The sequence below is a fragment of the Anopheles arabiensis genome, chromosome 2 (genome assembly GCF_016920715.1).
Source record: "Anopheles arabiensis isolate DONGOLA chromosome 2, AaraD3, whole genome shotgun sequence".
NCBI lineage: Eukaryota > Metazoa > Arthropoda > Insecta > Diptera > Culicidae > Anopheles > Anopheles arabiensis.
The window spans coordinates 57658435-57730523 of record NC_053517.1 but is presented as its reverse complement, the minus strand read 5'-3'; the positions used below and the strand labels follow the sequence as shown (position 1 = coordinate 57730523).

At 39.0% G+C, this 72089-nt stretch overlaps 2 protein-coding genes across 6 annotated transcripts in view; both read right to left on the bottom strand.

The window, feature by feature from the left end:
• Positions 1 to 19597: 19597 nt before the first annotated feature.
• LOC120893987 (transmembrane protein 132E) lies at positions 19598 to 59140 on the bottom strand. Of its 5 annotated transcripts, none has more exons than XM_040296270.1 (15): positions 58938 to 59140; positions 56483 to 56676; positions 43585 to 44497; positions 25094 to 25276; positions 24771 to 25011; positions 24557 to 24700; positions 24279 to 24481; positions 23874 to 24198; positions 23567 to 23814; positions 22893 to 23085; positions 22213 to 22828; positions 21924 to 22143; positions 21741 to 21861; positions 20646 to 21563; positions 19598 to 20535 (listed from the first exon to the last, which is right to left on the bottom strand). In XM_040296270.1, the coding sequence occupies exons 2-15, from the start codon at positions 56535 to 56537 to the stop codon at positions 20521 to 20523; spliced, it is 4395 nt and encodes a 1464-aa protein (XP_040152204.1). In that variant the 5' UTR covers positions 56538 to 56676; positions 58938 to 59140; the 3' UTR covers positions 19598 to 20520. The 5 variants fall into 5 exon arrangements, with proteins under 5 accessions (XP_040152204.1, XP_040152200.1, XP_040152202.1 ...); XM_040296266.1 differs by having other exon boundaries at positions 20419 to 20535; positions 58825 to 59140; XM_040296268.1 differs by having other exon boundaries at positions 20419 to 20535; positions 58921 to 59140.
• Positions 59141 to 72076: 12936 nt separating this feature from the next.
• LOC120908602 overlaps positions 72077 to 72089 on the bottom strand; it is a 2862-nt gene continuing 2849 nt past the window's right edge. Inside the window, exon 3 of the mRNA XM_040319787.1 lies at positions 72077 to 72089. This exon is cut by the window's right edge and continues 110 nt beyond it. Within this exon, the coding sequence (XP_040175721.1) occupies positions 72077 to 72089 (13 nt within the window).

Sequence of the window (72089 nt, the reverse complement as noted above, 5' to 3'; positions counted from 1 at the left end):
CGGGGTCCACCCGACGTTTACCGAGCCGAACCAAATTATTGTATTCGTTAAACATGTGTACGTATGAGGTATCAATACTTCAGGTAGCGGTACGTACGGTAGGTACGTTTCTGAGTCTTTTTTGCCTTGTCCTTGCCTTTAGATTTTAGAACTCGTGGTGAAGGAGCAACTGGTTTAATAATTAAAGGAAAATAAATTATTAGTTCCAAAACAATCAGGATAGAGAGAATCTAATTCCTGTGAAACAGTTCTGAATCTTGTACTTGAGAAGTGGAAACCCAATTTAAACAACAAACTTATAACATTAGCTGTCTTTTTAGATTTGAAAAGAGCCTTTGAAACAATATAGAGACCTTTGTTAATTAATGCATTACAAAACTTCGGTATTGTGGGACAAGAACTTGATTGGTTAAAAAAATATTTAGAAGGGAGAACTCGCTTTAAAATCACAACATCGGAATCTCTTGAAAACTCATTGGGAGGCTTCCCAGGAAATGTGCTTGGTCCTATTTTGTTTATTATGTATATGAATGACATGAAAAATGTATTAAAATTTTGTGATATTAATCTCTTTGCTGACGACACGGTGATCTTTCTCTCTCGTAGCTCTATAAAAGAAGCAACAATGAAGCTAAATGAGGATCTGGCCTCGCTAGATCAATGGTTGAAGTACAAAAAAAAATGAAATTAAATGCAAAAAAAAACTAAAATGTTAGTGCTGTCACGAACCATGACCCACTTTGACTTACAGATCAATATTGATGATGAGGCCATAGAGAGTTAAAGAAATAAAATATCTTCGAGTCACAATAGATGAAGAACTGAAATTTCAAAACCACATTGATAACATCATTAAGAAAATGGCGTAAAATTGCGGGGTTAAAAAAAGACTTAAATGTTTTGCAAAGATACAGCTTTACAAGTCTCTATGGCTCCACATCTGGATTTTTGTCCGTCAATTCTTTTTATGGCTAATGCAGAACAAATGACAAGAATCCAAAAAACTGTAAAACAGAGCAATGCGAGCTATTCTAGCATGCGGATGGTATACGTCGTCATTGATTATGCTGGATACCCTAAAATGGATGTCGGTGAAACAGCGGGTAATGTACCCAACAATGATTTTTGTTTATAAACTCCTGAACAGTAACTTGCCTCAATATCTTTGTGATTGTTTTTTTCGAGGACCAAATGTGCACGACTACAACACAAGAAGAGCAGCAGACCCGAGAGTTCCTAAGGTTGAGACACCTTAGCAATGAACTCTTTGTTTTTCAAAGGCATACAAACTTTTAATATGATGCCCAGAGTGGTTTGTAATGCAGAGACTATACCTCAATTTAAGAGACTGTGTGCAACTCACATCAAAGCCACTATCGTATGAAGTATGACAGTTGTGAAAATAGTAAGTAAGTAGATTAATTTAGAAAAGACGAAATCCGCGAAAGCGTGAATGAAATATACATTGATAAACACATGTTTTAGTCAGTGTTGAGACCGACCATGACTGCATGAAGAGACATATAAGTTTTGTAGCCACCACGTTCTTGTAATACTTACTTGCCTTATTATTTGATTATTTGCTTTATTACTAATTTACAACAACACAATTATCGATAAGATACAATCGTTCCTCTCAATACTATATCGTGATAAAAGGTGGGACTCATCATCATCATCATCATCATCATCATCATAGATGAGTGAAGCATGAATACCTTACGGGTACGTTCGTGGTATAATTCCTCTTACGTTTCCAACCAACAATAGCCAAAGGCGTCACGTGTAAAAAAGATTTCCTATAAGATTGCCTTAAGTTTTTACACAAGCAGCAAAAATATAAACATTCAGCACGGCACAAACTGACCTTCACGCACATATTCAAATGCTTGGATTGCTGGTCCTGCTTCCGCATACAAATGTATTTATCCCACCCCCCGCACCCTATATTTTCGGATTTCTGGTGGTAGTAGTGACACTATTCTATTTGAAGTGCGCTCTTCTACAAAAGAGCTGTGTTGAAATCTGTTGATGAAAATTTACCAATAATGAATCAATGTGTTTTATAAAAAAAAACAACTAAACAATATTTTGCACACGTGATTATAGAAATGCTTACCTTAATATTTAAAAACCGGACACCGTTTTCTCTCCGTAGATCATTTTGCGGGATGTTGGTAAGACCAGTAGGTAGCCGTCGATTTATATGCGCGTGCACGTGTAACATTTTAGATTACAAGGGTTAGTTGATTGTACCTATTGAAATACGCACGACAACATGAAATTTACAAGGATAAATCATTCCATAATTGAAGAAGGAAAACGGCACAAAACGTGGAAGAGTAGTACAGGGCACAAGAATTCACATATCACTCCGGCACAATCTTCCACAGCGAAAGTTCTGGTCAGACAGAGGATGCCCAACCGGTATGAGGATCGAGAGATATGGGTCGTCTGCGAGCATCCAAACGTGTGGCCCAAAATAGCCGAAGTCAAACAAAATCATGAAAAAGACTGCGCCCTCCGAACCTGCAAAACCGAAGCTATTGGAAAACTTTCCTGTGTGCCAAAGCGAGAGAGCATGTCTTCTTTCTCTAGATTTTGGACGGCACAACGCCGATCGTGTGGCCTATGAACGAAAAACGGGAAAAGGGGAAACCGATATCCTTCGAGTGACACACACGCATGCATCTGCATGCGTATTCTGCTGAACCGAGACAACCCATCTCTCTCGATCTCCCATGATTTGTCTGCTATCGCACTCATCCGGGTGTTAGGCATCCTCAGTCTGTCCAGAACTTTCACTGTGGAAGGATGTGTAGGAGTGATGTGTGATTTCTTGTGCCCCGTACTTTACTCGTTTACGTTTTGTGCCGTGTTCCTTCTTCTTCAATTATGGAATGATTTATTCTTGTAAATTTCTAAGGTAAGTTTCTTATCCTTGTGTGTGCTTCAATGGGTACATTCAACTAACGCTTGTCGTCAAAAAAGTTACAGGTGCACTAAACATGCGCAAGTTAGCACATCGGCATCAAACTGCTGATGCTGCGGGTTTAATAACTTGGGTATCGATATGCTGATCGACATATGCATATCGATACCGTTAGCCGACCGGTCACATTACGCGTTGGTAACAATAATGGAAAATAAAGTCAGTTGGTTTCTAGCACTCGAAAGGTCCACTTCTTTCTAGCATCGAAGAAAGAAAAATAACTTGCGCCCGAATAGGGACCTGAAGAAATTTAACGGGAAGTGTATAAGTCAAAAAAAAAAAATCCTAAAATTAACAGTAGTTAAATTTGTGGTCAAAGGAGCCATTATTGAGACAAAGCGAACTTTGGGACACCGTGGTAAACACTCGATTGCTGCCAGCAGGCCCCCAGTAGTCGAAAGGAATAAAAAAGAAACCCTGCTGTAGCTGCCCAATTTTTCCCCGCTGAGAACTTCAACAATGGAAATCAACTCAACATTACTGTAAGTATTCAAACAAAAAAATCCGAAATAAGCATATTTTGGTGAACAATACAAAGCGTCGGTTTAATTAGTGATCGGTGAATTATAATTGTGACAGTGTAAAGTAAAGTGGAAGCTAAAAAACAAAAATGACCAATCCCAACTCCGAAATTGTTCTACGATCTTTTGTAGAGATGGGGAAAACCCCTGACTTTTTGAGGGACGTTCCAATTTTTGACGGAAACCCAAACGAAGTGATGAATTGGATCTCGGATGTAGAAGATGTTTTTATCATGTATAGGGATCTTCCGGACGATTCGTTGCAGTTCCATTTGGTTGAACGAACAATCAGAAGAAAAGTCCGCGGAGAAGCTTCCGACGTACTAAACGCAAATAATGTAACATGCGCTTGGCATCAGATAAAATCAACACTGATGCTATATTACAAAGATAAGCGTGACGTGAAAACCCTAGACTATGAATTAACGTGTATAAAAAAGGGTTATTCTGAAAGCCTTGCCGGATATTATAGCAGAGTTAATGAATTACTAACCGCTATGATAGCACAAGTTCAAACGGATAGCAAATATTCCCTCCACGCAAACGTTCATATAAATTATTTTAGTGAGAAAGCTTTGGACTCGTTTATTAGAGGTCTTGAAAAACCGTTATCTACACTGTTAAAAACTGCTGACCCGAAGACCCTTAGTAAAGCATATCAATTTTGCCTTGATTACTTTAATATGGACATTCGATCAGCACCTTATAAGAATCAGTATGGTAATCAAAATTCCTCCAATACTCCTAAGCCAAAAGATCTAGGGTACGAACAGCAACCCTCCAGGGTAGCACCTAGAAAAATTGTGTACCCGCTCCCAGAACAGCCCCTCCACCTCCACGTCCAGCTCCACGATACCATCCAGCTCCACATTACGTTCCGAATCACCAATAAGCCTCCCAGAGACAATACCCTGAGCCAATGGAGGTAGACCGAAGCACAAATTCAAGAAATATTAATTATGGAAATAGACCCTCGTATGGGGAAAAAAGACCAAGACCTGCATCAAGCCAGGAAGCATGGGTAAAGAGACAAGCTCACCCATTGCAAGCTCATCAAATGGATAGCAATGACTACCATTTACAAGAACAAATCAGGGTCCAGTTCACTGATGAATATGATATTACAGAAAACAATCAAAATATAAATTTACAGCACGACCATGATCCGCAAGAGGGATCAAGTAGAAATCATCAGAACCATTTTTTAGAGTGGGAGATGAGTTGGTAGTTCCCTGTCTTCCGTTTATTAAACTCAAAACTACCATTGGAACTTTTCCATTCTTAATAGATACAGGTGCTAATATTAATTTAATAGTTCCAAAATTAGCACATTCATACGAACACAGCAAGCCGTACAAATTTTCTATAGGCCAAATTAGTAGTGCAAACAGTAAATTTTCTCCCACATATGCCATTGATATAAATTTTTTCCATCCTAAAATTGATTTCGAAGATCGCTTTTTACTTCACCATTTTCATAATTATTTTTATGGTATAATTGGCAACAGCATGATGAAAGCTTTGGATGCTATAATAGACCTAGGAAAAGATCAAATAACATTAACTAGAAACGGCAACCGTTGTCGGTCAAGGCTTGCCTGTACCCACTTGTGGGCTTGGCTTTCAGTGACTAATTGATTCCCCCCATAGCAGGATAGTCAAGTCCTACGTATGGACTCGCGCGGTCTATTTGGAGATTGAACCCATGACGGGCATGTTGTTAAGTCGTACGAGTTGACGACTGTACTACGAGACCGGTGCTCCCAATTTCATATTATTCCTCGCTTAATCATTCTTCTCACAATTTAATCCAAACATCTCACCTCTCAAAATTAGAGTCAGAAAAACTAAAAAAGGTGTTGGAGATAAATAGCCATTCATTTTATAAACCAGATACTAAATTAACTTGTACAACTAATATCGAATGTGCAATACACACTACGGATAACTCCCAGTTCATCAAAGAGTTTATCCTTACCCTGCTGCATATGCTGACGAAGTAAATAAGCAAGTGGAAAAATTATTAGAAGATGGAATTATTAGACCGTCTCACTCGGCTTGGACATCCCCGGTATGGATTGTACCAAAAAAGTCAGATGCATCAGGGCAAAAAAAAATCCGAATGGTTATAGATTATCGCATGTTAAATGCCAAAACCATCTCTGAAAAGTACCCAATGCCTGAGATAAACTACGTAATAGACCAATTAAAAGGAAAAAAAATATTTTTCAACGTTGGATTTAGCTTCCGGATTCCACCAAATTAAGATGAAAGAATCGGATATCGATAAAACAGCATTCGCTATTAATAATGGCAAATACGAATTCACTAGAATGCCATTTGGCTTAAAAAACGCTCCAGCGATATTTCAAAGAGCGATAGATGATTTTTACGAAATTTTATTGGAAAGATATGCTACGTCTATATAGATGACGTTATAGTTTTTGGAGATAGTTTGGATAACCATCTAGAAAATTTAGATACAATTTTGAAAACATTAAATAATGCAAGGTTAAAAATTCAATTAGATAAGTCAGAATTCCTTCGTCAAGAGGTAGAATTTCTAGGTTTTATTATTAGCACTGACGGAATAAAACCTAATGAGAACAAAATCGACGTAATTAATAAATACCCCGTGCCCATAACTATTAAGGATTTTCGTGCATTTTTAGGATTAATGGGCTACTATCGACGATTTGTCAAAGATTTTGCCAAAATAGCAAAACCTCTGACAAACATTTTAAGGGGGAAGGGATCTGACACATCGAAAAAGAAAATTACTTTAGACTTACATGAAATTGAATGTTTCAATAAAATAAAACAAGTATTGTCAGCAAGCGATATTTTAATTTATTCAGATTTTAATAAGCCATTTATTTTAACAACAGACGCCTCAAATTTCGCAATAGGATCAGTTCTCTCTCAAGGTGAATTAGGCAAAGACAAACCAATCCACTTCGCCTCAAGAACCTTATCGAGGACAGAAGAGAAATATTCAGCTCCCGGGAAAGAGATGCTTGCTATTTTTTGGTCATTGCAAACGTTCCGTAACTATCTTTATGGAGCGAAAGTTAAAATAGTAACCGATCACCAACCCCTGACTTTTGCACTATCACCGAAAAATACGAATGCCAAATTAAAGCGTTGGAAAGCTTATTTGGAAGAACATGATCATTAGATTTTATACAAGCCTGGCAAAGGAAATGTTGTGGCTGATGCCCTCAGTAGAATAGTATTCTCTGTGTCTGGCACACAACATTCTGCAGAAACTAGCCAAGATTTCTACATTATCTCTACAGAAACCCCATTAAATGTTTTTCAGAATCAGATCATACTAAAGGAAGGGAAATTGAAAACAGTATTCGAAAACCCTTTCCCAAATTTTAAACGAACTATCATTTATACAGATACATTAACTGAATCCTCTTTTTTACAGATTCTTAAGGATCATTTCATATTAACAAAAATAAACGGTATTTTAACGAGCGAAGAAATTATGGGTAAATTTCAAGATGTTTATAGAAAGTTTTATGGAAATCAAAAACTCCTTAAAATCCGTTTTACACAAAAGCTCCTAGAAGATGTATCGGACGAAAATCTACAGATGAATATAATTACGGCAGTGCATAACAGGGCACACCGTGGAGCCCAGGAAAATAAGTCGCAAATTTTACGCAAATACTATTTTCCCAAGATGCAAGCCAAAATAAAAAAAAATTGTTTCTAATTGCAGTATATGCAATGAAAACAAATACGATCGTAACCCGATTAAATTTCCTCCACAAAACACTCCCATACCAAAAGCATCATTTGAGATTGCTCACATTGATGTGCTTTTTTTGGAAAAACTAGTTCCAGCTGTAAAGGAAATTTTAACAAAGTACCACCCGCCAAAAATATTAGTTATGGATGATGAAAAATCATTCGGCACTCAGGATTTAACCAACTTCTATAAAGTCCACAATATTCAGACCTACTTAACCGCTACTGGTCGAAGCGAGATGAACGGTACGATAGAAAGATTTCACACAACCTTACTCGAAATTTATCGTATTACAAAATCCGAACAAAAAGATATGCCCATCCCTGACCTTGTCCAATCCTCAGTTCATAAATACAATTCATCAATCCATTCCACAACTAAACATACTCCATATGAAACTATCCTACCTTCCTTCCGGTCATCTGATATTTGCGAGAACGTTTATAAGAATTTAAATGCCAAGCAGAAATACGATCTTTTGCTATACAATAAAAACAAAAGGGAGATAACAATACCAATTGCTAAAACAATTTATGAAAAGACTAGGGCTAGATTAAAACACAAACCAAGATACAAAAAGTTAAAAATGTTAATAGGAGCACAATTACAACCGAAGAATCTCGCAAAGTTCATAAAATGACCTAAAAATTAGATAACGGTTGATGGTACCTTTATACTAACTTCAGATAACTTTTACTTTTTTATTACAGTTTACTCCTTTCATTATGTTATCTCAACGGACAAAATATATCCATAGACAAGGTAGACAATCAACCGATAATAGGAATTGATGTAGGGCCTGCAAGAATTAAAATTGATAGTTATCATTATGTTCATCATTTCAATACCACTGCATACAAAAGTTATATTCAGACAATAAGGTACGATTTCGATAAAATAGCCCCAAGTCAGTTTACACCGATAATTAAAAATCAATTAGATCATTTGAATACCCTTCTTAGAAAGCTCTCTCCAGTCAATAGATTTAAACGTTGGGATTCCGTTGGTACTGTTTGGAAGTATATAGCAAAGAACCCAGATGCGAATGACTTAAGAATAATAAACAGCACTTTAAACGACCTGATAGATAACAACAACAAACAAATAACCATAAATAGACAGTTCAATAACAAAATTAAAGAGTTAGCTTTTAACACAGCCAAGACTATAGAGCAATCAAATTCCTTAGAAACCCATTCAATTGTTATATATTGTAAAAACTTACAATCTGAAAACATACCCTTCACAACGAAAGCTGAAGCTCTCACGTTCATCGAAACCTCAATCGCCACCAATAATCGCGAAATAGTTTTGCTATTGAAAACCCCTAAACTCGACCCCAGAATCTTCCGTAAAGTCAAAATCTATCCTGTGTTGTACCATCAAGGGCGAATTCACCTGGACCACAAATCATACGTCATTAACGGAAACATTAGCTACATGGTAAACACTCTCAATCAATACGTATATTCCATGAGTGAAGTCAATCAAGATCGAACAGAATGTGTACCAATGTTAATTAGAAGACAACAAGCTTCATGCAATTACAAAACAGCCACCTGCATTTGAAGCATTTCGAGTAGGCGAACAAGCCGTGTTGATCAACTCAATCCAAAATTTCTCGCTTTTCAACAATTGCGGAACCAGCAATAGAACGTTAAAGGGATCATTCGTCGTCAGAACAAACTCATGCGACGTATGGATAAATGATGTACAATTCTCATCGAAGGTGGTAGAAATGATAGGCGAGCTCTCGTTATATCAGTTGGACGGAATAGTCGTCAATAAGCAGCACGAGGTTATCAATATGTCTATCGAACACCTTCTAGACCTACACCTTGAAACAAGGAAAGAACTAGAGCACATTTGTTTAGAGAACCAATCGCTATCCATCACCTGGCCATCCATAAGCCTTTTGGTAGGAACGTCGATCCCTCTCGTCATATGCATTGTAATTTTGCTGTTATGTAGAAGAAAAGCAAAAGCTAGAGTTGATTTGACGATCGCACCTGCAAAACCTGCCTACACAACGTTTCCACACCGTAGCTATGTTCCGGGGACGTCAACAACATAAGGAAGGGCGAGTTAGCACATCGGCATCAAACTGCTGATGCGGCGGGTTGAATAACTTGGGTATCGATATGCTGATCGATATATGCATATCGATACCGTTAGCCGACCGGTCACATTAAGCGTTGGTAACAATAATGGAAAATAAGTCAGTTGGTTTCTAGCACTCGAAAGGTCCACTTCTTTCTAGCATCGAAGAAAGAAAAATAACTCACAGCACCAGTCCGTGACGTCATTTCCAGACAGGCGCCGGCTGAACACGCGCAGTCGAGGATATCCTAGCGCAGAGGGTAGAAGGAAGAACGAGAGGAAGGGTAACAGAAAGCAACCGCAGCATTTGGAAGGGGTGAAGCATCCTGCCGTATACAGAGTGTGAGTGTGCCAAAACGCATGTGGAAAGAGGAAGTCCAATAAATAGCATGCAAAAGTGTGCATAAAGCAAAAAGAAAAAGCGTTACGCAGCAATCCGAAAATATAAGGCGAGGGATAAATACAAATGTATGCGTGAGCAGGACCAGCAATCCAAGCATTTGAATGTGTGCGTCGGTTTGTGCCGTGCTGAAAGTTTTTACTTTAGCTGCTGCTAGTGTAAAAACTTATGAAATCTTAAAGTAATTTTTTTTACACGGGGCGCCTTTGGCAATTGTTGGTTGGGCAGATAGCTGAAGTTGTACTGCTTACTTGCCGCATTCCGCTGTGATACCGAGCGAGATGCATAGGAAACTCTTCTGTGTCTCTTTTACCTTGTCCTTGCTTTAGATCCAGATGAGTGAAGCATGCATACGTTTCTTGTACGTTCGTGGTATATGCCTCGCTCTTACGTTAATGGTGAAGATATAATCGTATGCAATCGGCTCTGCATTCGGGCGTGGGCAGACCCGTGGGCGTCATGTGTACGCGGGCTATCGGTCCAGCGGAATCCGCATGTTAATGCATGTGAGTGTGTGTCACTCAAAGGATATCGGTTTCCCCTTCTCCCATTTTTCGCCCATCATTTCTTGCCAGGCTACACAAGCGGCGTTGTACCGTCCAAAATCTAGAGAGAAGACATGCTCTCTCGCTTTGGCACAAGAAAGTTTTCCAATAGATTCGGTTTTGCTGGTTGGGTTAATGGTAATGGATTGGGCTGCGTGGTAATGAATTAAGTCTTGAAAGTCTGTAAAGGCCGGCATGTCCGCGTAGGACGTTACGTCAAATAGAAGAAGAAGATAATCGTATGCCATCGTCTCTGCATTGGGGCATGGGCAGACCCGTGGGCGTCGTCTGTACGCGGGCATTCTGACGTGTTCCCTATATACCACTCCAACACAATTAGGAAACTGCCATGTATCATTCAATGCTTTCCCATTTTTTTCCATTCGGGTTGAGAACGAGGAATCTAAAAAAATAAAGGTATGAATCAGAAAGAAAAATTCAATTAGATCATTCATCATTATATGTAAAAAATAGTCCAAATAATGTTAAATACCACATACTTGACAATGTTTTTTAATGATGTTGGACAATGAAGGTAGGGAAATATTGCTCGGAAATCTTAATTCGCTGTATGTCCCTCCGCTGATTATGAATCGTAATGTAGCACTGAACGTTTCATGAGCTTTTATTGCTGGACGCATTTGTGTATCTTTCTTTGAAATAATTGGCGTGACACGCTCCAGCAGCCAAAGATATGATGCTTCATCCATTCGCACATAATTGATTCAAACCGGAGGTTCCAGGCGTAACTCTTCCATTAAATTTATATGCGAAAAAGCATTACGCTTCGCATTCATTGCTACCACTTTCGTCTTTTTTCTTCTGGAAGCATCGTCACACAGAATAACACCTACAGCAAGCAATCTAGCGCTTTCTTTCTGTTTTCTTGTCTTGTTGCTTATTTTTCTTCTGTTTCACCTTTAACATTTAAATTCCTATCGATTACAGGAACCACATTGCTCAAGACTAATTCTCTTTTTCTACCGAGGTAAAATCTGTCGAGAGCAATTCGACATAAATTATTGAAATATCCCTCCAAAACCGCCAAATGTAATAGGGGTATTGCACATACGGCAGATTTTTTTTTTGTCAAAGTCTTAGTTTGACAGAAAAATACCAAACGAGGATGGCAGAAATTCCAATAAGCTTATCAGGTTTTTATATGACATTGATAGTGACATTTTGTTGCACTGTTTATGGGCGAATAAAATACTCGGAATGAGGATGTATACAAAACAGTAGCAATACGACGCTATCAGAAACAATAAATTGCAAAGCAAATTTATTATCATTCCAGCAATTTTTATTTATTATTTTCCTTTTTCTTTCGTTTAAATTTCGAGGATTAATTGGGTAATTTTTTTTCATGCCGGGTAAGTATGAGTATGAGATGTTCATTTTGGATGTGATTTATGGTGATTATAGTGGTTGAGCATTTTTTTACTTCTATTAATGAAGTAATTTAAATACAATTATACATTCATTTTAGCTTTAAGCACTACCTTACGTAGTTCACGGTTAGATCTGCAATACCCTTTTACAATATCCTTTTTCTAGTTTATGCTTTTTGTTTTATTAGTTCATATCATATTTGCAAGTTCTTCACCATCTCAAGCGCATCGATGATTTTGTTCTTTGTATTATTTCCTGTTCTATGCTGATCAATGCCCATACATTTTATTTTAGTTTTTCCTGTATTATCAATCATTTGGTAAATTAAAACATAAACATATTTTTAAACAATCATTTGTACGGCAAATTGATTTCTATATAAAGTTAGTTTTTGATCATAGCATAACTAAGATAAATTGTTGGGCCAGTCGCTTAATACAGTCGGAAAGTTGTACGACTTAATTGTTGTACGACCCGTCATAGATACAAAGGGCAATATATAGCGTTCGACAATCGACAAAACTCATTGGAACGTTCATTTAGTTCATGGGTACTCAAACTTTACAGTTCGCGGGCCGAATCGCTTCACAAATACGTAGTTGACAGCCATTTTCACATTTAGAATGAATGAAAGTTCATATTTTGTATTGATTAGACCAACTGAATATATAGAATTTCTAGAGTCCTCTTTTATTGAAGGTTGATTTCCGTCTTTCAAGAGTAAAAAAAAAACAAATTTTGAATAATTTATCAAAAAAGCAATTTATTTAAACATGTATAGAGTCATTACTGGCCGCATTAATTGGCTTACAGGCTCTTGAAGGCCGTGGGCTGTATTTTGGAGACCCTTGTCATAGAGCTTTACCATTATTAAATGGACGAACGTGTTAAATGTATAAAAAAATAAAATGAAAAAAAATTAAACACGTTTTATTATTTTATTTTGGTGTTAGTGCATTAAAAACGTACTTGCATTTTTTTTATTTTTTTTTAGTATTTCTTATCTAACTACGTTCCATATTTTGTTGAACGGATGGTTATGGTTTTCTGATCATGGTTACTAGGATCTTGTCAAGTACATTGCGCCAAATCCAAGAAATAAAGAAAGAAAACAAAGTTCATCCAAGGAAAGAATAGAAAAAGGGAGAGCGCCATCTAAAGCAAAAGTGCATTTGAGAGAGTTGGTGAGAATAATGCTCGCAAAACACGGCGATGTGACGACCATTTCATTTTCATAGCCAAGAGTAAGCGACTTCAATAAAAAACGTTCTCGCACGGCCTAACAAAATGTCCATATTGGGTTCAATCCTCATATCGACCATCCTTCATAGCAAAGACTGACTAACTGGCTGCGTAGTACTAAAAAAGTATCGAAGGCCTGTATTAATATAGGTCGTTAGGTCGTTACGGCAATAAAAAGAAGTAGAAGTCGAATTTAATTAAAGAAGCATCGAATTCATTTCTTAGCATTCACTCCACCCGTATTGGTTCAACCAACTGTTTAACACGATGAAACAAGAACAAAAAACACTCTTTTACTGTGTCTTCCATAGGTGTATGACTGACATAGGTGTATTGCTGATTGACTATTCTGGCCCTATCTCATTGAGGAATTACAAAATACAATTGGTAAGTCAAAACGCGTTTGACAGCCTTTACTTCGGTCAAAAAATGAATTGGTCTGGGCCAGACATGAGCAACCGTGGGCTCACGGTCTACATGCGGCCCACGGTACATTTTTGAATTATTTTATAATAATGAAATTAAAAATCTTAAATTGACATCCAAAAGGATCAAGTCACAAAAGGAAAAATTAAGCGATCAAAACTTTTAAACAGTATCAATATTTGGTTACACTGATCGTATCCAACATGTTGTAAACATGTTTGTAGTTTAGAGGTCGTGGTCCTAAGAGAAAGGGTACACGTCACAGAATTTTTCAGAAATACAGTATGTCATAACAATAACTGATATTAGCAATTAAATTAATGTATTACAGTAGAATTTTCTCTTCCCATTCGGCGCAACAATCATCATCGGTATAAGCGTGCCCTAACAGCTGATCTTCTGAGCACTAAATATGTGGAGAATAAAGTGAGCAAAAGCCTGTTGTATGATATTCATGATGTATAAATAGGTTTGAGAAGCCGACGAAGCCTTCATCGACTCTAATGGCTAATACATCAACAGGTCCATTATATTGCTCGAATGATATTCGATTCCGTTAGAAGCACTCGAGTCGAAGTTGTTCCAGCGTGTGTGACAGATGATCGAAGCAACCGGCGGACGGGATTAAAGCAAAACAAAAACGGATTCAGCACTTCTTTAAAATCAATTATTAGGCAACTTTCTATGGAACTATTGTTTGATGGCAAATCTTTACTCTCTGCTTGATTTTCTGCTCCGAACTTGATTGCAATGGGCCGTTTGACAGGAACGACGCTATTTTCATATTTTTTTGGACACAGGGAAAAATGAGTGATAAGAGTGATATTAAATTAATGTTAAACTCGGTTAAAATGAAGAGAGTGGCTTAAAATTTGTGGTATGGTTGAATTTGCGTATTTCCGGCAGCTTGAGGTGTCGGTAGAAAGCTGTACAATGCAGTCGAATCCCTGTTCGAATAATACAGTACCGATTTTTGATTCTTCGACTCGAATCCGCCGACGGGTTACTCGAACGGGAATGTCACTTGTAAAACGATACCAACATGAACATAATAAACGTGCGAATGGATTTTCTCGAATGCCGAGAGAAAATTCACTCGTACGTTCACTACGTTCATGTTGATACCATTTTTTTAAGTGACGTTCCCGTACGAATAACCCGCCGGTAGATTCGAGTTGACGAAGTAAAAATCGGTACAGTATTGTTCGAACGGGAAAGTACATTCGCGGGATTTTCGGAAACACTCAAATTTAACCATATCATGGATTTAAGAAACTCCTTACTTTTGTCATCATGTTTAACATTAGTTTACCAACACTCTTATCACTCATATGTATCCCATATCCAACAAAAATATGGAAAAAAAGAACAAGGACAAACATGTCGATGAAACCTTCACCGACTCGAACAGAGAATACGATACCAAATTTTCTCCCGTTCGACTCGAGTACTTCTGACGGAATTGAATGTCATTCGAGCAATATAATAGGTTTGTATGCATATCAATATTGTTTAATTATCAGGAAAATATAGCATCTATATAGTACCAGTACTCACATACGCTTGAGACATGGACACTGTCCAAATCTGACGAAACCCTCTTAACCGCGTTCGAGAGGAAGATTCTCAGAAGGATACTTGGCCCCGAATGTGTGGAAGGACAATAGAGGAACTGTTAAAATGACGAGCTATACGAGATGTACGGCGACCTCACTGTCGGGCAGAATGTCAAGATCGCCAGGCTCCGGTGAACTGGCCATGTTGTGCGCATGGAAACGGATGACTCAGCGCGTAAAGTGTGTTTAGGCCGTCCACAGGGACATAGGAGGCGTGGTAGGCCCAAATTGAGGTAGCAAGATGGCGTGGAGACGTCCGCCATAAAAGCCAGGATAACGAAATGGCAGACGAAGGCGCGAGATCGTGAGCGGTTTTGGACACTTCTGAAGCAGGCCAAGACTACAAAGCGGTTGTAGCGCCGTATAATGAATGAGGAAAATAAGAATTATAATAATATTGGCAAACTAATGTTAACAGTAATGACAAACGTGAACAGTGCCTAAAATTGTATGTTAATGGGTAAAACAACATGTTTTCGACAGCTTGAACTATCGACAGAAAATGATTCAAATCGGACTACTTGTTCATGATATATGACACCAATTTAAGCTTCTATTTGATGGACTTGAATCTTCAGACGGTTACTGGAGCGGGAAAGCAAATTATCCAACGATATAAAAGTGAACAAAACGAACATTAAAGTGAATTTTGTCAAATGTTGAACTCAATATGAAAGACCTCTAATTTTATATGATAGGGTAGAATGTTTTTAATTGATTTGAGAAAGATAAATATGCTTCTGTTTATTATAGCTTAGGTGGTGTAGAAGTATACATGTATAGCGCGTTCAAGTGTATATTCAAGCTCTGTTAAAGGTAATACATATTTATTTTTCTAGTAATTACTTCAGCAATCCTTGTAAGAAGCAAAGCTTGACAAATTAAAAGTATTTAAATGATAATTTACAACTTCTCAAATTAAATTATACAAATTTTAATCATTCGCAAAATACATGTGATGGCTCAATCTATTAGCTAAGTACTTTTTTTATTTTCTCTTTTGGTTTGTAGATCGTTTAATTAAGGTTCGTGTACTATCTTTAAGAATATACATCTTGTATGATTTTATCTAGCTGATTAGATAGTTTGCGAATATTTTATATGTATTTATCTAGTACAACCGAACGCGATGCTGTTTATAACCAGTGTATAATAAAGCAAAATTTTCCTACTTAAATTTTCTTTTGAATGGCACTGCATGATTAGAATAAATAGAATTTGTTTGTGCCTGAGAATTGCAAGAGGTTTTTAGAGGTTCTGAAAAAACACTTTCTTTCGCACAGGAAGTGATGAGAAGAATTGGATGTGTGACAGTTTTTTGACCAAATTGACCAAATTGCTAACCATTGACCAAATGACAGTTTTTTCACCAGTACAAAAAAAAAGTATCACTTTCCGTGCGAAAGAGTCAAGCAAGTGTACCAAAAGTATCAGAGCCCTTGAACAACAAGCAAGTGTACCAAAAGTATCAGAGCCCTTGAACAACCCCTGTTACTGCAATAAAATAAGTTATATGGGCAAGATGCGTAAAACATAACCGCTCACAAATCATGTCTGACATTTGTCTGAATTGGGAATGACAATAAATCATATATTTATCGTTAGAACAAAGTTTCTAGCAATAATCGACCTTTTAGTTAATAAATTGTGTTCTAATAAGAAATTACATTCATCAGCTCATTGTAATTTGCTCATACTAGTCCTTTGTTACACACATTCCTTTGTCACACTATTGAATCGAGGAAATAAAATCTATGAACGGACTTAAGTGTAAGAATAAATTCAAAATACAATAATCCACACTGCATATAGCCTACGGCAATGTACTCACTATCAGGCATAACATGCATTTTTGAGTTTATTGGTATGGAAAAGTACATTTTAGAGTTCGACTCGAATCGAATCGAGATCAACATAGAATAATCGTGTGTAAATTAAACTGTGGTCAGTCACATGGTACACAGTCGTGAACTCTTCTTCTTCTTTTGGCTCAACTAGCGTTGTCGGCCAAGGCCTGCCTGTACCATTACTTGTGGGCTTGGCTTTCATCAGTGACTTATTGATTCCCCCATAGCAGGATAGGCAGTCCTACGTATAGCGGCACGGTCCAGTCGGGGCTTAAAACCCATGACGGACATGTTGTTAAGTCGTACGAGTTGACGACTGTACCACGAGACAGTCGTCAACACGTACGACTTAATAACATGCCCATCATTGGCTTAAGCCTTATATGGACCGCCCTCCCTCTGTGAATGAAATATGTTTTATCAATCGGTAAATAAAATTATCTATTTCACATTGGTTCTCAGGTTCTCCAGGTCGTAATGATGTGCAGGATAATTATATGCACCTACAACCAAACTGCTAGAAATTCACAGCTTAAAACCTCGCGGATTTCACACCATACAAATGAGAATGAACGTTGTCGTTTAGAACAGTTCATTTTCCGCGTGAGCTCCCAAAAACCAAGTAAGATGAAAATTTTGCCTACTATGATGAGAGGAAATGAGTGGTTTTATTTAATTTTTCCTTTTAAACTATTTTAAAAGGACATTCTTTGGTGATATTTAAAATGAAAACATAAACTATAAGTACCAGACTCCGAAAAACACATAAGATCCTTCAATTTTGTATATAAATATGGTGTATCAGTAAACAGGAAATTTTGGTAAAATCCTTGTATTTTGGACGATTTGCTGCTGGGAGAACATGTATCATTCAATTACAGTATGATACTCGAAAATAACTTCAAAATAAGAAAAATAACAGCAGCCAACTTAACACCTGAATCTGATTTGGCTTGTGCGCATGCATATAAAACTAAATGAGATAAATGTCAAATCCAAGATCTTTCAGTTAATGCAAAAAAGATTTAACATGTAAGGACTTTAGATTGAAAGTTGTTGTGACATTGATCGCATCAGCATCAAACTGTTTTGTAATTTTTTTACCACTTTTTGATATTGAAAACGTTTTGAACACAGCAATACACTGAAAATTATATTTTTTCTGAATAGTATTTTAATTACTTTAATTGGAAACTGTTGTAAGTTTTCCGTGTTACACACCGTTCGTAGATATAATTTTGTATCCTTCTTTTGCAATATTATGTATTAGTCATTAACTAAATTTTGCGATAGTATGCATTGGTTTCCGGCCCCTTTATGGCATGTATGGAGCATCCTATAGTTAATCATCTGAATTTTTCCTCTTATAAAGCTAATTTTTGGTATTGATAAAGCACTATCTTGCCCAAGATATAATGTTCACTTAAATAACTGTGAACCAATAACGTGGAAGTAAATGCTTGGAAATTTAGATTTTTTTACCAATGTTTTTTTGCAGTTTATATTGACATTCCCTGTTGAAAAAGCAAACACGTGGAATCAAATTAATCCTATCGCGTTTTTTATCAACTCAACTCTGAATTAAGGATTGGAAAAGCAATATAACGTAATGTAGACATCATATTCTTATTGGATGTTTTTTATCATTCAACCTGATATCATAGCTTACATAGCTCGTAAATATGTATAAGTACTTAAAAAAGCATCTGCATCAACAATGTACTCATTTCACCCATAATCAAAACAAATACACATTTCTGCGTATCTTTATGAATGTTTATATTTTATTCATAACAAAAGCAGTTACAGTCCCAGCCGTAATGCTTTTAACTAGCATATATTCATTGACAAAATATTTAGCATCCAAAATGCAGATTCTATGACGATCTATTCAAAACATCCAAACATGCAGGATTCCAAGCTGCAGGATTTCTTGTACTTGAACCTTAATTTTACAATGTGTATGGAATCAAAAATCTTCAATTGAATAAACATTATGATTGTTTGCATAAGCATTTTGGAATATGTACACACATTGCGTTGTTTAGCCTTCTCATATATGTATATATATATATATACACATATAAATATATATATATACATATATGTATATATATATATATATATATACATAGATATATATAGATATATGTATATATGTATATATATATATATATATATATATATATATATATATATATATATATATATATATATATATATATATATATATATATATATATATAATTTACTCATATTTGCGAAAAATATCTAACATGCATATAACAACATAAGTCTGTATATATATATATATATATATATATATATATATATATATATATATATACAGACTTATGTTGTTATATATGTTAAAATTATTTTTTCTCTTCGTTCTTTGCAAAGTGCATTTGCTGACTAGAATTAAGTTGTGTTAAATGGCCTTGTAATAAAAAGTTATAGTTCCACCATTTATCAAATCATTGCAGCAGTTGTAATGGATTCTAAATTCTAGTTTGATAAACAAATTAGGCGCCAAAATATAGGCTGTATATTAGCCACGTTCATCTTGAGTTACGACAGAATTACGGATTTGTGGTAATGTTACTTATGCATGAATGTTATATGTTTTTAATTGTTTTTTTCGGAGCGTAAAACAGCTTTACATTATCAAGTAAGTCCTCTATTCCACTTACGCTTCCACTTTAATACATTTGTACAAGACTAAAGCATACACGTATTAAAGCACTGGGTACATGAATTTTGCATGAGTCGTATGACTTGAAGAATTTCATATCTTTGTAAGTACAGCAAACGTATCTCTGAAAAATACCGTTTGAATTGTACTCTAGTAGTCAGTACTGGGTTTATTTATTATTTTTGTTTTCCAATTCAATACGTGAATTTTGCTTTGTAAGCTCACATGATATCAGGTGCAATATTTTGTTATGGTTTTGTATATTTAAGCTAGACTTCAACAATATTACCAAGTGTGGTTATGCGATTACACTTATGTATTTTACGATCACTGCAAAATCGCTTTTTTATAGATCCGCTTGACAAGTACAATGTAACCCAACATGTTTATCAGTGGTTCAAATTGTACTGATATTTAAAAAAATGATCTGAGCAATGAGCAGAAATGTACAAAACTATACTGAATCTGCAATGATGATTATAACTACACATTACTGACGTAAGCGTATCTTAATATGTTATTATGAATTGAGATTCTATTTGATGGCAATAAAGTAATACGTTGTTAAGTATGTTTCTAGCCCGTTTTAAAACAAAAAGCATTAAACAATTATTAAAAATTAGTTTAACTAAAACTATTACACTATGGCACCTAAAAATTAAAACATTTGAAATAAAACATAACCCTGAACGAACGACTTGTGTTTGAATCATTCAGTACCTATAAAAGGAGTGAACACGACCATATTTTTGCAATGATATGAGGCAGATTTTGCGTTGATTCAATATCGTCATCGTATCGTATAATATCGTCATTTTTTTATGCATAAGACTCACTCAAATGTTCAAAAAATTGCTCTAAGTTAGAATTTTTTATAACGGCAATACTTGATGGACTAGACAGCGGAGATTTTGCAACGTTTCTGTACTGTTGTTGAAATGTTGCTAATATTTCGCGAATCTTTGCAATGATCTCCTGCACTCAGGCGTTTGATTCCTGAAATATAAAAAAAAGTTTAGTGAATGCCATAAATACTTGGTTCTTTAAGTTAGCGATAAAACTGCATTAAATAGTAAGCATACATTAAAGGTAAACCTTCATCATACCTTTAGATTATCGAAGTAATGCATAATTTGTTCATAATCCATATCTAGATCATCTAATCCTAGACTCTCTGCCGGTCCTAGTTCGCTGTCTGGCGTTGTGGAAAACATAGGATTCCCCACCACTGTTGGTTTTTTTTTAGTTTTCCTCGATGATGCCATCTCAAAAGCAGCACAAGATGAGTCTGTAGCTTCCCTTTTATAATTATCATCTCTTAAAGATTGGTCTAATATGAGTCTAAAACCACCATCATCATCTGATGATCCCGAAATAGTTTTTTGACAGCACTCCTCTTTAATCTGTATTGGATTGAATTCGGTACTCAGATCAAGAGGAGACTGATCTAACGTATGTTTTACATGTTGCTGATTTAGACCTCGATGAATTTGATCATAAGTTTCATCGGATAATACTGACGGCTTAGGACGATCAAAGGGCTGATGGTGTTTTTTAGATTGATTAATAGTGTCAAATTTAAACGCAGTTTTTTGTGCATTTGGTTGTTCTACTAAGCGTTCAGCCATATGTAAATCTTTTGAAGTTCGATGTTGTTGATGATTTCTTTCGTCTTTTTGGTAATAACTGGAATTTGAAGCGGGTACTATAGAAAACCCCATATTTTCAAACGAATGCGGTGATCCATTTGATCTTCTAGCTATAATGTTTTGAGTTGATTCGTTTTGTTTAGCTTGAGAAGAATTCCCATTGCTAAACAGAGCTACATTGATTTGATGCTGAGTGTGGTTTATGTTTCGTTTTTGCATTCCAGAAGCATCGTGTATCTGTATTCCACAACTAGGAGCAATGTTAGAGGAAATATTATCCACACTATTGAATGGAATGCTGCTGCTGTTTCTTGGGGCACGATGATGATAACGCTTTGTAGCCTTTAACTGAGCAGCAGTATCAATTGGCAGTTGCTGAATAATTATACCAATAAAAGATAACAAAAATGACGAACGATTATATTTTAATAACGAACCATATAGGCAAATGCATCAGTTGTAAATGCATCGTTTTTTCTTAAGGAAATAACATATAAAAAATACGGTTTAGACAATCCTATTCAATAAAACAAAAAGTTATATATTCTGTACCTTGTTGGAACACTGAGCCGTTACTCCTATATTGCGATGTGGTGGAACTGGTGGACGGTACTCAATACGGTCTACAACTGTTGTTGCAAAACTAGGTTGAGGAAGTGATGGTGCATCTTCACTAAAATGAAAATGTTAAAGCATAATTAGCACTGTTTCTATCAGTAAACTTTTGCAATTTACCTGATGGTAGGGTTATGATGAACACGCTTTTTATAGGTACCAGAATCTATTAATGCAACAGGTGTTTCGCTTACTGCGTTTACTGCACGATTTTGGAATGGCACAGATGAAGGCAACTGAATATGATTAGGGTTATCGAAACTATTTATTTGCGAAGCATGTTCGATCACCTCATCGTACTTTGAGTTCATCGGATTGCTAATAATATGCATTCGGGAATCTATTTTTGTAAAGAAGTTTTTAAGATGAATCAACATTTTGTTACCACCATGTTTCATAACATATTTACCTTTATATTGGGGAGCTCTCTCTGCAATATTATCTGTATTTGAACGATCTACAGTTGCCCGACCTAACCAAACCCAATCATGTGCATTAGTTGCACAAGATTCGTTGCCTTTGCCAATATCAAACACACTTGAATGTCCCATGCCATCGCGGGCACTAGCTTCACCATTAGCATCTATCACAACTGGTCGATACTTCGATGCATATACTACACATGACATCACAAATATGGCAATTGCCAAACAAAAGGCACTCAATACAACATACATGCCAATTTCGAGCGTAGATGCATCACCATGCACCAAACTTTTGTTTGACGAAAATACTCCGACCATTCCACTGTTGCCGCTAATAATGCCACCACCTCCAGTGCCGCGGAGATGTTGTCTGGTAGAATGCACAACAGGCGCAGAATCGTGATCATTGCTATCTTTCAGTGGGATCCCAATAAGTATATCTTCTAGATCACTCAATTCTTTTCCCGATTTAGTTCGGTCTCTTCCGATAGCTCCGTCATTTTGAACTGCATCTGATTTTATATTCTTATCCGAACTACTAAAATCAACGTGTACGGATGCAAGAGCGCTAATCAACGGACCAACAGATATTTTCATTCCTAGGAATAATTAAAAAAAATACAATTACGATTGTTTCAACAATTTGTCATTTATAATTACATACCTGCTTAGAAACTGGTACATTTTTACGTAATCGACATTCTTCCGAAAGAAGTAAAGTAACACGTAATAACTCTCCATTACCCTCTCCGACTGCAATCACTCGTGGGTGATGGGATGCAAGCATAGGCGCAAATGCTACTACCTCGGTATCAAGACTTTCGACCAGCAGGAAATAATCATCAACTGATATATCCCTGTAATATGAACAAATATTTAATGCTATCTTTCCTCAATTTTTCGTCTAATAAAGCATAACGTTAGCTGGCATCGCGAAAGAAATGGTTTAAAATTAACAGTCGTTAAAAATTAACCAGAGTCGTTAAAAATTGCTAGAATTTGACATCGCGAACGCATTGAGTTCAATTGTAAATTTTAACGACTGGTCCTATGCCGTCGTTAAACAAACGACTGTCAAGAGCGTATGCGATACAAATTAACAGTCGTTTAATTATACTACTCGAAGTTTTCCCCCGTGTTTGCCTATATGCGATATCGAGCAGTCGTTAACTGTTTTGACGATCGTTTATTTTAACAGAAACGAACAACAAATTAGCTCGGTTAAACCAAAATAAACTTTAAACGACTGTTAAAATGTATTCATTTATTCGCGATGCCGGCTAATATAAAAAACACCATACAGTTTATCAAACAGACAGGCCAATATATATCACTAACCTCAGCGGGGTCCTCGAACCATCAGAAAATTCTAATTCTATATCTAATAGTCCTTCTTGATATTGTGCAGTCAATTTACGCGTCACTGTAGTTTCTGCTATATAACCATTATCAATAGAACCATCGCCCGATATTGACAATTGCAAGCCGGAAACAACTTTAACCATTAAACGTGTAATGGTCACTTTGTCACTGCCAACTCGCACTTCTCTGGCCCCAATGACCCTCCCATTTATTGGAGATAGCACCTATAAGATATAAGATTTGTAAGAAAAACAATATAAAAAAGAACAAACACATGCACTACCTGAACATCAGTGCGACCCATCGCACGGCCTTGAAGTGTGCGCCCTCTTAATGTGGCAATTTTTGGGTCTGCTACACGTAGCAGGGATTGTACCAGATCTGTTACTCGAAGGCCAGTTCGGCGAGATATTAAATAACTAACACGCCCTGAATCTTGATCCACCGCTACGAATCTCGCAAATACTTCCACTGGACTTTGCTGATATCTTGCACGACAAACACTGCGTTCGGAAGAAATACCATTTATAAAATCATCGGCATGATGGGCCCAAACACCACCGTTGCTATATGCTCGTTTTTTACGACGAATGGATTTAGCGTGCACTCTGCAAGGAGTGTAAGTGTTAATTACACAATTCTTTAAACATTCCTAATGTCTTAATATCGGATTTTTTAAGTTGCTTACGTGCTATGATCGTCTGGAATTTTCCATCCTTTGATCTGTGATAAACGAAAGTCTGCGACAGATACCTCTAAAGGAAATTCGGGCATCCACACTGTAAATCGAGCCAATCCGGCATATGTACCATATTTCACCAATATTGAGGCATTAGATGAACCTCTGACTTCTGAACCATCAACATATACTGAACTACACGAGGAAGATACCTACGAAAAAAATAAATTATTGTTTATTATTCAGTTTATTAGCTTGTTTATAAAATCAAAGTATGTGTCTATTACCTTCATAACACTTTCGTCTTCTGTCTGACATGAAGTTTGTAATGTGACATCTGCCATCTTTCCGGCCTGTGATACTATAAATACTTTCATGGCTTGCGACACTTGTCTTCCGGTGAGAACAGCCGTGTTCATAAGCTCCCAATTCTATAATACAGGAATAAAATTTTGATAAATAAAAATGATTCCTTATTTCGTATATTGAACAATAACAGACCTTTGCTATTGGTAAAACGGCTTGGATATCGTCTTTAAGTATTTCAAGTTTTGCGACAATCTTTTTTCGACCTTCTTCTTGGAATACGGTACTAGTTTGTGAAGAAGATTCAGTCGTAAAATCCGTCTTCAGTTTTGGCCCATCATTCACATAACTAACAGACCATATGATTCGCCCACCATCCCAATATTCCTTTGTATCATTTGAAACTTCAAGTAGCCATGAAAATACTTCTAACACACTAAAATCACGAATCAATAGAAATGTTATATTATGAAAAATGATTATGTATAATGTTGATCATAATTTCCTAATGTTCTTACGCTTCATTAGAAGAAACATCCTTTGTTCGACTTCCTCCAGTTGGACTATCTGGATCCTGGTCTTTGCGAAAAGCAGTAACACGAGCCACAGTGTGTTTCGTGTTTTCCTTTTCTACCGAGACGTTCCACTCATCTGACGACGCTACAGCCCCTAAAATACGCATACCTGCTTTGACACGCGCCCTATAATATTAAAACAAAATCAATGAAAGGTATATCATACGGTTATTTTTAATATTATAGCATGCTAACTACAGTCATTATCCGATATAGGCTATCGTACGGGACCGACAGCAATAGCGTATCTCGGGTTTTTGCGTATAGCAGATTGCAATACAAAAAGAGTTTATACTACCGGTTCAGGGGTAAAAAAAATCGAAACTGAATTTTGAATTGAATATTTTAATTGGAAAACAGGTATCTTTTTTTACAAATTTGTTTCAACATGGTTTTTATAATATAAATAAATTTCAAAAAGAGCATAAAATATTTCAAAATTTAAAAATAATCGAAAAAACACATGGAGCTATCACATTATAAGGAATCGCGTACTGCGAATTCGTGTATATCGAGTATCGCGTACTGCGGATAATTGCTGTATTATAATTTTCAATACATATTTGTGCAAACGTATTTGTAAAGGCCAGGGGACATTGTCCGTACTCGCTAGTGTAATTTTTGTGAACGCGTACGCCGCCAAGCGGAGGCGGATGTAAGGTAGAAACTGGTATAATTTATCTGTCAAAAAACGCTCGAGGAGGCTATAATTTTACACAATGATGAATAGAGATTTGAAGATGCGGATAAATGTTGCGCAGCGCTTTGTATGAATGACAATTTGTCCTACAACAACACCTAACGGTCTAATTTGTTGCAATTTATGGACGTTGGTCAATATTTTAAAGTCTCGTCGAAAATTGATGGGATACCAAATATATTTTTGTTTAATTTAATTTGTTTATTACTCGCTCAATGGATAACAATGGATCCGTGTGAATGTTCTTAAGTCTAATATTAGATTAAAATAAGTAGTAAGATCATTCTTAATTCGCTTCTAAGGCAGTTTTTAAAGGATTGCACTGAGGTTCCAAAATCAATCAAATGAGGAACTTCGTTAAACACCCTAAACATGGAGTTGAGGGGGTCTCTAGATCCATATCTAGTTCGACTACGGTTCAGGGCAAGTAACGGACGAGAGCGAAGCTGAACAGCAGGCGCGTAAAAGTTTAACTGCTGGAGTAGGGAAGGACAGTCGATGTTACTTTGCAGTAAACCAGCCACAAATAGTTGTTGTGCGGTACGGCGTCGGATGTGGAGCGGTTGCAGTCCAAGGAGCAGAAGTCGCGTTTCATAAGGTGGTAACTGACTGCCAGGTGGCCAAGGTAACAAGCGTGTTGCGTATCGGGATAAGCGACGCTGTATCGATTCCATTCTCTCAGAAAGTCTTTTGGGTTGAGGGCTTCCAGACGACACAGGCGTATTCGAGTACCGGGCGGATAATACCACAGTATAACGCTTTGATGCAGACTGGGTCTTTGAAATCTCTTGTTATCCGAAACAACATGCCAAGCAATTGATTACCTCGGGTAATCACCTCCTCTGTTTGCTGGTCAAATGACAGCTTTGAATCAAGTATGACTCCGAGATCCTTCATAGCATTAGTGCGTTCTATTGGTAAACCGTTAACTGTGTAGCTGGTGTTCTTAATTTCTCGTGCTCGTGTGAATGAAATGACTCGGCATTTTTCAATGCAGACCCGCTGTGCAAAGCGACGGAAGGCGTTATGGCGTTCTGAGAATTTTATCATGCCTTCCTTTTCTCTCCACCGGCAAATTTGTCGAGCAGCTCGTCGAGCTGCCCGTCCCTGGCTCCGCCTCATACCCATCGCCTGAGCGCGCTGTCGAAGGTTTGGATGTGTTGGTGCGTCAGACGGCCAATCGCTGTCAGCCGTCGTCCGTGCTTTTTCCCTCCATAGCGCTATCTCTTTCTCGCGTGTGGTCAATGCTCGCGAGCTGTTGTGGCGCCAAAAATGCCGTTAACAAACATTGCGGCGATGAAGTTGCATTTTCACAAATCAAACCAAAAAATCGCAATGAGTTCAAACACTGCAATATAAAAATGACTAAGAAATCGCTAGTTTACGCTGGAGGGTTTGCTGTGCAACGCGCTGAACCCTAATTCGCATTAACACGTTCATCTCGGCGCTGATTTTCATCAACTTTCCTTTCCACCAGCACCTAGAACGCAGGCTGGAAAGTTCACTGGCAGGCAGTGGGGCCTGTCATCGATCTGAACGTGTTAAGCATTAAGCATAACTTTGTTACCCTAAGCTTTTGCTTTCGTATGCTGTAGATGACATAGATATCCTGAGCCATTTGCGCGTGGGTGTGAGCGTGCGTGTGTGTGCAACACTTTCGCCAAATGTGTTTTCTTCCTGAATGTTATGATCCATCGGTCAAAGAAAGGAAGGTGTTCATGAAAGGCGGAAAGACGAATTGAGGCCCCTGTCAATGGTAACTGATGACCGGGAGCAGGGGGTACTGGCACACAGCTGTTGGAAGATTGAACGGTATACTTAAATTGCCGTCGGATGGGGGGGGAGGGGGGGTGGCCATGGGACCCCTACGATCATTAGTCACAGGCCCTAAAATGATTGCCGTCATGGGGGGAGGGGAGTTGAAAACACCATCTTTCCGGGGGCCCTTGTCGTTTATACTCTGTCCACTTGTACGCATACGGCATACTACAGCCTAGAGATCATCGGCGACCGCCTAGTTCGCCTACCGTTAGGTCCGGTTCATGACGGTGTTTTTTTATCGTGGAGGTGCATCCTTCCCCCTGCATGCAGCGTATGCATCGGGCAGGAGACAGTGTGGCAGTATGCAAGTTACCCGCTGGATAGGAGCGGTCGCGCGGCAACGCCATTCCGCACATCTGCATGCCCGTCGTGTGTTCTAACCGCGTATGAACCGTCCGCCGTAGCAAGGGGTGACTATCCGGCTACGCGGTACTCAAGTCCTGAAAAGGCCGGCATGATAGCGTAGGCTATTACACCAATAATAATAATAATAATAATAAGAACAACTTTCCATAGCAGTCCACACTCGGGGAAGGTTTTTTTTGACTTTGTTGCTGCCGGGCTACCGCTGTGGCGCGACAAATGCATGGAATGCACTCGACCAAAACATGAACCTACCGATCCGAACCCATGCCAAGGCATTGCCGGTCAACCGGCGTCATGATAATTACTCCAAACCAACAAGCCACCAGATTCTGGACGGACAGGTGCAGCACCATACGCGCACCGTAATAAACAAATCCAGAATCCTCTTTTGTATGGATTCAATTCAAAATGTTGTTTCCACTTGCGTCCGCTAGCTGAATTAGAAATAAATGTGCAATATATCACACGCACGTTTGCTTCGATCGTGTGTCTTTTTAATACCCCCAACAGCAGAGCCGATCGCAAAGATGCCAATGCCAATGGTTGTGTTGTCTCTCAGGTAGCGAGATCGAAAATGCATGGACTTTGTAGCCGCAGCGGATGAAAATGTACGCATCAGCATCAAATAGTTTTGGGGTTTAAAAACGCACGCACACATACAAACACGAGCGCAAACACACACACACACACACACACACACACACACACACACACACACACACACACACACACACACACACACACACACACACACACACACACACAAACGCGCGCGCACACGCGCGCACCATAAGGCACCTACGAACGCGCGCACGTGAGAACGCACCTACGAAAGCGCGCATGCAAGCACGCACCCCCCATCAAACCCCCCCTCCCCTTCCGCTATCATCAGCTATCATATCAGCTATCATATAGCGCATCATCATCCAAAGCGCCGGGCGGGATGGGGGATCACGGCATGATAGAGTGAACGGTCACTTTCCCCGCGCTGTGTGCGTGTGTGTGTGTGTGTGTGTGACGAGACCCAAAAACTCGAGACAGATTTCGGCACATCAAAAAAAAATATTTTATAGTCACTATACACTGTGCTTCATGATGCTTAGAAGGTCGTTGAAGCATCAAACATGTTCAAATTAAAAAATATTAGATTAGTGTTAGACGTTCTCCTACGCTTGTTTTAAATAGGCTTCTTCACCCTCAACTGGCAGCGGTATCGAATGGTCTCATCAGCAGCGGCACGAAATAAAATAAACCATCAATACACCGATAACACTTTGAATCCCAATCCAGCTTCTCCCGCATCGTCTCAAGGTCACACACAAATTAATAAATGCTAACACCCACCAATAACAATACACAACCGCAATGCACATATGAGTATCAACGCATACACCGCAACAGCCAATCAGCTGGCGGCGGAAGGCACGGGCAGAAGCGCAAGTAAGGCAAGCCAAGGTGAAGGAGGGAGAGGAGAGGAAGAAGCGGACGCAAAAATGGGCGCCATTATTTTTTTAAATTTTTTGACCGTTTTTTTTTTTGCTCCGCCGCCGCCCGAACTGTCCGAACTGTCCGAACTGCCCGAACTGCGCGACCCAGCGCAGGAATCGCTGAAGAACAGCGCGGGAGAGCAGCCAAAATCTGCGCTGGCCAGCGCAGATTTTGGTGCATTTTCTGCGCTGGAAACTGCTCGAATTTGCGCAGCGGGACCTTACACCAACTGTTAAAGTGTTGTATACAACAACAACAGCAATCCTGCTCTTTGTATGGGAATTAGAAGATTGCAATTAAATTAAGTTTAGTGTAACATTTGAACATGATCTTAAAACTTATTCTCATACCGCCATACCTATACAACAATTTTCACCAAAATTCACCTCAAAACCACTTGATTTCAGCAAAACAAGAGGTTTGGTGAATTTAACGTCATATACAAACTGCGGTTTACAAAAAAAACCCGCTGCGCAAAGCGACGGAAGAAATCATGGAGTTCTGAGAATTTTATCATGCCTTCCTTTTCTCTCCACCGGCAAATTTGTCGAGCAGCTCGTCGAGCTTCCCGTCCCTGGCTCCGCCTCATACCCCTCGCCTGAGCGCGCTGTCGAAGGTTTGGATGTGTTGGTGCGTCAGACGGCCAATCGCTGTCAGCCGTCGTCCGTGCTTTTTCCCTCCATAGCGCTATCTCTTTCTCGCGTGTGGACAATGCTCGCGAGCTGTTGTGGCGCCTAAAAATGCCGTTAACAAACATTGCGGCGATGAAGTTGCATTTTCACAAATCAAACCAAAAAATCGCAATGAGTTCAAACACTGCAATATAAAAATGACTAAGAAATCGCTAGTTTACGCTGGAGGGTTTGCTGTGCAACGCGCTGAACCCTAATTCGCATTAACACGTTCATCTCGGCGCTGATTTTCATCAACTTTCCTTTCCACCAGCACCTAGAACGCAGGCTGGAAAGTTCACTGGCAGGCAGTGGGGCCTGTCATCGATCTGAACGTGTTAAGCATTAAGCATAACTTTGTTACCCTAAGCTTTTGCTTTCGTATGCTGTAGATGACATAGATATCCTGAGCCATTTGCGCGTGGGTGTGAGCGTGCGTGTGTGTGCAACACTTTCGCCAAATGTGTTTTCTTCCGGAATGTTATGATCCATGGGTCAAAGAAAGGAAGGTTTTCGTGACAGTGGCTAAGTAGGGGAATCGTGGGCCCTAGGCGGAAAGACGAGTTGAGGCCCCTGTAAATGGTAGCTGATGACCGGGAGGGGAAGGTACTGGCACACAGATGTTGGGAGATTGAACAGTATGCTTAAATTGCCGGCGGGGGCCAGAGATCCCCTACTACCATCGGTCACAGGCCCTAAAATTGTTGCCGGCATGAGGGGGGGGGACAAATGGTTCTCCAGACATGGGACCTCAACGACCATCTTTCCGGGGGCCCTTGCCGCTAATACTCTGTCCACTTGTAGACATACGGCATACTACAGGCTAGAGATCTTCGGCGACCGCCTAGTCCGCCTACCGTTAGATCCGCCGCTGGTTTATGACGGTTTTTTTTAATATGGAGGTGCATTCTTCCCCCTAGCTGCAGCGTATGCATCGGGAGGGAGACAGTATGTTTAATATGTTTAATATGTTTATTGATTAATCCATCGGGAAGATCCTTGAAGATCCTACATGAATCTACTTAAATTAGTGCTTATACACTATTAAAGGTACATAAATCGATAGGGGAGAACTGATCCACAAGAATAGAAAATGTATTTTGAACATAAAATTATTACGTAAGTTGTGTCCTGAGTCTATCTCTAAAAACATTCTGTGGTATGTTGAAATCAAATAAATCAAAGTTATTTATGAAAGTTCGACACATAGCTGACATAGGATCAGACTGACCAAAACGAGTTCTATTACGAGGGACGGATATGAATTGACGTGTACGTAGATTCCTAGATGGCGCGTTAAATTCTATCGTAGCTAATACAGTAGGAGCATCAATATGGTGGTTAAGTAGTACTGATATAAAAAGGCATTTAGCTATCTCACGGCGCTTCTTCAACGACTGAATCCCTAAAAGCAGACACCGGGATTGGTATGACGGTAACACATCGCCCTGTCGCTATGGTAACAGTCTTACAGCATATCTAGTCGCTTTTCTTTGGATGGCCTCGATTTGATTACTCCATTGTTCGGTACAGGGGTCGCAAACAATACTGCCATATTCTAACACTGATCGAACGTAGGCACAGTAGATGGTTTTTATGGTCATAGGATTACGGAAACCTTGCGTTGATCGAATAATCCAACCCAGTAGTTGGTATGGCAGTATGCAAGTTGCACGCTGGATAGGAGCGGGCCCGCGGCACCGCCATCATTCCGCACCTTTGCATGGCCGTCGTGGGTTCTAAATGCGCATGAACCGTCCGCCGTAGCAAGGGCTGACTATCCGGCTACGTCGTATTCAAGTCCTGAAAGGCCTGCATGATCGCGTAGGCCGTAATGACAACAATAATAATAATAATAAAAAAATATTAATAATAATAAGAATCAGAAGAAGAACTTAGCATAACAGTCCACACCCGGGGAAGAGTTTGTCTTCATTTTGTTGCTGCCGGGTCTACCGCTGGGGCGCGACTAATCAACGGAATACAATCGACCAAAACATGAACCTACCGATCCGAACCCATTCCAAGGCATTGCTGGTCAATCAGCGGCATGATAACGACTCCAAGCCAATAAGCTTCAACATTCTGGACGGACAGGTGCAGCACCATACGCGCACCGTAATAAACAAATCCAGAATCCTCCTTTGTATGAATGCAATTAATAATGTTGTTTCCACTTGCATCCGCTAGCTGAATTGGAAAGAAACGTGCTACATATCACACGCATATTTGCATTGATCTTGTGTCTTTTTAAATACCCCCAACAGCAGAGCCGGTCGCAAAAATGGTAGTACCAATCCAATGGTTGTGTTGTCTCTCAGGTAGTGAGATCGTAAATGCGTGGTATTTTGTAGCCGCAGTGGATGAAAATGTACGCATCAGGATCAAACAGTTTTGGGGTTTCCGCACGCACGCACGCACGCACCCACCCAAAGCGCGCATGCGAACACGCACTCATCACAAGTCCCTCCCCCCATCGCATGATCGATTACGGCTACCTTATCGGAAGAAAGGCTGGTTCAGCTTTCTTGTAGCGCATGCTCATGCAAAACGCCGGGCGGGGTGGGGGATCGCGGCATGATAGAGTGAACGGTCACTTTCCCCGCGCTGTGTGCGTGTGTGTGTGTGTGTGACGAGACCCAAAAACTCGAGACAGATTTCGGCACATCAAAAAAAAATATTTTATAGTCACTATACACTGTGCTTCATGATGCTTAGAAGGTCGTTGAAGCATCAAACATGTTCAAATTAAAAAATATTAGATTAGTGTTAGACGTTCTCCTACGCTTGTTTTAAATAGGCTTCTTCACCCTCAACTGGCAGCGGTATCGAATGGTCTCATCAGCAGCGGCACGAAATAAAATAAACCATCAATACACCGATAACACTTTGAATCCCAATCCAGCTTCTCCCGCATCGTCTCAAGGTCACACACAAATTAATAAATGCTAACACCCACCAATAACAATACACAACCCCAATGCACATATATGAATCACTACACATACACTACAACACCGCATACACTACAACACCCATTCAGCTGGCGGCGGAAGGCACGGGTTGAAGCGCAAGTAAGGCAGGGCAGGGTGAGGGAGGGAGAAGAAGCGGACAAGAAAATGGGCGCCAAAAATTTTAAATTTTGTGACCGTTTTTTTGCTCCGCCGCCAAAAATAGTTCGTCCATTTCGCCAAAATAGGGCGCCAAACCTGCGCAGGCCTGCGCAGGAATCGCTGAAGTCCAGCGCGGGGAACGGGCAAACATTTGCGCTAGCCAGCGCAGATTTTGCCCCATTTCCTGCGCAGGAAGCTGCTCGAATTTGCGCTGCGGGATCATTGTCACGGAACCTTACAAATATTACTGCGCGGTCGAATCAGGAATCGCGCATCGTATCGATAGAAGAAGGGAGTACGAACGAGGGGAGAGAAGAGGAAGCACAGAGAAAAACGATGCACATTCACTCATACATTCTTACAGCAGTAGGCAATTCGCGAAAACATGAAATCGGGAGAGTATATTTCAACGCTCGCGAATGAGTGCAAGCAGGTGCGGTATAAAAGATAAAGCAAGGCAGCCCAGTTTTTGTTCAAGCTAGGTCCAAAATGTTTCATTGGTAAGTGGCTGAAATTCTTGCACAACATATTTACTTATCATTTAAAAAGCTTTTCCAGTCCAGTTTGAGTAAAATAAATGAAAAAAAAAAATCTGTTGCGGCTCAAAATTGTTTGGTACAATGCTTCAGTAAGCCGCCGCCAAATGCACTGGTGAAAATCGAAATTACACTAGCGTGTACGGTGTCCCGCGGCCTTAACACTTCACTTTGACGCAATTTCAACATTTACAGTGTATAAACACATAAAGTCCAAAGCATTTTGCCAAACAATGAATTTGAACGGTCTACCAGTGGACGAGTTTTGGTCTAAAAAAAAAAAAAAGCTCATCCGTGAACCTGTGCTTATGTGCTATGAACTATCGATCGGTCATTGGAAACCGTACCAACACCAGACCGCGGGTAAGTGTTAACCAACGATAATCGTGAATGTTGGCACGATATCGACCGCGTGTGATCGGACAGGGAACAGTAATATTTACAAACATTAAGCTGACTTGACAACTCCATCAAATACCCAAAATACCCGGCAGATGACGTACAACACTCATAAAGAGAGATGACACGATTAGATTGTGCGACAACCAAATCTCCGAAATTAGGGTCAAATCGGGAGCAGGTCAAATAGGGTCAAGTAGGACAGCTGATCGAGAGACAGGGCGCCATCGAAAATCGCGGCAGTAGCAAAAGTTTAGTAAATAATAAAACACACAAAGCCAGTTCTTAAAACGGCTATCGATCTACTCAAAATAAATAGATAGCTACATCCGTAGCAACAGTAAAAAAAGGCATTATTTTGTTTATATTTATGTTTATTCTTTTATGTTGTTGTTTATGTTATGATTATGTGTTTATGTTTAGTCTTTTTTTTTGTTTATAAAAATTAAAATTGTTTTGATTAAAATTATTATGACACAAGCATAAATTTTCTCATATTGCCATCAAACCAGCTTAGTCAAGATCAAAAATTATATATTTATATATAACAAAAAATATATTTCCGTGAGATAAAATCTTTACCTACGCTCGTTTGATATTAGCTTCATAACCATTGATCGGCATGGCAATCAAGTTGCCTCATCAGAAACGGCACGCAACGAAATGCACCAATATGGCACCAATATAACTTCAATTCCAGAATTCATCGGTTCACGCATCGTCAAGGTCGTAGGTAAAACAAACATACAGTGCAGTGCATACATTTGATGTACAATCACCAATAAAGAGATGGAATGGAACGCGCAAATCAAAGAAAAGGGGTGGGGTCTGCTGAACGCTAAAAATAGAGAAGGTGAGCGGCCGGCCACTGGAGTGAGTTAGTGTGATAAATATTTTGGCCACTTAAATTTGGTCCGGTACTTTTATGCCAAAAAACGCCACGTGAAAAAACTGCCCAGGCTCGCAAGCTATTAAATGCGAGGGCGCTGGGGCTGTGAATTTGTATGGCATGCCTCGCACGCCCTCGCAAATCGCTGTCAATTGCATGGCCGGGTTACATGGCGACCGTTTATAAAATCAAACATACTACAACAGCAGTAGCACAATCACACGGAATTACAAAATTTCGATCAATTTTTATTTTTAGTTTCGGTGCCGAAATTTACTCTGGCGTGTGACGCAAGTCGGGTCAGTTCACTTTTAACGTTTTTATTTATTTATTTATTTATTTATTTATTTATTTATTTATTTATTTATTTATTTATTTATTTATTTATTTATTTATTTATTTATTTATTTATTTATTTATTTATTTATTTATTTATTTATTTATTTATTTATTTGTTCCCATATTTGTCTTGATCGATTCGGCTGAGACAACTTAAATATAATATTAATTGTACCCTATCTCTAACTATATTGGGTTGTGACGCCATCCAAATTAAAAAATTAAAAGCAAGTTTCGTTTGAAAGTATCAATAATTATGATAAGGTCGAAATGCTCAGACAATATATTTAATTGCCGAGTCATGGCAATGAGCGGTTCATTGTCAGCGCCTACACGTATGGTCCAAAACAGGCGAAGTCATACAAAATCATGAAAAAGTTTGCGCTCTTGCGTTCCGGTGGCCTCTCGACATTTACCGAGCCAACCCGAATAGTTGTGTTCGTTAAACATGTGTGCGAATCAGGTAGCAGCATTTGTACTGCTTACCTATCGTATGCCACTGTGATACCGAGCGAGACGCATAGACAACACATCAAAAGGACATGTGTTGCTGTGAGGAAACTTTTCTGTGTCTCTTTTGCCTTGTCCTTGCCTTTAGATCCTGATGGGTGAAGCATGCATACCTTTCGGGCACGTTCGTGGTATAAGCCCTGTCCCTCTCATGTTAATGGTGATTTAATGGGGCCTCTATGACGGATTTATCACCTTTCTTATACACCGGGAACATAATAGATGATACCCACTCGACGAGAAAGGTACCAAAATATAAAGCATTGAACCCATTGAAGTAAATATACTTCAAAATTGGACGATTAGAAGGCTTGTACATCGCTTGAAAACCACGGACGGGATGCCATCAGGCCCTGAATCATAAGAACATTTTAGTTTTGTAATTGCGATTTCAATACCGTTTATTGTTGGCTAGATATCAGAAATATGTACATCAACAGCATCACGAATCGACTCAGGCAAAACTTGACTGAACCGAAAAAATGCCAAAAAATGTAGCAGGCTCTGTTTTGTATCAGGCTATGCTGAATTATTTTCCTCATTCCAATTTCAACCTGCGTCATATTTTTCTACAAACTACAAACAGCAAATTTGAACGCAAGGATCCTGAAGGTGCAAGGAAAATATCTTTAAAATAGGAATAGGAAAATAAAATATTAAATAGGAATACGATAGACTGATGTAACGTCTAGAGACATGATCGATAAACGTTGTAAATCATCTGTAGGAGAAAGTTCGCATGGTGAGAGTATCTCGAACGAACTTGATGTTGGAACGGTTCAAATATCGCAAAATGATTTGTTAATTGTTAAGATGAAGTAAATATTGCTCTGCAAATAACGTTGTTGTGGACCATTCTGACGTTACCTTTAGCTAACGGCAATTTCTAATATTGAAGCCAGATTTTAGTTTAAACAACAATACAAAATTTAACACAAAAAATTGATTTAAAAGGTTACAAAACTTAAATCGCATTATAGGTTCGAAGCCCGCATGCGGCTCGCGGGCTGCTTGAGAGATCCCTGCAGACATCTGCTTTAGAGGATCAGAAGAGAGTGATCAAAAGCTCGAAGATGAATGGTAGCTGCAGTGGCATACATAAATTGGTTTGCTTCCATTTATTTTGAGAGTGCCTTGTTCAGTGATGCGTACATGACACAATGGCGTTCTAATAGCCTGCCCTCGCTCTGTTTCATCTTGCGAAATAACATCGACGGATCGAACTAAGGAACAGTTATGGGTCAAAATTCAATTGGGCAATATTTTTGTTTATATCGGTGCTATATATATTCCACCGTACAACGCATATAACGACATAATTGTTAACAAACATCTGGAAAGTATACGCGAAATTTCATCACGCATGAGAGATAACGATCTCCTGCTTGTCGCTGGAGATTTTAACAAATGGGACATTACGTGGTCCAAACTCAATCCAACCGATGTCGAGGATGTACCATTGCGCTCCACTTTCATGCACTATAAACCGTCATCTAAGTCTCGAAATAATCATATTTTCATCGATGGTATGTCAGCAATCGGCCTTTATGAATCAAGCAACGTTAGAAATTCCATGAACCGACAACTCGATCTAATTTTGCTAACTCCAACGCCACTGAGATCTGTTCTGCCGTGTCTAAATCCGAACCGGCCTGCTCAAGCTCGACAATTATCATCCTGCACTCGAATGGTCAATACGTCACTATGATCCTCATGCGTCTAGCTCCCATCCAAGCAACACACATCAGCAACGATTAGGATTCAAAGGCTAATATCGTCGAACTGGAGGAAAGAATAATTCTATTCAGTTCTACTCTTTAACTGCTCCAACTTTCCATCTGTTGACGACGCTGTTCATGCCTTCACGATTTTCATGAAAGATGCTCTACAATCCTGTACTTATCATCCTCAAACGAGCCAAAAACAAAGCCATTAGCCATTAGGGAAAATCGTAACAACGCGATACATGCATACCGTCAGTATAACCGATCAAGATACAAGCAATATATATATATATATATGTATATATATATATATATATATATATATATATATATATATATATATATATATATATATTGCTTGTATCTTGATCGGTTATACTGACGGTATGCATGTATCGCGTTGTTACGATTTTCCTAATGGCTAATTTTGTTTTCTCGTTTGAGATTTTTGTAAGCATCTTTCATGAAAATCGTGAAGGCATGAACAGCGTCGTCAACAGATGGAAAGTTGAGCAGTTAAAGAGTAGAACTGAATAGAATTATTCTTTCCTCCAGTTCGACGATATTACCTTTGAATAATTTAATCGTTGCTGATGTGTGTTGCTTGGATGGGAGCTAGACGCATGAGGATCATAGTGACGTATTGACCATTCGAGTGCAGGATGATAATTGTCGAGCTTGAGCAGGGCCGGTTCGGATTTAGACACGGCAGAACAGATCTCAGTGGCGTTGGAGTTAGCAAAAATTAGATCGAGTTGTCGGTTCATGGAATTTAACGTTGCTTGATTCATAAAGGCCGATTGCTGACATACCATCGATGAAAATATGATTATTTCGAGACTTAGATGACGGTTTATAGTGCATGAAAGTGAGCGCAATGGTACATCCTCGACATCGGTTGATTGAGTTTGGACCACGTAATGTCCCATTTGTTAAAATCTCCAGCGACAAGCAGGAGATCGTTATCTCATGCGTGATGAAATTTCGCGTATACTTTCCAGATGTTTGTTAACAATTATGTCGTTATATGCGTTGTACGGTGGAATATATATAGCACCGATATAAACAAAAATATTGCCCAATTGAATTTTGACCCATAACTGTTCCTTAGTTCGATCCGTCGATGTTATTTCGCAAGATGAAACAGAGCGAGGCAGGCTATTAGAACGCCATTGTGTCATGTACGCATCACTGAACAAGGCACTCTCAAAATAAATGGAAGCAAACCAATTTATGTATGCCACTGCAGCTACCATTCATCTTCGAGCTTTTGATCACTCTCTTCTGATCCTCTAAAGCAGATGTCTGCAGGGATCTCTCAAGCAGCCCGCGAGCCGCATGCGGGCTTCGAACCTATAATGCGATTTAAGTTTTGTAACCTTTTAAATCAATTTTTGTGTTAAATTTTGTATTGTTGTTTAAACTAAAATCTGGCTTCAATATTAGAAATTGCCGTTAGCTAAAGGTAACGTCAGAATGGTCCACAACAACGTTATTTGCAGAGCAATATTTACTTCATCTTAACAATTAACAAATCATTTTGCGATATTTGAACCGTTCCAACATCAAGTTCGTTCGAGATACTCTCACCATGCGAACTTTCTCCTACAGATGATTTACAACGTTTATCGATCATGTCTCTAGACGTTACATCAGTCTATCGTATTCCTATTTTATATTTTATTTTCCTATTCCTATTTTAAAGATATTTTCCTTGCACCTTCAGGATCCTTGCGTTCAAATTTGCTGTTTGTAGTTTGTAGAAAAATATGACGCAGGTTGAAATTGGAATGAGGAAAATAATTCAGCATAGCCTGATACAAAACAGAGCCTGCTACATTTTTTGGCATTTTTTCGGTTCAGTCAAGTTTTGCCTGAGTCGATTCGTGATGCTGTTGATGTACATATTTCTGATATCTAGCCAACAATAAACGGTATTGAAATCGCAATTACAAAACTAAAATGTTCTTATGATTCAGGGCCTGATGGCATCCCGTCCGTGGTTTTCAAGCGATGTACAAGCCTTCTAATCGTCCAATTTTGAAGTATATTTACTTCAATGGGTTCAATGCTTCTTTATATTTTGGTACCTTTCTCGTCGAGTGGGTATCATCTATTATGTTCCCGGTGTATAAGAAAGGTGATAAATCCGTCATAGAGGCCCCATTAAATCACCATTAACATGAGAGGGACAGGGCTTATACCACGAACGTGCCCGAAAGGTATGCATGCTTCACCCATCAGGATCTAAAGGCAAGGACAAGGCAAAAGAGACACAGAAAAGTTTCCTCACAGCAACACATGTCCTTTGATGTGTTGTCTATGCGTCTCGCTCGGTATCACAGTGGCATACGATAGGTAAGCAGTACAAATGCTGCTACCTGATTCGCACACATGTTTAACGAACACAACTATTCGGGTTGGCTCGGTAAATGTCGAGAGGCCACCGGAACGCAAGAGCGCAAACTTTTCATGATTTTGTATGACTTCGCCTGTTTTGGACCATACGTAGGCGCTGACAATGAACCGCTCATTGCCATGACTCGGCAATTAAATATATTGTCTGAGCATTTCGACCTTATCATAATTATTGATACTTTCAAACGAAACTTGCTTTTAATTTTTTAATTTGGATGGCGTCACAACCCAATATAGTTAGAGATAGGGTACAATTAATATTATATTTAAGTTGTCTCAGCCGAATCGATCAAGACAAATATGGGAACAAATAAATAAATAAATAAATAAATAAATAAATAAATAAATAAATAAATAAATAAATAAATAAATAAATAAATAAATAAATAAATAAATAAATAAATAAATAAATAAATAAATAAATAAATAAAAACGTTAAAAGTGAACTGACCCGACTTGCGTCACACGCCAGAGTAAATTTCGGCACCGAAACTAAAAATAAAAATTGATCGAAATTTTGTAATTCCGTGTGATTGTGCTACTGCTGTTGTAGTATGTTTGATTTTATAAACGGTCGCCATGTAACCCGGCCATGCAATTGACAGCGATTTGCGAGGGCGTGCGAGGCATGCCATACACCAGCCCCAGCGCCCTCGCATTTAATAGCTTGCGAGCCTGGGCAGTTTTTTCACGTGGCGTTTTTTGGCATAAAAGTACCGGACCAAATTTAAGTGGCCAAAATATTTATCACACTAACTCACTCCAGTGGCCGGCCGCTCACCTTCTCTATTTTTAGCGTTCAGCAGACCCCACCCCTTTTCTTTGATTTGCGCGTTCCATTCCATCTCTTTATTGGTGATTGTACATCAAATGTATGCACTGCACTGTATGTTTGTTTTACCTACGACCTTGACGATGCGTGAACCGATGAATTCTGGAATTGAAGTTATATTGGTGCCATATTGGTGCATTTCGTTGCGTGCCGTTTCTGATGAGGCAACTTGATTGCCATGCCGATCAATGGTTATGAAGCTAATATCAAACGAGCGTAGGTAAAGATTTTATCTCACGGAAATATATTTTTTGTTATATATAAATATATAATTTTTGATCTTGACTAAGCTGGTTTGATGGCAATATGAGAAAATTTATGCTTGTGTCATAATAATTTTAATCAAAACAATTTTAATTTTTATAAACAAAAAAAAGACTAAACATAAACACATAATCATAACATAAACAACAACATAAAAGAATAAACATAAATATAAACAAAATAATGCCTTTTACTGTTGCTACGGATGTAGCTATCTATTTATTTTGAGTAGATCGATAGCCGTTTTAAGAACTGGCTTTGTGTGTTTTATTATTTACTAAACTTTTGCTACTGCCGCGATTTTCGATGGCGCCCTGTCTCTCGATCAGCTGTCCTACTTGACCCTATTTGACCTGCTCCCGATTTGACCCTAATTTCGGAGATTTGGTTGTCGCACAATCTAATCGTGTCATCTCTTTATGAGTGTTGTACGTCATCTGCCGGGTATTTTGGGTATTTGATGGAGTTGTCAAGTCAGCTTAATGTTTGTAAATATTACTGTTCCCTGTCCGATCACACGCGGTCGATATCGTGCCAACAATATATATATATATATATATATATATATATATATATATATATATATATATATATATATATATATATATATATATATATATATAGATATATATATATATATATATATATATATATATTCAATCGAAAGGTACCTTCTCCGACATCCCCGAAAATTTTGGCGCTTCATCGACAGCAGACGACGCTCAAACGTAGTTCCAAGCACAATCAAATATAATGATTCCGTGGGCACGTCACCCGAAGATATTTGCAACATTTTCGCTGAACGATTTTCCGATGCCTTCTCCACCCCAATTGTAGATCAAACGGTGATCTCAAGGGCCACATCTTACACACCTCTCATGTTGATAACACATCATGTTCATTGATTACACCATTCCTACGTTTGATATACGCACAGTAGAAAAGTGCCTCAAAAGCCTTAAAACCTCTACAGCTCCTGGTCCCGATGGCATCCCGAGTTTCATTATCAGTAGATGCTATCAGTCCCTAGCACCTGTATTAACAAACATATACAACACGTCACTGAGTTCCGGTATTTTCCCACGCGTATGGAAGTCCTCGTGGATGGTACCAATATTTAAAAAAGGGGATCGCTCATGTGCTTCAAACTATCGCGGTATCACATCACTTTGTGCGGTATCAAAAGCTTTTGAGCTTCTGCTTTACGGCCCTATTCTCTTTGCTCCATCGAATTACATTATGGATAACCAACACGGGTTCGCACCCAAACGTTCAACATTAACGAACCTCACTGAATTCGTTAGTTTCTGCAAACCTAATCTCGACTCCGGAGGTCAAGTGGATGCTATTTACACCGATCTCAAAGCTGCTTTCGACCTCATCTCAGAAGTTAGGGTTTTCGAATCAAATAGTTAAGTGGTTGCATTCCTACCTCACACAACGCTCATAGAAGATCAAGGTAAACGATCATACATCTAGAGAGGTGCTTGGCACCTCAGGGGTGCCTCAAGGCAGCAATTTGGGCCCGCTGCTCTTCATTCTTTATATAAACGATGTAGGGCTATTGCTAGCGGAACACCGTTTTCTTCTGTTTGGCGATGACGTTAAGCTGTTCGCTCCTATCAACGATACCAATGACTGCATCAATCTTCAACACGCCATACACCTGTTTAGCATATGGTGCCGTGATAATGCAATGGTGCTATGTATCGAAAAATGTGTTACCGTCATACCAATCCCGATGTCTGCTTTTAGGGATTCAGTCATTGAAAAAGCGCCGTGAGATAGCTAAATGCCTTTTTATATCAGGACTACTTAACCACCATATTGATGCTCCTACTCTATAAGCTACGATAGAATTTAACGCGCCATCTAGGAATCTACGTACACGTCAATTCATATCCGTCCCTCGTTATAGAACTCGTTTTGGCCAGTCTGATCCTATGTCAGCTATGTGTCGAACTTTCATAAATAACTTTGATTTATTTGATTTCAACATACCACAGAATGTTTTTAGAGATAGACTCAGGACACAACTTACGTAATAATTTTATGTTCAAAATACATTTTCTATTCTTGTGGATCAGTTCTCCCCTATCGATTTATGTACCTTATATAGTCTATAAGCACTAATTTAAGTACATTCATGTAGGATCTTCAAGATCCCGATATACAATAAACAACAATAAACAATGTTCTAAAATATCAAAGGAAAAAACTGTTTTCAAAAATATTTTTGATAATAGCTTCACCCATTCTTGTGATCAAGTTTGAAAAAGTGACTGCCAATTATTCTTGATAGTTACTTATATAGATATTTCAAAAACAATATGTTTCAATTTATAAAAAAATAAAACTACGTACCTTACTATAAATACAGCAATATTCTGACCTTTCTCTGGATGAAGAAAAACTGGAACGTGTAATTTTGACAGTGGATACAGAGGTTGTTGAGGAACCATCATAGTAAGCGTATTATCAGCGCGTAGTTCTTTGTATGGTAACTGTGATTGAATAAGAGGAATTTTTGCAAAAGGTGTCAACGGTTGAATCTGTACTTTAGGTTCACAAAGTTCTGGACTTCGTGCAGGAGGCTCGAATACACTATAAGACACTTGTACTATTCTTTGTGGGCTCTTGGGTGGCGTGCTGGAGATACGTCCGTCTCTTTCTGGAGGAGGTAAAGGTGGCCACCAGTTGGATGGTATAATTACTTCTGCTACACATACGCCATCTTCGCCTTCCGGCATACACTTCCCTTTAAGTGGAATTTGGTTACCCATCGACGCATGAAGCAGTACGCAAATTTTCTGTCTTTGTAAATGACCGCCTGGATCTGCACCAGCATGAAACAAAACGCGAAGTACAGGTGAATCACGTGCGACAGTGTTTCGTACTACATGGGCGGATATATCTAACTGAAGATTAGATTGTTGTTGTAATTCCATCAATGTGGCGGTTGTATTATGTGTGGAACTTCCTTCAGTATGTGTGCTTTCAAGTACGTCTGGAACGATGTAACGGGCAGGTACTGTTTGCTTTGTAGAAAACGGCCCATAGCTAGCTCTAACAGATACTGGTTGTGTAGTTTGTACTACCGTGAATCGGTCCACCGATAATACGGAATCACCATTAGATGATCGTACTTTACCATAGTTTGATGTTGCAGCCGATACCACAGATGCTAAAGCACTTTGTCGCGGAGAATGCTTCAGAAAGAATCCACTATCTGGCGTTTCAAAATGAACCTCAACACCAAAAGTGAGACTTATAATTCCTGAAAAAAAAAACGAAAAAGAAAAATATATGAATATTTTAATGTATGTATTTCATTAGGTGCCTTTACATGGAACAATCATTTGATAGCGAATCTTTCCTCTTATATAGGGGTTTTCAATCCACTTTAATGTTAGAACAGAAGATTTCAGCTACGTTAAACGAATGCTGAAGGCTGCACGGGTGATTGTCAAGCCTTGAAAGCCAGTTCAAAACAATAGCACTTACTTTGTAGCGGCCTAAGAGAACATCGATGGTGAAGTGGGTGGTGGGAGGAAAAAAAATATCGGACTAGGATTACATTCTTCAACTATGTATGTAACAGCAGCAAATATTTATATTCTGCTAAAAAATCGTTGTTGAGCTTTTTGGTTTCGCTTTTGTTTGATCGGATCAGTTTTGAACCGTTGTTCACAAAATTGATAAGGTTCTCATGGCAATTTCAAAATAATTTTTGAAAAACTTTTCACATACTTTGGTTTGCATTTTCAAAACAATAATTACAGGAGAAAAAAAATTGTGATATTCGAAAAAAAATATATTTTGATATTTACTCTTATTTTACCGTGAGCGGTTGTAGCGCCGGGTAAGTAAAGTAAGTATTTACTCTTATAAAACTTATAAAACCTTAAAATAAGTTATAAAAACACTTTTTAAAAATTGTTCAAAAACGTGTTTCTTTAAAACCTCTCTAGAATATGTTATTTATATTTTTGAACGATTTTTAAATGCGTTAGTTACCACATAAAACCTGTTTTTCGATGTGTCTTTATAGTTATGGTACGTCCATAAGTTTGTTTTTTCGTCATAAGTCGTGTAAAAATGTGTTAAAAAAATTGAAAAAAATATAAGAAGATGTGAAATAGTATTCTGCACAACTTATACATTCACTGTTTTTATCTATCTCTTATGGATTTTCCATAAGAATTTTTTGTCGCCCATTTTTTCGACTTCTTCTTCTCCTTCCTTTGCCCTATCTTGCCTTACTTGCGCTTCTGCCCGTGTCTTTCGCCGTCAGCTGATTGTGTGTATGTGTTGGTATATATGTGCATTGCGGTTGTGTATGGTAATTGGTGGATGTTAGCATTTATTTATATATGACGATGCGCGAGAAATTAATTCATTTTAGGATTTAAAGTATTATCGGTGTACTGATGGTTTATTTTATTTCGTGCCGCTACTGATGACGCCATTTGATGCCCGTGCTTATCGAGGATGGAGAAGCCTATTTCAAACAAGCGTAGGAGAACGTCTAACACTAATCTAATATTTTTTTAATTTGAACATGTTTGATGCTTCAACGACCTTCTAAGCATCATGTAGCACGGTGTATATAACATTTTTTTTTTTAATGTGCCGAAATTTGTCACGAGTTTTCGGGTTTCGACACACACACGCACACAGCGCGGGAAAGTGACCGTTCATTCTATCATGTCGCGATCCCCCACCCCGCCCGGCGCTTTGAATGAGGATGCGCTACAAGATAGCTGAACCAGCCGTTCTACCGATAAGGTAGTCGTACTCGCTCGTGCGCATGCATGTGTGCGTGCGTGTTTGTGCGTGCGTGCGTGCGTGTGGAAACCCCAAAACTGTTTGATCCTGATGCGTACATTTTCATCCGCTGCGGCTACAAAGTCGGTGCATTTTCGATCTCGCTACCTGAGCGACAACACAACCATTGGATTGGCACCACCATTTTTGCAATCGGCTCTGCTGTTTGGGGTATCAAAAAGACACACGATCGAAGCAAACGTGCGTGTGATATGTAGAACATTTCTTTCCAATCCAGGTAGACTAGTGGAAGTAAAACTATAATTGAATTCAAACAAAAGATAATTCTGGATTTGTTTGTTATGGTGCGCGTGTGGTGCTGCACCTGTCCGTCCAGAATCTGGTGGCTTGTTGGCTTGGAGTCGGTATCATGACGCCGTGCGGCCGGCACTGCCTTGGAATGGGTAAGGCTCGGTATGTCATTCGGTCAAGTGTATTCCCTGCATTTGTCGCGCCACGGCGGTAGACCCGGCAGCAACAAAGTTCATCGTCCCCGGTACGAATGGCGCTTCAAAGTTCTTTTCTTTATTATTATTCTTGTCATTACGGCCTACGCGATCGTCCAGGCTTTTTCACTTGAGTACCACGTCGCCGGATAGTCAGCTCTTGCTACGGCGGACGGTTCATACGCGGTTAGAACCCACGACGGCCATGCAGATGTGCGGAATGATGGCGGTGCCGCGGGACCGCTCCTATCCAGCGGACAACTTGCATACTGCCACACTGTCTCCTGCCCGATGCATACGCTGCAGGCAGAGGGAAGGGTGCACCTCCACGATAAAAAAAACACGGCCATGAACCAGCAGCGGACCTAACGATAGGCGGACTAGGCGGTCGCCGAAGATCTCTAGCCTGTAGTATGCCGTATGTTTACAAGTGGACAGAGTATTAGCGACAATGGCCCCCGGAAAGATGGTCGTTGGGGCCCCGTGGCTGGAGAACCAATTGCACCCCCCCCCATGCCGCCATCAATTTTAGGGCCTGTGACTGATGATCGTAGGAGTCTCATGGCAACCGCCCCCCCCCTCCCTCCCTCCATCCCGCCGGCAATTTAAGCATACTGTTCAATCTCCCAATAGCTGTGTGCCAGTACCCTCTCCTCTCGGTCAGCAGCTACCATTTACAGGGGCCTCAACTTGTCTTTCCGCCTAGGGCCCCCGATTCCCCCAATCCACCACTGTCATCAACACCTTCCTTTCTTTGACCGATGAATCATAACATTCCGGAAGAAAACACATTTGGCGAAAGTGTTGCACACATACGCCCTTGCGCAGACGGCTAAGTCTATCTGTGTAATCTACAACATACGAAAGCAAAAGCTTAGGGTAACAAAAATATGCTTAATGCTTAACACGTTCAGTTCGATGGCAGGCCCCAGGGACTGCCAGTGAAATTTCCAGGATGCCGGTTTCACAATCAGCTTGCGTTCTAGATGCCGGCGGAAAGGAAAGTTGATGAAAATCAGCGCCGGGATGAACGTGTTAATGCGAATTATGATTCTGCGCGTGAGCTAGCGATTCCGTAGTCAATTTTAGATTGCAGCGTTTGAACTCATTGCACTTTTTTGGTTTGATTTGTGAAAATTCAAATGCATCGCTCCAATGTGAGTTAATGGTTTTTTAAGCGCCACAGCAACTCATGCGGAGCCAGGGAGGGCTCGACGAGCTGCTCGACAAATTTGCCGTTGGAGAGAAAAGGAAGGCATGATAAAATTTTCAGAACTCCATGATTTCTTCCGTCGCTTTGCACAGCGGGTAAAAAGTAAATCTAATACAGGGTTTACCTAGCCAATCCGGCATCGTCAAAGCGTAAACCCTCATTTGGGCACTGTCATTTCTATTCGGGCCTTGTGAAGTATGAATCGGGCATAGTACAGAATGAAAGCGTCCTACTCTTGAAGGTGTCAAATCGGTAGCTTCGGTGTGTTTGATCCATCAAGTTGTTTAAAAATACGTATTTTGCATGTTGTTTAACTTATTATGTATTATTTTAAAATTTTTACCTAATTAAATCACCTAATCACCTAATTAAAATAATTTGTGATTGTGAAATAATTGCAGATTGTGAACTATTCCGCTGTCATTGACCATTTTTACAACCGCATATGACACACCAAAATTTAATTTAGACGTTATGAACGTATGGAATAGCTACTATGAAATGTTCATATGACATATGGGTCCGAGTTTCCCATCCACAGGGCTCACTGTCACGGCTTATTATAGACCCGAATCCCACCTTCTGCAATAGTATTTGTGCACCAAGCAGCCATGGATGTCCAGGAGTGCTAGATACTAATAAAAACAATTAAACAAACTTCATTCAAATTTGTTGTTTCATCAAGTGCTCATATAAAAAAGAACCCAGGAATGTCTTTATTCCGTGTACATTATTGTCCTACTATTTTTCCCAATAGGAGTTGCAGTTCATTTAAGTTTTTCAGTTCAGTTCAGTTGTAATGCAACTGCTGAACCATAAAATAATTTTTCCCGCAAGATATACTTTCAATGGATGAATAAATATTTAAATTTAATGATTCAATTTTAGATTTTATTTAACTGTTTAAGACAACTCGTACAAAGCCTTATCCGCCCATCTACGTATGGAGGCCCGATACATGGGAAATATGAACCTGTTAGATGCATGTTTTAAAGTTGTTCACTTAGTCCTAGTTATGTAACTCCGATGGATTTACTGTATTGCATTTTACCACGCATTTTTGGGTTAATCTACAATGAAAAATTGTAATTATTCAACGTTCATAGCGTACGATTTTGCAATCCTTTCAAGCGAGCATTTGACTTTAAAACTATTATTATTTAAACGCTTTGAGCCACACAACTCTACTACGCATAATCAAATAGATGGAACGGGGTAGAGTCTCTACCACAGAATTATTTAGAATTACTGGGAATAATTTGATGATTGTTGATACACTTTCAACACGTCGGCAAAAGAATACAATGATTTATTTCAATTTGAATACCGCAATGATTCAATCACTCTACCATTGCTTGTTGCCTCGAAGAAAGGAAACTACGCAAAGAAATAAAAATCATCCAAGCACCCATATTTGGTTAGCAACACCATTCTATACTGAGTAACTTTTTCGTAAACAGAGTTTCTATAGTGAGCAAGCGTCACCTATGAGCGCAACGTGAGCGTAACGTGAGCGTCACCTCTTACTTCGTTTTGAATAGAGAATTTTCTTACACTAGTTAATTTGGCCCGGTTACAGGGTTATGCAAGATAATTTCTGGGGTATATAATAACCTGCAGGCAACGGATTTCTTAAAATACAACGCAAATTCCATGTGGTTTTTAATTCAAAATGATGCATTAATCCCGAACCCATGTAATCCTGAAATTTTATAGATCTTATTCTGGTGCTGGAACTGATTCCATTCCCGTATAGGTATTATAATTAGTCATGAACCTGATCGTGGAACTGATCCTAACCCCTTACTAATCCTTTTTACTGATCCTGATCCATTCCGGTCGGGAAGTTGATCCCATTTCCATACCGGATCTGAAAAATATCTTGACCCTATAGGGTAAACGTACCTATAGTGGTGTACTAACAATAGTGGTAGTATGGCTCTAAAATGTGATAATAAGATTATTAAGAACAATTAACTTATTTATTTCATTGTTTAATGTTCTCTGTTCTTTAAAAAAAGGCTATTAAATTGGGCCATTCCATTGCTGTGATAGAAACACAACATATTTTGTGAAATGTGTCAACATTCTTCCAAAATCCTTAGGATTTCAAAACTCATATTTTTGCTAACGTTTTAAATGACCACATAACAATGCAATTATTATTTTTTTAACACAACTTTCGTGAAATGTTATTGATTTACTAATATTTATTGCCTTTTGACCATATTTTCGCATTTTTATTTGTTTTTTTACCATAGTGCCATTATAGGTACAAAAAACAGCCATGTTGCTATAGTGGTCATAAATATTAAATTAGTAAAAACCGAACATTTTAGATTTTTTCCGCGATATTGTTAACATTTCGTATTGTTTTCACTAAAATAAGCAACGGAAATGAGTTTCCTGTAAGTAATTTACCAAAAAAGTCAAAAATTCGTATATTCAACTGAGTGAATAACCGACTTCGAATCAAGCTTACTCTTACTCAGTGTTGCGAACGGTGACGTTCATCGACATAAAATTGTAAACATTCATTCGATTTGAAGCTTCCCATTCCCATCTCTCTCTGTCATTTGACATTCCCGTCAAAAAATGTCATTTGACATGAAGACATTTTCAAGATACATTCATTTGACATTCGCCAACCTGTATGAATCGTGAACTGTGTCGTATTGCAAACGGCCGTATTCATGTCAAACTACAACAGAGCGTGCGGTGCAAAGGCTTTCGTTTCACTAGTTTTTGCTATTTCACTAGAATCCCCATATTCAGCGACGATACACTTCATAATCCTCCGATCGTATCGATTTGTGTTGTTCAAAAAATGTCAAATGACATTCAGACTACATTGTTTACATTTCATGTCATTGCATCAGCCCTGACGGTAGCGACACGAATGAATTTCGTTTAATGACAGTCGTGTCGTGGAAGCATTGAATGTCATCAGCCAAAAATTATTTTGACCGGCTGTTTACGGTGACTGTCATGAAAAATGTCAACAGTTAACAACACTGCTCTTACTGGTTTTTAAAGACTACAGTTATAAAGTTTTTAGTTAATATTTCAATCACTAATCACACTTAATACATTTTTACGATCAAATTATGTAAGAAAACAATATTATGGATGTGATTCTTACTATTCATTTGAAAACAGCTTCAAACTAAGTTCCGTGTTTATTATACACAGTTTTTAAGTATCTTTGTTTACCAACACGATAGTAACACAATACTACGACTATAGGAACCATACCACCATTATAGGTACAACGAAGCAGTCACAAAAATATACATTTTTCGTAAATTTGTTGTGTTTGATGGTTAAAATGCTTGTGATTGCGAAGATAAAACATATTCCCATTGCTTTCTGTTAAAATATTCATAAATTTACCTTCCTGACACTTTAAATCTATTAAAGTACATTTGTACCCTTACATTGATATTTTTACCCTACCGGTACTTAAATTGTATATATATATATATATCGGTATAACAGCTCCAAAAACCGTACCGGCCTTGGAATTGATCCCAAACCCACACCAGAACCTACACTGAACCCATAACGGTCCTGGAACTGGTCCCCTGACTCCATGCAGATCTTGCAACATATACATTTCGGTACTGGAACAGAACCCCCTACTGATCCTATTTTTATCTCTTGTTGCATCGAGGGGTCCCGCGGTACTATCGTCAACTCGGACATTTTAATAACATGCCCGTCCCATGGACCGTCCCATGGACCGTCGCCCTAATCAAGGATTAACTATCCGGCTAAGTGGTACTAAGTATCGAAAGCCTGTATAGATCGGCATGTCCTGTTACTCCTAAAAGAAGGTTATTTGTTTCAGTTACTTTTTCGTATAAATGTTTTCGCAACGTTTTCATACATCCGGATCCAGTTCTTTGGACCACTGATTGGAACATTTTACTTACATGTAGTAGAAGACATTCTTTAGCTTTGCTTAAACCAAAAATTAGGCCCATGCATAGAAAAAGACCACGGAAAAAAGTTCAATTATTCAATTCTGACTGTAATTTGTATCATTCTTCCTTTCATACCTTTCAAAACACTAAAAACTAAGTCGGCGTTGCGTTTTCTACAGTCGATGTGGTTGCCATTGTATGGATGTAAACTAAACAAAAATCATCCAAGCTACCGCTGGAAAGTAACGCTGATCAGCCTTTACTAGAATTTTATAATAGAGATATCAGTTCAACTACTAGCAAAAAAGTATTGTTTTACAGTTAGAAAGCAACAAAATATAAAGTAGGCCCAATTCGTTCTGTACTTTGCCCGATTCATACTTCACAAGGCTCGTATAGAAATGAAAGTGCCCAATTGAGGGTTTACGACGCCTGAAACAGTATTTACGGCGACCGATAACGCTTTGACGATGGCGGATTGGCTAGGTAAACCCTGTAAAACCCCATTTACCACCCTAATAACCAAGCCAATTTTAGACAAAAGCGAAGAATACCTAATAAAGAAAGCTCAATGGGAAACATACCCACCAGAAATGTCGTTCCTGAAATTAAAAAAAAACCCGGTCATTCAGAATAGCTCAATAGCTTATCCAACACTGAACAACGAAGGTGTTATGCGCTCAAGAGGTAGGTAGGCTAGATCACGTAAAATACCAGTAAATAGCAGTACGATACGAGATACCCAATCATTCTCCCAAAGAACCACCACGTGACAAGGCTCAAATTAATCCACTACCATGAAAAATATTACCATAAGAAATTAGAATTCGCATTAGCAGCCATAAGGCAAAAATTCTGGGTAATAGATCTAAGATCCGCCTTTAAGCAAGTGATAAGCAATTGCCAACATTACAAAAACGAACGGGCCAAGCCAGCTCCTCCACTAATGGCACCACTACCAGAATGCCAAACCGCCGCAGGGAAAAAAACCCTTTACACACACGGAAGTCGATTAGTTCGAACCCCTAACAGTCACCGTAGGAAGACGCACAGAAAAAGATGGGGGTACTTTTTACATGCCTGTACACTACAGCTGTTCACATCGAAATCGCCACAAACATGAGCACTGATGCCTTCGTAATGTGCTTGAAAAATATGCAACATAGAAGAGCAAAAATCTCCTGTATGTACAGCGACAACGGCACCAATTTCGTAGGTGCCGACAACGAGCTGAGACGCTTCCGAGAGAGACGCGCCTCGGATGGCATCGACTGGGCTTTCAATCCCCCCGGCTCACCGCACTTTGGCGGGTCCTGGGAAAGAATGGTTGGCGAAATTAAAAGCTTACTACCTATAGCAGAAAGCTATAAGGAAGACGTACTTAGGACAATCCTTACTGAACTATAATTTATAACAAATAAAAGACCTCTGACGTATATACCCCTGAGCATAGAAGACAACGAACCCTTAACACCTGCCCATTTTTTGATAGGATGCTCCGGGGAAGCCGAACCTAATATCTCAGGCACTAGCAAGACATCCCGAGCCGATTGGGAGAAGGCTCAAGCAATAACACAGGAATACTGGAAGCGGTGGGTTAACGAATATCCTCCCAAACTCGCGAGACGCGAAAAGTGAACACACCCTGCTAAACCATTAGAAGTGGGAAGCGTAGTCAATTTTCCCGATGAGCATAAGAAAAGTGAATGGAAAAAGGGAGTAATCTGTGAACTATACTACGGCAAAGACGGACAAACTCGCTCTGCTCGTGTACGAGTCGGGGACTATGAACTGACAAAACCAACTGTAAAACTAGCAGTGGGGGCCTTCATGATTCTAGTTAGTTTTTTGTATGGAGTTTGACAGTTGGAGGCTGAAATCATGTAAACAATCCATACAAAACCACACAAAAAACTAGCCTGCGATTTTCAGTCTAGAACATTTTAGCCTAAAAGCTAGAATGAGATTCGAGTACCTGCTCGAAAACACGGTGTTGTTTACATTTATTCCAAGGTGCATTAAAGAGATCAGGTGGTGGAATCTGGAATCAAAGTGTATGTAGTCCAGGTGGTCTCATAGCATTTTTTCATAACCAATTTTGAGCATCACTTTTTGGCAGAACGGGTGAAAACTTATTCTCAAACAAGCTTTCTGGAGGCTTGACGAATACTCAAAACACTCTTACAATCCTCATTTAGAAGCAGAAGCGATAAAAATCAGCCTTCTAAATTCATACACCTTGGGATAAGCCCACCTGTATATTATACCCACTTAGGTAGCTGCTCGAAAACTTCTATACAATGCAAACAGCTGACAGGCTGAAATTTCAGCCTACGAATATCAAACAAAAAGGGCCCCAGTATTGGACTAAGAGCAGAAAACGTAAAAGCGAACACTAGCGAGTTCCCCAACTGGGGAAAAACAAGAACTCCAGGCACCGAATTAATAAAGAGGAAAGCAGCAGAGCTTACAGTCCAATCTCAAGCAAAGCGACATAAACCGAAGATAACAGCAGTAAAATGGAAGCCTACAAGCCAATTTTAATACTTTACTTTCTAAGCTACGGCTACAAAACGGCAGGCCTAACAATAGTGCCAATATCAGAAGCAGGCATATTTTTCGACCACATTGGGTCGTTGCTCCTACAAAAAGGGATATGGGAAACGACATACCACACACAGACGTACCCCGACAATGACACGAGTACGATTCAACTCATCGAAAGAAATCTTAACATAGCTTTCAATTCCATCAACATAACTGACCCCAAACTTACTCATTTAAAGAACGCCCTGCAGCGTGAGTGCGGTTATGCAATCCAGCTGATCCGTGATTCGGTCCGATCAAGAACAAGGCGATCCTGCGGGATCTTTGATTTCATAAAAGACGTACTGTTTGGGAGAGATAGCATGGACGAACAACTAGCTGTACTTAGAGCTAGCGAGGACAAGAAAATTGCTCACGTCTCGGAAAAATTGTCCAAAGCAAACAAACGACATGACGAAATAACAGACAATCTACACACCAGACTAAACGGACTGAACAATGGATTAGACGAACTCAGGAGGCAGTTCACCGTTAATAAAAAGAACGCTCTTACAAAATTTACTCAAGACTATAATGCTAACAAGCACAATAATTCAAGAAATAATAAATAAGTACAATGCAATAGAAACAAACCCCCTAGATATGACCGATAGGAATAGGAAAGAATATCAAAAGATCCGGCACCGTCCTAGACAGATAACAGGCAAAGACTCGAAAACGGAGAAATAATATTGGTAATCCAAAACACAATCGTATTGAAAAAACATTTCAAGATGCTCAATATTATTCCGATCCCGGACTTAGAAAATCGCACCACTATAGACACTCAGCAGAAGATCATAGCTATAAATGAAAATAACCTTCTTTATCCTATAGAATTTACAGGGTTTCCAGTCCAATAAACAACTGTCCACTTGCTTATAACAATAGTCGTTTTGAATAGACACCGCTGTCTACCTATGTCTACGTCAGATGGTGTAAGCTACTCGGTCCAATTCATTAACACAATTTTCGCCTTCGTTTAGCAAAAGGAGACAAGTTTTAGCAAAGATTTACGCAAACAATGAGAATAAGTGGAGCCCTGGTGAGATAATTAGGCATATCGGCAAGCTGGAATGAGTTTGATAGTTATTTGTGATGTGTTAAAAATCATATGCAAAACTGAAATTTCATTAAGAAGCAAATACACCACTGGACATCTTTTGAAAAACATCCTGGAGGCGGTAAATAATTATGTGCACATTCGAAAGTGACTTGGAAAACCCTGTATTATGTGCAATATACCAAATAGTTGAAATATGTGTAATTTAAACACCTATTCTGTTTGTGCCATATATTTGTGATATCATTTGATTTGTGCGGACACAACACTTTTTTCACCGCGATTTGAAGTCGGATCTCTTCACCCGTTGGCCGTTAAAGTGTTGAAAATCATGCTGAATAAATTAAAAATCACGATGGATGATGGAAATGAAATATCAGATTCATGTGGATTAACATCTTGCACGCGGCGAATAATAACGTTCACATCCAAAACTGGCTTTGAAAACCCTGTAATGCTAACAGGCACAGCTTCAAAAGATATGATTCCGTCGATGGAAACGAGTAAAAAGTGTAATTATATTTAATTCTAATAATACATGTTCGGAAATACTCGAAGGGTTTTTTCTGAAAAACTAAAGATAGAAAGAGAAAACATTTCACTAAACATGCGCCAAAGCTTTGACCATTGACTAAGCGCTGTTGTTATGACCTTTTTTCCCCAGTGTCTAGCCGTTTCACACGCGTTGTCTTTTCATATACCCCTTTTCCGTACGTGTCAAAATATCATCACTTGAAACATAATTTTTTCTTTCATTCCTTTTTAAATATGTTGTTTTGTGACTTTGTGGTAGTTTTATGGCATAGGTAGGAATGTAGGAGGCATGTAATAATGTAAAAATAATATTGTTAATATTCATTAAATTGCTAAACATGTCCATTTTGATCCGCTCTTTCTTATCGATTCACAAACACTAGGCAGTGGCGAATGTAACGAGAGCACACTCAATGGATCGTTAGACCAGTATGTAACTATTGGCAGATTATGGCCCTAAATTAGCGGTTAGAGCCACAACAAACCCCCTCCCCCCCCCCCCCAACACAGTTTGTTTTCTTATTAACATCTAGGGCCCTGCCAATCCACCACTGTCTAGTATCGCTATTAGCAAAACAACGAAACGATTCGGTTCATTCACGGTAACTTAAAACAACCAAAATCTGAAATGTCGAATAAGCAATTATAATGGATGTAAAATACTCACCTATCAATAATGTAATCTGCATATATCCCATCGTGTAACACGAAATTGAAGACATGTTTGCACTGCTTGTTGGTTAGATGCAAAGCACTGTTAATAATAAAAATGTAAACCCGGTAAGCCCTACAAGGACAACCGTGATTCGAGTTTGTATAGCCTCCCGCAATATACTACTTGCAGTTTATGCCCTACAAAAGCTAAGAACACAATAAAAGGAAGAAAAAAGGATGTGGAACCAATGTATAAAAATATTTTAAAAACCGTACACAGTATAGATATTCAAGATAGGGTAATTGTGAAATCTTTGGAAATGTTTGTATAACGGTTATCAGCCCAGATATTCAAAAAAAAAACATCAATTTCTTGTCAATGACAACTTTTAACTGTCAAAATCAAAATCGTCGTATCTGCGAATCGTGGTAACTCGAGGGGGTCGTAACTCGGAGGACGCCTGTATATATATATATATATATATATATATATATATATATATATATATATATATATATATATATATATATATATATATATATATATATATATATTTATGGACTGTAATGCTATATATACAATACCCTGTAATGCTATATATACACATATATATATATATATATATATATATATATATATATATATATATATATATATATATATATATATATATATATATATATATATATATATATATTTATATATTTATATATTAATATTTATATATGTGTACATACATATGGATACATCATCACTTTCATCGTTTAGTTCATATTTTATCGTCCAATCCATTCTTAGCGTATACTGTACTACTTCTTAGTAAAAAAAAGCATCGCACATAGTACATCGTCTTTTATCACAACTTGATTCCAATACGACGGCACACCTTTTCTTCCTATGGCATTAAGTCTATGCTTGCTGCATTCCACCCCCCACCCAATTCAGCTGTAAGAATACTTCCGAATCCCGGCGTTTGTACGAGTGTATCAATATTTTCTCTCCAATTTCTCTCACATTCTCTCTCACTCCGTCTTTCTTCAGCTGGTTTGTATACGCAGCAAGCTAGTTTTATCGATTTTTTCTCTCGCATCTTCTGTACTCTGTAGCTTTATCATGTAGATTTAATCGATACTTTTTTTCAACTAACTTCTTCGTCTAACATTGCTGCTTGCGTTTAACTACATTTATTAGAGAATTTTTAAATGTACGCTTACGTGTTTATTACAACCGTGCACATTATTGCAACATGGTACATTAAATACATAATGATACCACAAACATTAATCTGCCTGAATGAAAGAGCAATGCTTATGTTGTTTTCTTTTTATTATTGAGTAGTAAAAGAAAGACAGTATTATTTAAAAAAATATTACATCATCTAAACAAGCATAGATCACATTACTTGATTAAACGAAAATGATATGAAATGTTTCAGTGTTGTTCCTTTCAGTTTAGTTTGTTCGTTACAAAAAAGTAGATTCATAACCACCCACCTCATTTTCTGCAAGGTAGTAAAACTAGGTAGGTTTTCGATAAGTATCAAATAAAGGTAACGTTGATATTTTTGTTTTTTTTTTTTGCTTTCATAAACATACTGATTTTATACACCAAATCGTAGATAATTTAGTTCTACAATAAGTTAGCATCATTGTCTTGCTAACATAACCGAATCAATGTCCATTATTTTTCATTTTTACACAATTTAACAGCAGAATCGTTGCAGCATGGGGGAGCAATAGACAAATATTTAAAATTGTTATTTAGCTGCAACAATGATGAATGCATAACCAATCGAATCAAATTTTGTTTATGAATAAAACTTAATTTTACGCTCAGTTTCTTCTAAGAATTTAATTATTACTATATTATGTGTATCCTGATTTGCAAGCATTTATATATCATGTATCAGATCGTACAGGTTATATTTGCAATCCTTATAGATAAAATTATTTAAAAAAACATCAACCCCACAACTTGCTGCCTTGCTGTTACGTTGAGAACAAATTAATTGAAATATATATTTACGTCACAGATCCACTATTCACTACGCACAAATGCATAACGTAAACGATGCAACATTATTCGTACTACACAAACCTTATTATTTGGTTTGCGTAACTATAATCAGCACAACATCATACATTACAGTAAATATCCAATGCACATGTATGCATGAAATAGGAAGGTAAAAGAAATAATTTAACTTTCTTCAGCACGACCACTGTATAGAGTTCTTTCGTATCCTTTCCCAGTCGAGAAAATTCTCCTACTAGGAAACAATTTCACACACACTGGCACAACTTCATATAAGCCATTGCTAACTGTATACACATACGCCCACTTCTGACACTAACCCAGAGATCACGCTCTCTTTTTCCGCTCTTCAAAACACAACCTCTGATCTGGTTTGCAGTTTGCAGTTTGTTAACCTTTTTTTCAACACGTACTACAATATTATGATGTTTACCATCGGATCAATAAATTAGCACGGCATTTTCAAATAACATGACGCACGGATGTAAATGATTTTCTGAGCCAGCAGATAACCACAGTCTGACTAAGCTTGTGTGGAATTTAAGACTTGTTTTTGACACTCGCTGTTTAATGCAAGCTCTGCAGCCTCCTTGTATTTTGTTGCTTCTTCTTCATCTGTCTCTTCCTCATTGAAACATACACATTCCAGTTCAGTCACAACGGGAGATCTCTATGACATCTGCATTGACTTTTTGTATACCAGAAATGCCTGATACAGGGGTCTTTCCGTTTTATACGGACGTCACACGAGGCGTAAACTCAAAAAGTTTACGCTTGATTTGTATGGGAGAGCGTAAACTTCCTGTCCAAAGATTATAGGGTTGTATGGCTGAAATTCAGTTTACGCCAAAGTTTACGCTTCGTGTGACGTCCGTATTACCGTAGCAATAGACGATGCGCAATCTCAGATTGCACATACAGTGAACCCTCTCTTATTTGACACCTCTCCAATTTGAAAAACCTCTTATTTGAACATTTTGCTTAGTCCCTTGATTTCCAGTACATTTTTGTTCCTCTAATTTGGAAAACCTCTGAAAAATGTGTCCCTCTTATATGTGTATGGTGTTGCCATGGTTATTGAATGATGTATGCTCAAATTGGCAATCCTGTTCGCAGTTTCCTATAGCAACAGTTCAGGCTGCATAATAAATGTTCTGTCTCTTTCTTGTTTGGATGAACCTATCATTCACTTTCCACCTCTGTAATTTGAAACCCCTCTTATTCGACAGTCCCATCGCCTCTCAAATAAGAAAGGGTTCACTGTATATGTATCTGTCATATGACTCGATTTGAAATATTTATCTGTCAAAAAAAGGGTAAAAGTAGGGTTCAGCCCTCTACGTTACCGTTCAATTAGACATACAGCGACAACGTCGCGCGCGACGAAAAATATCTCAAAATTTCACTCGGTGTAGATCAAAATAGCTAATTTGACTCAGTCAACCAACTTGTTTTTTTATTCGAAAACACACAAAAATAGGTTAGAATGTGTTCAAATCTAATTTTTTGTGTTTGGCATTAATCTGACTTGTAAAAAAACTAGATAATTCGATTATTTCGGATGAAGCAAAATTGTCGCGCGCGACGAGTAGCTCTGTTTGCAAAATTGAGCTACTTTTTGTAGCGCGCGAAGTTGTCGCTGTATGTCTATTTGAACGGTTACATTGGAGAAGCGTTACATCCCTTAAAATATTCCCAAGCAACATTTTTAAATCTGTTTTGTCGTCGCGCGCGACGTTGTCGCTGTATGTCTATTTGGACAGTTACTTTTACCAAATAAACTATACGACCACTGGTAAAAGTATGGCTCAGCCCTCTACGTTACGCTAGCGTTACGCGTAACGCCTGTTAATCACAAACCCAAGCAACATTTTTGAACGTTTGTTTTAACCGCCGTGGATGAGCAAATTAATAGATAATCATGTCTTATTATTGTTTACTTTTATATGATAATTAGAAAAGCTTTGTTGATAATTAGAAAAGTTGTCACAACTTCAAAAATTATAATTTTAACAATCTTATAAATAAAGATGTAAATAATAAAAAAATGATTATTTTTTTATTTACCCAGTTATTGATAACGTAGTATAATGAAATACTTACAAGTATTTATTAACTTCATTAACCTCATTTTAAAAAGAGCCCTTACATCTAAAGTAATTTTTATTCAAAATGGCCAGAAACATAGATTGAAAAGGTAATAGTTAGTTTTCATATATATAATTTAATTAAAAATATTTTAATATTTTATATTTTCGAATCATAGAAAATGTTACTCCAATTGAAAGCTTTTGGGGTGTTCATGAGCTTCCTTCTTTCAGACTTTTTTTCATTAATCATAATGCAACAATGAAAAATATTAAACCTGTTATTTAATTGTCATTTAAAAATTAAATCTCCTTGAAATTGGTTCATCTTACAGCAATTAACTTTTTTTTCATCTCAATTTAAAATATTTTTTATTCAAATAATGTACACTGGTCGGTCGCCTGGATGACAAAACTGTAGTAAAAATGCTGCTTGGGAATATTTTAAGGGATGTAACGCTTCTCCAATGTAACGTAGAGGGCTGAGCCTTACTTTTACCGTTTATTTTATACAAAAAAAACCATCGAATTTTCACCAAATAACGCCGTACGAAATGTACCTTCTTTTCTCGCCAAATTTTCAAGCAAATTTATCTAAAACGAATTGGACGCCAACTTCATCCAATAGAAAAAGGTCATTTGCACGCCCAAACGAAATTTTTATACTTTCTACACGGTTTATTATACACAAATCCCCATTTTTGGTATCTCGAGCACCATTCGAGCAGATCATGGTTAACAATTTAGAACAAATGTCACTTCGGTAGCATGCCAAAATTGGCTGCTTAAGCAATTCTGGCTATTTGAGTGGCGCCTCCATTTCTTATGTCAAATAGTTCGTCAAGCTTCGTGTGTATTGTGTTACACTGCTTCTAAACGACCCAAAAAATTTTTTGCGACACTTTCTATCTGTCAAACCGTCCTTGTTTTAGCACGAATGTATGGCTTACTTAGATCGTAATGTCGCGAAACGCGAGCGTTGCCTTTCTGTGAAAATTTCACAAACCCACTACAATCACGGTTACCTCTGATTTTGTTCTAAAACTGAGATGTTGTTTTAGAACAAAGAGCTCGCATAACATTTGTCGCGGTACAAAAGTTGGTCGTCTAGAAGCAGTGTTACCGTTGAAATAGACATACAGCGCCAACGTCGCGCGCTACAAAAAGTAGCTCAATTTTGCAAACAGAGCTACTCGTCTCGCGCGACAGTTTTGCTTCATCCGATATAATTGAACTATCTAGTTTGTTTACAAGCTAGAATAATGCCAAACGCAAAAAAAATTATTTGAACACATTTTAACCTATTTTTGTGTGTTTTCAAACATAAAACAAGTTGGTTGACTGAGTCAAATGAGCTACTTTGATGAACACAAGGTGACATTTTGAGCTATTTTTCGTTTTATTTTTAATATCAACTAAATTGTGCAGAGTTCAGCATTTTCGGCAATAGCCAATAGTTGGGCAGGTTTGGTGATTAAGAAAACCAGAAGAATAAAACAATGGAAGTGTGGTGTTTATTAAAGATTTATGCTTGTTTAATTTATGAGAATTTTAAAATCACGATAAACAAGTTATTTTTCATTTCAAATGCTGGCAAAAATAGGCACAGGTATTCCCCGATATACGCCTATCAACGATACCAATGACTGCATCAATCTTCAACACGCCATCAACCTATTTAGCATATGGTGCCGTGATAATGCAATGGTGCTATGTATCGAAAAATGTCGTGTTTTGTCTTTTACCGTTCTCGGTCTTGCACACGATTCAACTACCAGATCGATAACATATCCGTTGAACGCACCGATACATTCCGCGACCTTGGGATCATTCTCGACACACGTTTAACATTTAACGATCACCTAGAGAATATAGTATCCAGAGAGAACCAACTACTGGGTTGTATTATTCGATCAACGCAAGGTTTCCGTAATCCCATGACCATAAAAACCATCTACTGTGCCTACGTCCGATTAGTGTTAGAATATGGCAGTATTGTTAGCGACCCCTGTACCGAACAATGGAGTAATCGAATCGAGGCCATCTGTTACGAACCGAGCTTCTCCGGCAGGCCACGCGAAGGTTTGGCCCTCAGCAAGAGTTGCAGGGTTGTAACGGAGGATAAACAAACAGCAGCAGAGTGGACAGAGTATTTGATACTTCGCCTACTAACCAGTCCTTCCCGCTAGTTGCTTCTGATCCAAGGTTGGGAAGCCTATGCAGACGGAAGGGGATGTTTGGCTCGGAAATTCAGGGGCTCTGTCCTATTTCGGATAATTAGAATTAAACGTTTGAATCCTCTTTATTTAAAATATGGCCTACTTTTATACTAAATTTATCCTCACAAGTTTACCCGAATATCCGTTCGGACGGGATAATTCGTGTTTCCAGAAACATCTTATTTTCACGTGGAAGGATAAATAATGGGTAAAAGTATGGCTCAGCCCTCTACGTTACGCTAGCGTTACGCGTAACGCCTGTTAATCACAAACCCAAGCAACATTTTTGAACGTTTGTTTTAACCGCCGTGGATGAGCAAATTAATAGATAATCATGTCTTATTATTGTTTACTTTTATATGATAATTAGAAAAGCTTTGTTGATAATTAGAAAAGTTGTCACAACTTCAAAAATTATAATTTTAACAATCTTATAAATAAAGATGTAAATAATAAAAAAATGATTATTTTTTTATTTACCCAGTTATTGATAACGTAGTATAATGAAATACTTACAAGTATTTATTAACTTCATTAACCTCATTTTAAAAAGAGCCCTTACATCTAAAGTAATTTTTATTCAAAATGGCCAGAAACATAGATTGAAAAGGTAATAGTTAGTTTTCATATATATAATTTAATTAAAAATATTTTAATATTTTATATTTTCGAATCATAGAAAATGTTACTCCAATTGAAAGCTTTTGGGGTGTTCATGAGCTTCCTTCTTTCAGACTTTTTTTCATTAATCATAATGCAACAATGAAAAATATTAAACCTGTTATTTAATTGTCATTTAAAAATTAAATCTCCTTGAAATTGGTTCATCTTACAGCAATTAACTTTTTTTTCATCTCAATTTAAAATATTTTTTATTCAAATAATGTACACTGGTCGGTCGCCTGGATGACAAAACTGTAGTAAAAATGCTGCTTGGGAATATTTTAAGGGATGTAACGCTTCTCCAATGTAACGTAGAGGGCTGAGCCTTACTTTTACCGTTTATTTTATACAAAAAAACCATCGAATTTTCACCAAATAACGCCGTACGAAATGTACCTTCTTTTCTCGCCAAATTTTCAAGCAAATTTATCTAAAACGAATTGGACGCCAACTTCATCCAATAGAAAAAGGTCATTTGCACGCCCAAACGAAATTTTTATACTTTCTACACGGTTTATTATACACAAATCCCCATTTTTTGGTATCTCGAGCACCATTCGAGCAGATCATGGTTAACAATTTAGAACAAATGTCACTTCGGTAGCATGCCAAAATTGGCTGCTTAAGCAATTCTGGCTATTTGAGTGGCGCCTCCATTTCTTATGTCAAATAGTTCGTCAAGCTTCGTGTGTATTGTGTTACACTGCTTCTAAACGACCCAAAAAATTTTTTTGCGACACTTTCTATCTGTCAAACCGTCCTTGTTTTAGCACGAATGTATGGCTTACTTAGATCGTAATGTCGCGAAACGCGAGCGTTGCCTTTCTGTGAAAATTTCACAAACCCACTACAATCACGGTTACCTCTGATTTTGTTCTAAAACTGAGATGTTGTTTTAGAACAAAGAGCTCGCATAACATTTGTCGCGGTACAAAAGTTGGTCGTCTAGAAGCAGTGTTACCGTTGAAATAGACATACAGCGCCAACGTCGCGCGCTACAAAAAGTAGCTCAATTTTGCAAACAGAGCTACTCGTCTCGCGCGACAGTTTTGCTTCATCCGATATAATTGAACTATCTAGTTTGTTTACAAGCTAGAATAATGCCAAACGCAAAAAAAATTATTTGAACACATTTTAACCTATTTTTGTGTGTTTTCAAACATAAAACAAGTTGGTTGACTGAGTCAAATGAGCTACTTTGATGAACACAAGGTGACATTTTGAGCTATTTTTCGTTTTATTTTTAATATCAACTAAATTGTGCAGAGTTCAGCATTTTCGGCAATAGCCAATAGTTGGGCAGGTTTGGTGATTAAGAAAACCAGAAGAATAAAACAATGGAAGTGTGGTGTTTATTAAAGATTTATGCTTGTTTAATTTATGAGAATTTTAAAATCACGATAAACAAGTTATTTTTCATTTCAAATGCTGGCAAAAATAGGCACAGGTATTCCCCGATATACGCCTATCAACGATACCAATGACTGCATCAATCTTCAACACGCCATCAACCTATTTAGCATATGGTGCCGTGATAATGCAATGGTGCTATGTATCGAAAAATGTCGTGTTTTGTCTTTTTACCGTTCTCGGTCTTGCACACGATTCAACTACCAGATCGATAACATATCCGTTGAACGCACCGATACATTCCGCGACCTTGGGATCATTCTCGACACACGTTTAACATTTAACGATCACCTAGAGAATATAGTATCCAGAGAGAACCAACTACTGGGTTGTATTATTCGATCAACGCAAGGTTTCCGTAATCCCATGACCATAAAAACCATCTACTGTGCCTACGTCCGATTAGTGTTAGAATATGGCAGTATTGTTAGCGACCCCTGTACCGAACAATGGAGTAATCGAATCGAGGCCATCTGTTACGAACCGAGCTTCTCCGGCAGGCCACGCGAAGGTTTGGCCCTCAGCAAGAGTTGCAGGGTTGTAACGGAGGATAAACAAACAGCAGCAGAGTGGACAGAGTATTTGATACTTCGCCTACTAACCAGTCCTTCCCGCTAGTTGCTTCTGATCCAAGGTTGGGAAGCCTATGCAGACGGAAGGGGATGTTTGGCTCGGAAATTCAGGGGCTCTGTCCTATTTCGGATAATTAGAATTAAACGTTTGAATCCTCTTTATTTAAAATATGGCCTACTTTTATACTAAATTTATCCTCACAAGTTTACCCGAATATCCGTTCGGACGGGATAATTCGTGTTTCCAGAAACATCTTATTTTCACGTGGAAGGATAAATAATGGTTACTATGATCAGATTGGTAAAAAAAAAAAGAAAATTAGAATCGCGTGCGTAACATTCTCCCCACCATAATTCATCCCAATGGATTATGCTATATTGGCCGCGATTCATACATCATCTTCTTTTTTCAACTGTTGTACAAGTTTCGGAGCCCAATGGCAAGGTGCTATCATACGTTTCTTTGGCGGGACTTTCTGCAAATCTTCTTCAGATAGCACTTTTCTTTTTGTTGGTGAATGCGGAGGCTTCTTCACAACCAGCAAATGCTCCTTCTGCTTCACGTCTAAGACTGCAAACTTCACTGCTGGTCGTTTTATTACACCTTGGACTGTTTTGACCGACACTGATCTAACTTGTCCATCCGGTGCTGTTGCAGTCTCTACTACTCTTCCTTTAAGCCATTGTCCAGGTGGAGCATTATCATTCGTGATGATCACTATATCATTAACCTTGATGGGTTCTACCTTGCACGTCCACTTATTTCGTTTGATCAAAGTGGGCAGGTATTCCTTTTTCCATCCCAGAATGTTTTGGCATTGTGCTGTGCCAATCTAAATTGTTGCCGATCCACTTGAGATGTTTCAGTAGGTGCTGGTAAGGAATCTACACCTCTACTGTCATGTATGGTCCAACCTGCTGTTGGGAATTATTGCGCAACCTGGCCAACCGCCTTTTGACGTCTGTCAATTTCGGGCGCGCCTTCGAGTTAAGCTTCGCTTTTTACGCACTCCCGCTCTATCTTGAAAACAAACCTAACGTGAATAAAACATGAACTGAATTATTAAACACAAAATACAACATTTTGGTGTCAGACGTGGGATTCCTCGCAAAGTGAAACGGATTGAAAACACAATGGCTCAGCTTGATAACGAATCTATGACACAGTTTTCGACAATGATCGCCCAAGCGATAATATCGGCAATAGGTACACCCAACGCGCAGGTGAATAGAGACGACGCTGCTCCCCAACCAAAAGTGCCAACATTCTCGCACCCGTCTTTTCATGCGTCGGATGAATCAACAGTCGAAGACTATTTTAACAGACTGGAGTGGGCGCTAAAACTGAGCAATATCCCCACCGATAAATACGCGGACTATGCGCGCGTGTACATGGGAACAGAATTAAACAATGCTCTTAAATTTCTCGTCACGCCAAAGCGGCCAGAGGAAATTCCCTACGAAGAGCTTCGAAAAACACTCGAGAACCACTTCGACCAGAAGAAGAACAAGTTTGTTGAGAGTGTCAAATTCCGTAACATTTTGCAACAAAGGGGCGAAATGATTTCACAATTTGTTCTACGACTCAAACAAGGGGCTGCCTACTGTGAGTATGACGATTTTCTCGACAGAATGTTGATTTAACAAATGCTCCACGGCATGGAAGCACGCGACATTTGTGACGAAATCATCGCAAAAAACCCCAGCACGTTTAAAGAAGCTTTTGATATCGCATTAACGCTCGAAGCCACACGGAATACAGTTCGTGATATCTCCACGGCGACACCGTCGGCGTCAGCAGAAGCTACCAATAAGTTGGGTTATGAAAACCCTCAGACTAAAAAGCAACAACCATTCCGTCGAGCAGAACCTCCTACCAAAACGTTCGCTTCACATTCCAGATGGACACACGAACAAAGCAACAACACTGCAGCTACGCCCTGCAACGGTTGTGGTGGGCCGCATCCAAGAAGCCTTTGCCGCTTTCGCAACGCCCTATGCCATACATGTAACAAAAAAGGTCACATTTCGCAGGTTTGCCGAGCAGGAAACACACCACACGAACGATCGAACATTGATCAGGTTGCGGATTTCAACATCGATCCCGTACAATCCATTAATACGATACGCAACTCAGCTCCCGCCGCCAAATTGATGATCGATATAAAAATTGATGGAAAACGCACCAGCATGGAACTCGACACGGGAGCACCGTGTGGGATTATGGGGGAGACCACGTTACGGTCACTAAAAACAAACTATTCTTTTCTTCCTACAGATAGGCAGTTTACCAGCTACACCGGTCACCGCATCCATTGTCTGGGCCGATTGCCCGTAAACGTGTCTGTTGGCACGGTAACCCGTCGGTTAAATCTGTACATAGTAGCGGGACAAACAGACGCCCTCTTCGGTCGTGAGTGGATCGCCCAATTCGTTGATCAGATAGACCTTGGCAAAATGATAGCTCCAAACACACATGTCAACGCTGTTACCAGCTCGAAGCTCACGATAGAACACGAAACCCAGTTGAATTCGTTGCTCGACAGTTTCCGTTCCGTGTTTAGCGACGTTCCAGGTAAATTGACCGGACCACCAGCATCAGTGCATCTCAAACCTGATGCAACGCCAATTTTTGCTAAAGCCCGAGATGTGCCATTGGCGTTACGCGATAAGTACGTGGCAGAAATCGAAAAAAAACTCAAATCAGGGTTTTACGAAAAGGTGGAATTTTCCGAGTGGGCTTCGCCGACCCACGTGGTGGCTAAGAAAAATGGTAATATCCGAATTACTGGCAACTATAAGCCCACAGTAAACCCAAGAATGATTATTGACGAACATCCTATACCCAGAGTGGAAACCATTTTCAACCGTATGAAGGGAGCCACACTTTTCTGCCACTTAGACATAACCGATGCGAACACGCACTTCACAATCGATTAAGAGTTTCGTAAAATCCTCACCCTGAATACCACCACGCATGGACTCATACGTCCGACACGAGCTGTGTATGGCGCGGCAAATATCCCTGCTATTTGGCAGCGCCGAATGGAAACAGTACTACACGGCTTAACCAACGTAGTGAGTTTCTATGATGACATTATTGTTTTCGCTGCCGATTTCGAAGCACTGCTAGTAGCCCTCGATTCCACATTAAGTCGATTGGAACAGAGTGGTCTAAAACTAAATCGATCAAAATGCGTGTTTGCGGTACGATCCCTTGAGTGTTTGGGACACTGCATCGACCAAGAAGGTTTGCACAAGTCCTCAAAACATGTTGAAGCCATACGAGATGCACCAAGACCATCAACACCAGAAGAGTTGCAACTTTTTTTAGGCAAAGCAACCTATTATTCGGCATTCATTCCGAATCTCTCTGCGAGCACGAAAGTGCTGCGTGACATGTTACAAACAAGCAATTTTGAATGGTCACCAGAAGCAGACGAATCATACCAAGACGTGAAAGAAACATTAATATCACCACAGGTCCTCATGCAATACGACCCAACCTTACCGCTAATTCTAGCTACAGATGCGAGCAAAACCGGCTTAGGTGCAGTTCTTTCTCACCGTCTGAGTAACGGAACAGAACGTCCAATCGCCTACGCTAGCTGCAGTTTGTCATCAACCGAGCAACGCTATCCGGTCATTGATAAAGAAGCTTTGGCAATCGTGTGGGCCATTAAGAAATTCTTTCACTACTTGTACGCACGCAAGTTCATACTGATCACAGACCACAAACCGCTGACTCAAATTTTTCATCCGGAAAAATCATTACCAACCCTATGCATCAGTCGGATGGTGAATTATGCCGACTATTTGTCACACTTCAATTTTACAATTGAATACAGACCAACAAACCAAAATACCAATGCCGACTATTGTTCCCGTATCCCAAGTACATCTACGCTATCTGATGTCAATTGCGTTTCTCTTCATGAGGGAGGAAATGCCCAAGACGAGTTTGAGAGCTTTGTCTTGCACCAGATCCAACAGCTGCCAGTACGAGCAGAACACATCGCGCACGAGACTCGCAAAGATCCTCACCTCGGGAAAATCTTACAGGAGCTCGAAATGGGCCGAAGTCTTGCACACGCTGGATACAAAGCACCAGAAGCAAAGTATACATTGGTAGCTGGCTGCCTACTATTTGAACACCGGGTGGTTATCCCAACAATCCTCCGCCCAGCGATCCTGAACGACCTACATACTGGGCACATTGGTATCGTAAAAATGAAATCGATGGCACGTTCCTATGTCTACTGGCCAGGGATAGATATGGAAATCGAGCGAACCTCCAAATCGTGTGTACAATGCGCACAACAAGCGACCCGTATCAGGAGCGATGTTATTGCTGGTGGTTGACGCGTACAGCAAGTGGGTCGAAGTAAAAATAACGCACTCCACAACATCTGCCGCCACCATTGATCTGCTAGATGGGCTGTTTGCTACGTATGGTGCGCCAGTAACAGTAGTGTCGGATTGTTACTTTAGTAACAATAAATTTATTTCCGATAATTTTCAACAACGGCGATTCGATCTTAATGCGCACGCTTAAAAATTTGTCCGGTCTCTCTCGTGTTTGCTTTCTAACTCCTTGCTGCTAATTGCGCCAAACTCGACCTTCTTTGACCCTTTCGCTAAGGTTTGCGACCTTAGCATGAAGCGCTAGTCATCTCGCTCTTATCACGGCCTAATCTCCTGATCGTACGCTAGCGCCAATCTGCGCTTGGTGGTGGAATCGCTCCGGTTAATCCGTTCGCTTCAATCCGTTCGCTGACAGGTGTTTGTTTACATCATACCGCGTGCCAAAACGTGTCAACACCCGACCCCGTCAATCCTGTGCGTTCGTTTAAGGGATTTACAAGATTTAAGCACGTTTTTCGCGAGTGAACTAGTAGGCCTACAACTAAAGTACTATTCCGTGGACTCGGTGATAAGTTATCTTTTCTTAAACTTCAACGTTCAGTACCGCTAATCTCACAACTGGTCTTTTTAGCCTTTTTCCTTGTGCGGTCCGCACGATGGCTTGACGTACCCTGCCATCCCTACCGGGAATCACCTCTTCAACTATCGCCCTCAACCAACTCTTTCTTGGACCCTCTGCAATAAACACCAAATCGTTCACGTTCAACCGGCTGGTGTCGTCGTGCCACTTTGATCGCGTGTGTTTGGTGGGCAAATACTCTTTGAGCCACCGATCCCAAAATGCATCCGTCAGCGCGGAGGCTCTCTTGTAGCTGCTTCGAAGCGTTTCCGCTAAGTCTGGACATTCCCCCAGTTGCTGCTTTTTGCCATAGGAACTGCCCAGCAAGAAGTGGTTCGGTGTGATCGCCTCTACGTTAGAATTGCTTTGGGGCATGTAGGTGAGAGGTCGTGAGTTAATGAGGCTTTCTGCCCTTGCTAACGCTGTTAACAAAATCTCGTCGTTCAATTTTCGCCCATCGTCAAGCGCTTGCATTGCATCCTTTACGCTGCGAACCATCCGTTCCCAAACTCCCCCCATATGAGGGGCAGACGGTGGGTTGAAAACCCATCTCGTGTCTGTATTGGTGAATGTTTCGGCACATGAGTAGTTAATGTCTTTCAGCTGCCGTGTTAGCTCATTACTGGCTCCAACAAAGTTGGTCCCGTTGTCTGAAAATATTTCTTTTGGTGGCCCTCTACGATTCACGAAACGTCTTATTGCCATGATGCAGGACTCCGTGGACAGGCTATGTGCCACCTCCAAATGTACTGCTCGTGTTACTAAGCATGTGAATACTGCCACATAACGCTTTTCTGACCGTCTTGCATTCACAACGTCTAGAGGTCCCAAATAGTCTATGCCGACACTGCAGAATGGGCGAATATAGGGTGTAAGTCTTTCTTCTGGTATCGGGGCCATGCGAGGGGTTACGGGTTGGGCTGTTTTAATTTTACATCGTTGACAATGTTTCTTAGTTTTTGCTACGCATGATCGAAGGTTTTTGATATAAAAGCGTTGCCTTATTTCATTAACTACGGTCTCACTGTTGGCGTGGCCAAAACGATCGTGGTAGTCTTTTAGGATCAGGGCGGTTATGTTGTGTGTTTTTGGTAGGATTATAGGGTACCCTGCATCATAGGGAATATGGTTTGCTCTGGCTATTCGTCCGTCGATTCGTAATATTCCAAATTCGTCTGCGAACGGGTTTAAGTTATGAAGAGCACTGCTACGTTCTAAATGGGGTTGTTTTTCAGCGCTTGGCTTTGCTGTCAATACTTGCACTTCTTTTTCATACGCCTCTCTTTGGGCCATGCTCAATAGGAATCGTTCGGCCTTTTGTAACTCTGATTCCGAAATTGGTGCCTGTTCGGCCAATAGTGTATGTTTGATGTGCTTTGCTTGGATTTTAGTAGCTTTAATTGTTTGTATTGGCAACCCCTCTGCTTTACGTTTGCAGTTGGTATCAAAACGCCAAAGCAGTGCTACGGTTCGAAGTAGGATTTTCCAACGGGAAAATCGTGAAATGTCTACAAAAATGGGTGGTTGTAGCTCTGAGTGGTGTGCTAGGTAACACGTTTTGCGTTCTGCATTCGTGTCCTTTATAGGTTTCTGTTCGGGCCAATTGCTCTCAGGTAGATACAAGAAAGGCGGTCCGTTCAACCATCTGCC

Excerpts from the sequence above, each read along its gene's own strand:
- LOC120893987 (XM_040296270.1), bottom strand. The coding sequence starts at position 56,537 with ATGTCTTCAATTTCGTGTTACACGATGGGATATATGCAGATTACATTA. Across the intron at positions 23,815-23,873 it reads TGGGTCGCACTGATGTTCAG|GTGCTATCTCCAATAAATGG; the intron begins GTAGTGCATGTG and ends TATATCTTATAG. Across the intron at positions 21,862-21,923 it reads CATCATAACCCTACCATCAG|TGAAGATGCACCATCACTTC; the intron begins GTAAATTGCAAA and ends TTTTCATTTTAG.